The sequence below is a fragment of the Pongo pygmaeus genome, chromosome 16, assembly GCF_028885625.2.
Source record: "Pongo pygmaeus isolate AG05252 chromosome 16, NHGRI_mPonPyg2-v2.0_pri, whole genome shotgun sequence".
NCBI classification, from domain to species: Eukaryota; Metazoa; Chordata; class Mammalia; order Primates; family Hominidae; genus Pongo; species Pongo pygmaeus.
This window is the reverse complement of record NC_072389.2, coordinates 84184407-84254844: the sequence shown is the minus strand read 5'-3', so window position 1 is coordinate 84254844 and position 70438 is coordinate 84184407. Positions and strand designations below refer to the sequence as shown.

The 70438-nt window shown below is 46.8% G+C and overlaps 2 protein-coding genes and 1 long non-coding RNA gene across 12 annotated transcripts; 2 read left to right on the top strand and 1 right to left on the bottom strand.

The window, feature by feature from the left end:
* Positions 1-13810: 13810 nt before the first annotated feature.
* On the top strand, positions 13811-30332 carry SKIC8 (SKI8 subunit of superkiller complex). 7 transcript variants are annotated; one of them, XM_054450868.2, is made up of 13 exons: positions 13975-14007; positions 15146-15165; positions 17560-17682; positions 17775-17893; positions 18600-18627; positions 20282-20387; positions 20769-20941; positions 23471-23619; positions 23859-23952; positions 25164-25257; positions 27426-27518; positions 28221-28299; positions 30046-30332. In XM_054450868.2, the coding sequence occupies exons 4-13, from the start codon at positions 17882-17884 to the stop codon at positions 30133-30135; spliced, it is 918 nt and encodes a 305-aa protein (XP_054306843.1). In that variant the 5' UTR covers positions 13975-14007; positions 15146-15165; positions 17560-17682; positions 17775-17881; the 3' UTR covers positions 30136-30332. The 7 variants fall into 7 exon arrangements, with proteins under 7 accessions (XP_054306838.1, XP_054306841.1, XP_054306846.1 ...); XM_054450866.2 differs by lacking the exon at positions 17560-17682 and having other exon boundaries at positions 13826-14007; positions 17843-17893; XM_063652807.1 differs by lacking the exon at positions 17560-17682 and having other exon boundaries at positions 13996-14077; positions 17843-17893.
* Positions 30070-49330, bottom strand: DNAJA4 (DnaJ heat shock protein family (Hsp40) member A4). Of its 4 annotated transcripts, XM_054450862.2 has the most exons (9): positions 49047-49300; positions 48552-48690; positions 47907-47960; positions 42839-43019; positions 40307-40411; positions 39095-39322; positions 37786-38016; positions 33411-33511; positions 30070-33311 (listed from the first exon to the last, which is right to left on the bottom strand). In XM_054450862.2, the coding sequence occupies exons 1-9, from the start codon at positions 49124-49126 to the stop codon at positions 33096-33098; spliced, it is 1335 nt and encodes a 444-aa protein (XP_054306837.1). In that variant the 5' UTR covers positions 49127-49300; the 3' UTR covers positions 30070-33095. The 4 variants fall into 4 exon arrangements, with proteins under 4 accessions (XP_054306837.1, XP_054306834.1, XP_054306836.1 ...); XM_054450859.2 differs by lacking the exon at positions 47907-47960 and having other exon boundaries at positions 49047-49299; XM_054450861.2 differs by lacking the exons at positions 47907-47960; positions 48552-48690 and having other exon boundaries at positions 31309-33311; positions 49047-49330.
* Positions 35248-39853, top strand: LOC134738309 (uncharacterized). Its single transcript, XR_010123988.1, has 2 exons — positions 35248-35343; positions 38517-39853. It is a non-coding gene; the product is annotated as an uncharacterized LOC134738309 (long non-coding RNA).
* Positions 49331-70438: the final 21108 nt, after the last annotated feature.

The window sequence follows — 70438 nt, the reverse complement described above, 5'->3', positions numbered from 1 at the left end:
CTCGGACCAGCATAGCCTGACTGAGGTCTGCCCAGCAGGCCCAGCACCCACCCCGCCTCCGCCTCCCAGGTCTCTGCAGGCCAAGCATGCTGTTATTTTTTAGCCATTCCATGGAGTATGACCTCCTCATCCCCCCGAAACACTGCCTGTCCTCTAGGACCTCAGTTCGGCAGGATCCCTGTCCTCCTGACTGAGTGCTCAGAGCAGATATTCTGCAGTCCAGGGGCCTCTATTACTTGGTTTCCCGTTCCCCACTGATCCGGCAGGAGCCTGGAATTGAAGTCCGTGGAGGATCTGGGTCAGTTTCTTTACATCTAGAGCTTTGCTCAGAGAATAACTCAGTTCTTCAGACACAAGACACCCCCAATAGCAGCTACCCCCTACGCCAATGTGATGAGTTCCCACAGACACCCCAGCCCACCCAGCATAGGCTCCTCACTGACCTCCCATCCTCCAACAGGTCCCCTGGTTCCTGGCCTTCTCCCTAAGTCTGCAAAAGGCCCTTTGGAGTGTCTCCATTCCACACCCCTTCTCACCCCTCAAGAAATCATCTCGGAAGGCAAGGGAGTGAGAACTTTATTTGCACGCTAAAAAAAAAAAAAAAAAAAAAAAAAAAAAAAATTGGCCAAATTTATCAAAACAGTAGATTATTTGCAACCATGGGTGCTTGGAAACTGTCTCAGCCTGGATTCCCCCTAAAGCAGAGCCTGAGACAAAGACCCCAAGCAGGGAGCTGTCTTAGGAATTCGACCCCAGGGAGCAGGGGTGAGAGGCAGGGGCAGAACAAAGGAAGAAGCAAAAGCCAGATCAAGGATGCACTGCTGAGTTGGCCACCAGCGCTGAAGGGCCTGTGTCAAGCATCTCAGAACTGTCCCTCAGGGGCCAAAGGGGGAAATATTTACTCATCAGCTTCAATCTCCCATTGATCATGGCTGTCCCACAGGCAAGAATTCTTCTGGGTGAATGTGGAGTGATTCCCAGGGCAGGAAGATAGAGGTGGAGACAGTGGGAGGGGAGGTGCTGTCAGCTCACGCTTGGGCAGAGCTGGTTGAAACTTGTGCAGAACGGACCCCAGGGTAGTGGCTGCGCTAAGAGAGAAGAGGCTGAGAAGATGTGACGTGATGCATATGAGGTGTCCTATGCAGTAGTCAGCTTCATTGCGTGTGACACAGGCAGCTCACAGCTAATGTGACAAGCCAGTGGGAAGGACACTGTGGTCAAGAACAGCTGAAGTGGATCAGAAGGTCAAAACTGGAAGGAGGCTGGGCGCGGTGTCTCACGCCTGTAATCCCAGCACTTTGGGAGGCCGAGGCGGGAGGATCACTTGAGGTCAGGTGTTTGAGACAAGCCCGGGCAACACAGGGAGACCCTATCTCTACAAAAATAAAAATAAAATAAATTAGCCAGGCATGGTGGTGCATGCCTGTAGTCTCAGCTACTCAGGAGGCTGAGGTGGGAGGGTCACTTGAGCCCTGGAGTTTGAGCTGCAGTGACAGTGATCACGCCACTGCACTCCAGCCTGGGGGACAGAGCAAGACTCTGTCTCAAAACAAAAACTGAAGGAGTCCCAGAGCCAATGGACTCACGGGACAGACAGCTAGGGAAACTGAGGTCCAGAGAGGGTTCAGGCAGAGGCAGGCTAGAGAGTCTCCCTTTCAGAGCCAGGGATGGTTCCTGAGGCCATCTGGGTGACTTGCCAGCTTCATGCCTGGCACACACTTAATGATCAAAAATAGGAATGATAACAACAGTAACAATAACAGTAATGGCTCCTGATGTGAGGTTCCGTGTTCTGGCCGCTAAGCCCCTCGGCCTCCAGGGGCACTTTGGGCGTAACTGCACAGCAAGGTCTCCACATGCTTTCATTCTTCTGCTATTAATTTTAGTGCAATGGCAGTCAAGGAGTAAAAGCAGTGCTTTCACCTGGAGATGCCAGCTCTGGCACCAGGATGCACTGGAGACTCACATCTAATGGGGGGCCTGGACCTCGGCTCCCTCTCTGAGTTAAGGGTGGTGTGTGGAAGGAGCTTTGTGGTGAGGCTGTTCTAAAGCTACCTTTGGCTTCTTGAATTCCCTTTGTCCTTCAGAAGTGCATTCGATACAGGAGTCCTGGGACTTTCCCAAGCTTTCCAGCTTGGGGCCAGCACCTGTTCACCCTGGCAAGAGACCCTGGGCTTAAGCTGTGGCAGGAAGGGATTTCCAGGTTCTGTTGGAAACCTCACGGCGGTGAGTTCTCTTCCTAGAGCTCCTTTTGCCCCCTTGCCTCCCAAGTGCAGGCCCCTCTGGGTCAGCACTTCCCTGCAGTCCTGCCTTTCCCACCCGGCTCTCAATCCTTTGACCCCCACCCCGCCACCAACTTTGTAAATAAAAATCCCTATAATTTCAGCTCTTTCACAATCCCTTATTCCAACTCTGCTGTCACCACAGCTAGCTCTCTATAGAGGACAGCGCTTCCTGGCAGCCTCTGGAGGGGACACTGCAGGTGTGCACACCTGGATCGAGAGTGACACCCCCAGCAACATAACAGAACCACTCAAGGGGATGCTGGAGCTGTACATACCAGCTTACCAGAGCAGATCATACGTATTGGTCAGCAACTTCCTGTCCATGCCTTGAAATCGCCCATGGGACATGGTGGCAGGTGCCTGTAATCCCAGCTACTCGGGAGGCAGGAGAATCACTTGAACCCAGGAGGCAGAGGTTGCAGTGAGTCAAGATAGCTCCACTGCTCTCCAGCCTGGGCCTGGGCAACACAGTGAGACTCCATTTCAAAAATAAAACAAATAGCCCATGGGAGCTGTATTTACACTATGGAAATCAGCAAATGCTATAAGCCAGGTTTAGGGTTTTTCTCTGAAGAGCCTGTTGTTAAACACTTACCAGCACACCATGAACCCCTGATTCTCCTCCTTTTGCCCCTTTGAGACTCTCACCATCCAGGCAGACCCCCGGCTATAGTTTGAATGTGTCCCCCAAAGTTCATGTGTTGGAAACTTAATCCCCAAAGTGACAGAGTTAGAGGTGGAACTTTTAAGAGCTGATTAGGCCATGAGGACTCCACCCTCATGAATGGATTCATGCTGTTATAGTGGGAGTGGGTTCCTTATAAAAGGACAAGGTCAGCCCCTCTTGCACTCTCTCTCTCTCTCTCTGTCTCTCCTCTCCTTCCCCCACCACCCTGTCTCTCCGTCTCCCTCCCTTGCCCTTCTGCCTTCTGCCATGGAATGACACAGTAAGAAGGGCCTTACAAGACACCAGTACCTTGATCTTGGACTTCCCAGCCTTCAGAACTGTGAGAAAAGAAATTTCTTTTCTTTCTAAATTACCCAGTCTTGGCCAGGCACAGTGGCTCACGCCCGTAATCCCAGCACTTTGGGAGGCCAAGGTGGGCAGATCATCTGAGGTCAGGAGTTCAAGATCAGCCTGGCCAACATGGTGAAACCCCATCTTTACTAAAAATACAAAAATTAGCTGGGTATGGTGGCCCACACCTGTAATTCCAGCTACTGGGGAAGCTGAGGCAGGAGAATCGCTTGAACCCGGGAGGCGGAGGTTGCAGTGAGCTGAGATCATACCACTGCACTCCAGCCTAGGAGACAGAATAATAATAAATAATAATAATAATAATAAATTACCCAGTCTCAGGTATTCTGTTATAGCAGCACAAAACTACTAAGACGCTACCTCCTTTTCCTTCGTCATCATGCTCACCTACCAATCTTTTCTATCTCTTTCATTGCAGACAGTGGCACTAGCTCACAGCTTCCATACCCAATTCCTGCCACCCTTCAGAGGCTTACAGCCTCCTCCTGGCAGGCCCACCACCCTGGCCTCCTTGGCTCACCCTCCTACACTCTCAAGTGCCTTGGCAGCCATCTTTTTCAGCCTGACTTTGCTGCCTCCTATGTGAGTAGGTAAATGCCAACGATGTCCAGAAAGTGATGGCATGAACCCGAACTACAGCAGAATTTCACACACAGCTGGGCTTCACGGTCCCTGTCCCCTCTCCACACATAGGACCTGATTCCCTGCAGTTGCACTTTGGGTCCCCGAGGGGTACGACTCAGTCCCCCAGTGTGGGGTGAGTCTACTCCTGGTTCCTGCCCAGTTTTGAAGGATGTGGGCACAGCGGAGGGGCTCAGGCCCTGGATTGGTCCATCCTGTCTCTGGTCCATGCCCACAGCCTGCTCAGAGCAGACAGTCAGGCTGCATGAGGACTCAAGGGGTCTGAGTTCTGCTCCCTACTCCACCACAGCTTTACCAGGTGCTCTGGATTAACCACGTGCTCTCCCTGTGCCAACTTTTCTATAAAATGGGGATACATAATTCCTAGACCTCTTATGTAGGGAGAATCAGAGGAGCTAGGGCTTTTCCGCTGGTAAGTCAATCTTGGTTGAAGATGGCTTAGAGTCCTGGTGAGAAAGAGTCACTGTGAGCTCTTTGAGGGCAGGGATTTCATCGAACTCCTTTGAGTGTCCCCAGCCTGGCCCCATAAAGGCCCAGTTGGTGGATGCTGGCAGAATAGCGAAGGACTGAAGGTGACCACCAACCGCTAGTCAGCAGCTGGTGAAGAGAACTGAAACCCCACCCTGAACAGTTGCTGGGTGCAAAGAACTTAGTCCCCCAGGCCATGCTTGCAGGCTGCAGCCCCTTAGTCAGGTATGTGCAGAGGATGGGAGGCCTCAGCTGTTCCTGGGCAGGATGCTCTCTCCCCAGCTTCTTCCTTCTGCTGTAACTCCCTTGGGGATCTCACTTCCAGAACCTACAAGTGTGGTCTGGGAACCACACTTTTGAAAACCACTAGGGATTGAGGCCGTGGTGTTAAGAATTTTGTTTTCAAGATGAGGAAGTTGAGGTCTAAGATGCCTTTACAAGGGGTCCCATAATGATTCAAGAGCAGGAATTCACTGCCTCCGGAGTCTGGAGAAGCCAGGAGGGCAGGTACTTGCTACTCCATCAGCGGCGCCAGCCAAGTGGCCATGCGTAGGCAGTGACTGCCATCCTCTGGCCAGCCGTGGTAAAGCCCCTGGCTAGTGGCTCCACGGTGGTAGTCTTGTGTTCCCGACTGGGGACTGTCAGGGACCCTGATTACATGGTAGAAAGCCAGTTCCAGGAAGTTCCCTGATTCAGTATCCATGGACCAGCTGAAGAAAGGAGTGATGTGTCCCTGTGGGTTTGGATTTGAATCCAGACTCCCGCCTCTGGCCCCATAATTGTCCTGCCCTCACCCTCTCCATACCCCTTACCTTCCTGTGAGCTCCTGTTTCCCTGCTTTCCCTCCCTAATACTGTGGAATTATGAACAAAAAAATCAGCTACACCCAATTCAGCTTGGGTTTCTATCCTTACTCTGCCTTGCTGGCTGAATGACCCTGCAGAAGCCACTTCGCCTTTCTCAGGGTCAGTTTCCTTCTCTGTGTGAAACAGGGTGACTCCCTCCTCCGTAGCACTAGCGATAGTTATTTCTCAGGGCGTGGCCCTGTCCATACATCCACCATTGCAGCTCTCCCAGTATTTGAAACCAAAATTAAAATTTGAAGACATTAGTGTCTCCAAAGTGGAATGTGTATACCCCAGACAGTGAGCAAGACCGTCTGGAGTATGGAAAGAAAATATTAGATCTTCTGATATTTATTTTTATCTTGCCCCTCTTCTATTTTTATATTTGTTTTATAATGTACATAAATATTGTAGTAGTATAAATACATATATATTTATAAATAATGTACACATAGGAGAATGCATGGTGATAATTTTTTATTTTTAATTAATTTATTTTTTTTTTTGTGAGACAGGGTCTTGCTCTGTCACTCAGGCTGGAGTGCAGTGGCACCATCTCAGCTCACTGCAGCCTCTGCTTCCGGGCTTAATAGATCCTCCTACCTTAGCCTGCTGAGTGGCTGGGACCACAGGCATGTGCCACCCCACCTAGCTAACCTTTTTTACATTTTTGCAGGGAGGGGTTTCATCATGTTGCCCAGGCTAGTCTCAGACTTATGAGCTCAAGTGATCCACCTGCTTCGGCCTCCCAAAGTGCTGGCATTACAGGCATGAGCCACTGTGCCCAGCCAGTAATAAATTTTTAATAATAGGTACATGCGGTCACTGCTTTAGAAAAGAGGAGGCATAACTTTCTAGAAGTTTCCTTGTGAGGAAATGCTCAGAGTGGCTGATTGCTGGGTGAAGTCTGGAAGTTGCCCTGGCTATAAGCTTCAGAGATGTAAATACCCTTAGCCATCTGGCAAGCTAGTGAGGAAAACAGACCTGGGGGCTTTCAGGGCCTTCCCTAACAGTGGGCTGTATGTTTGAGACATCCCAGAATGGCAATTGTAAGAGTAATCCTAGCTGGCATTTATTGAGTGTTTTCCTTGTGCCAGGCACCGTTCTAAGCATTTTACATATTTTAACTCTATTAATCCTCATATCAGCCCTAAAAGGAAAGTTCTAGTATTATCCTTATTTTAGTGATATCCCAGTGGGGTTACATCATTTACCAGAGCCTTGGGTAGAGCAGCCAAGATTGAGCCCAGGCATTCTGGCTCTAGAGGCCATGTTGTTTAACCCCTTTGTGCCAAAACTGGAAACAAAAAGGGCCTGGGGCCTGTCTGGTGGGGCATGGAGGAGAGAAGGAGGTGCTGCTTGATGAAAGCGGGGAAGCTTGTGGGGCAGAGTGAGGGTGGCATCTGTAGAAGGAGAGGGGCACCACATGAGACACTGTGGCCCGCAGGAGGGGAGGGAAGAGGGGGACCAGGAAGAAGGAGAGTCGGGTGTCAGCTGTGGGGGCCAGAGAGGAAACCTGGGATAAACATCAGAAAGGGCAGGTGGGGTCCCTGACATCAGACTCTGCCAGCTGGGGTTCTGAGGTGAACCTTGAGAGCTCTACACAGGGCAGATGTGGCCCATGGACCTCCCTCTCCTTCTCCCTGTGCTGAGCAGAGAGCAGGACTTTTGCCTGCACCCCACTCCAGACCTGCTGATTCATGTCTTTCCCGGGAAGTCAAGTAAGGCTTCCCGGAACTGGGGCGGAAGCAGCTCTTCCTCCCAAGGAGGTAGTGAGCTCCCTGTCCCTGGAGGTATTCAAACAGAGGCTGGACGATCCCATGGTGGGGTTGTATAGAGGGAGAGAGGTATGAGATAGATCTGTGAGGTTCTTCTTCGTTCAGAAATGCTTGGACCTGTGACTCTGAATGGAAAGGAGAAGTATAGGGGTAAGTCCTGGGACACTGTGGCCTAGTATCATTCTGCCTGCTTGAGCCTCTCTGTGGGTTTGCTCTATGCAGGGCTAGTTGGAAAGGCAGTGAATGATTCTCAGGAAACAACTATGTCCCTGTGGGGCTGCAGCCTTAGAGGGGGCCTCCCAACCTTGGCCTCTTTATGAATTGTAGAGCTTTTCAGGGCAGGCCTTACATCTTGGAGCTACTTCATCATCAGCCTGGATGTTTACCTATCTCATTCTAAAATCTTTTCATTTCCTCCTGACCTGCAAGACCACAACTCTTATTAAAGATGTTTAAATGGCATATACAGTGGCAAGTCTCTCCAGATTTGCTTTACAATGGGCATTCCGCAGATCTGTGAACTTTGATAGGAAAATAATTATATCTTTATTTCCCTTAACCTCTAACTGGAATTTAGTATCTTCTTTAATTATAAATGTATGCAATAAATCCATGAGTATTAGTAGTACCTATGACTTTGTCACCAATACAAATCACAAATATTTTCGTATCACATTGCAGCTGTTGCAAGTAATTCTAAATATTGTTTATGCTCACTGCTACTTTAAAATTACAGAACAGGCTGGGAGCCATGGCTCATGCCTGTAATCCCAGCACTTTGGGAAACTGAAGTGGGCAGATCACCTGAGCCCAGGAGTTTGAGACTAGCCTGGGCAACATGGCAAAACCTTTTCTCGACCCAAAAAAAAATTACAAAAATTAGCCGGGCATGGTGGCACATGCCTGTAGTCCCAGCTACTTGGGAGGCTGAAGTGGGAGGATCGCTTAAGCCTGGAAGATTGAGGCTGCAGTGAGCAGTGACTGCGCCACTGCACTCCAGCCTGGGTGACAGAGCGAGACCCTGTCTCAAAAATAAAATAACAGAAGATATTAGACATGCTGCATTAATAAAGCACATATACTACTGTTTCACAAATATTTTGCTAACTACTTTGATATAAGTGGTTTCCTTTGTAATCCTATGTGGTTTGTTCCTATGTACTTGAAAACATTATCCTGCCCCACCTGGCTGTTCCGTGATCTCATGACCTTTGAGTGGGAACTCAGACTCAGGAGGGCTGCTGCCAGCACTGGCCCAAATGACTTCGGTGGTTTTTACAGCACGCTGGAGAGAACCTGAGAGGATTCCCTGGCAGGAATTTGGGGATTATCTGGGTGATGCATCAATGATTACAATTTTGTTTTTACCAGTTTTGCTAAGCAGCAGCAATAGCAGAAGTGATTAAGAAAAATGAAAGAAAAAATGCAAAAAGAGAATAGGCATAGATGGTGGTAGCTGCTTTCTTGATGTTGATACTGAGGGCCAAGCTTTCCACCACCCCCTTGTAGTTGCAGAAAGCCTCAGATGTAATGGTAGTGTTATGGGATCTTTGGACGGGTATGGGGGGTATTGATTTTCTTCCCGGGAGCGCCTTTGCCTGAGTTCTTGTCCTGTGTCCAGGAATAATGAGGTACTCGAAGAACTTACTGAGTGTTAAGCAGCTCAGAGAAGACCCGCAGTGGGTAGCTCCTCTGAGCAAGTCATCCCGTGGAGTGTTCAGCTCTCAGCAGACAGGAGGCCTGGATAGGGTAGCTCCCCTCTGCCCACTGGTTATCCTGCCACCTGCTGCTCTCAGCAGAAAGAAGACCCAACCCTGGAGAGGGAAGCTGCTCTCAGCAAAGAGAAGACCTCACCCTGTAGAGGCGGGCTGCTCTCAGCAGAGAGAAGACCCAACCCTGGAGAGGGGGGCTGCTCTAGGGGATCCTGGCAGGGGGTGCTCCTGGAGAAGGAGGCTGTTCTGGGGGATCCTCTCCTCATTTGGAAGTCTCTACAGGAGAAGGGGGGCCTCCTCTCCGCAGGTCCTTTGAAAGTCTCTGCAGGTCTCTGCAGCTCTGGCAGAGACGGTAGCTCCTTTCTACAGCTACTCTTCCCGCAGTCTCTCCGTCCTCTCCTGTAGTTTGGCTGAGCCCAGGGCTTTTATGGACCTCAGAAGGGAGGAAGTGTGTGCTGACTGGCCCATGGGCGGCCATGGGCGAGCCTGGAGGAGGCACCACAAGCTCCCACTCAGGTCTGTGGGACCGGCAGCCTGGCCCCCAGGCTCCAGTCCCTCCCTGACCTGAAGGTGGGGCCTTACTGGAGACCCACTCCCTTCTGCCCAGGAATTAATCTGCCTCCTACTGTCATTCATGGCCCCTGGGGCTTGGCCCCAAGCCCTGCTCCAAGAGCAGAGCAGGGGCGGCAGCAGAGAGAGGCCAGGCAGCAGGAACAGACACCCCCTAGCGACGGGGGACGGTGGGGTCCTTTCTGGGGTCCACGAGGGTGCAGGCTGCAGAGACCCTCTGGGTCCTGCACCTAGGAGGGCAGATCTTGCCTGCTCCCAGCCCCCTCCAAGAGCACCGGGAGGCTCGGATCCACAGCCGCGGTTTGGGCAGTTGTAGCCCCGCCCAGGAAAGTGGGGACCCTGCCTGCTCCGTAAAGCAGGAGGCCTGGGTCTGCAGCTGCGTTTGGGCGGCTGCAGCAGCACCTGGGGAGCTGTCCCCAACTCAGAAGGGGGAGGCATCCACCAGCATGCAGCCCCAGCTGTGCCTCCCTGCCGCAGCCCGGTGATGGCAGCAGCTACTGCATCAATAGTGTAAACATTGGCCGGGCGCGGTGGCTCACGCCTGTAATCCCAGCACTTTAGGAGGCCAAGGCGGGTGGATCACGAGGTCAGGAGATCGAGACCATCCTGGCTAACACAGCAAAACCCCGTCTCTACTAAAAAAAATACAAAAGAAAATCAGCCGGGCGTGGTCGCGGGCGCCTGCAGTCCCAGCTACTCAGGAGGCCGAGGCAGGAGAATGGCGTGAACCCAGGAGGCGGAGCTTGCAGTGAGCCGGGATCGCGTCACTGCACTCCAGCCTGGGCGACAGAGCGAGACTCGGTCTCAAAATAAAATTTAAAAAAAAGTGTAAACATTTTGAACTGTATGCATTATTATATCACGGACTAGTGTATCTTGCATGAATGCTCTCTTTTGTGTCTAGGTATTCTAAACACTCTTAATGTGAAAATGAAGTGCATGTAGCAAAAACCTTTTATTATATGAAACTCTACAACACTTGTGAAAAAAATTAAATTTGGTTTGTGCACAGTGTAACGTTTCTCCAGATATTGTCCAAAATTACACACGCACAAACCGTTCACCCTAATTAGGCGTTGGCCTCAACCTAAACATCTGGGACTGTTATCTATTAAACTGCTGCCAGAATCTTACATCCAGTTACCTCCACTTTCTAGAACATATTCTCTAATAATGCTATAGAAACCAATTTCTACTCCATACGGACGTTTTTTTTGCAACAGCAATTAAAATTTTTTCTTCCAAAAAAACCCCGTTGTTCTGAGACAGGATTCATAGGTTTCATCAGATGCCTGAGACGTCCACAGTGTAAAAAAGGCCAATTATTCTAGCTTTATAGTTCCAGTGCTTAAGGTCATGCCAGTGATCCCATATGCCTGGCCTTCTGCGGGGGATGGGGTGAAAGTAGGTACTTAATACATCCTTTCCGAATGAATGGTTTGGAGTTCTTTCATAATTATAGAATTATAAAGCTGGAAAGTCTTTAGAAAGTCTTTATTACAATGATTTTTCAAAGTGTTTGGCCATGACTCATAGCAAGAAATGGATTTTCATTTGTGACCCAGTAACCGCATGGGTGAAATAGTTTTTATAAAACATAATGTAACTTTACTATGTATGATGCACTCTTATATCTTCTATTCTACTTCTTTCTTAATGTATTCCATTTCTCTTTTTTGAGATGATTAATTGAATTTTTATCCAAAATGACTGGCTTCAATTGAAAATTATTAGTAGCAGATTTGGGAGCAAGTAAACAGAAATGGAAAGCCTTAGTATTTGGCTTAATTATTCTAAAAGCACACTGATCACATTTATGCTTTTTTAATTTTAAATTTTAATTAAATTTTAAGTTAAAAGGCATAAATGTGATCAGTGTGCTTTTAGAATAATTTGAAGGTGGGGTATTTAAAGTTAATGTGTAGAAAAGAAAAAAACCTTACATAACCCCAGATCACACAAATTAAAATTCACTTAGTCATACAGTTGTGAGCACTTTTGACAGCCAAAATTTCACCATTCTTAAAGTAGGAGTCTTTCATATTCAAAAGCTAAAAGTTAGCGTGCAGATGGCCCAATTATCTTGGTGTGGGAGAGGTTACATAATAATCTATTTCCAAAACCCACAAAAACCTGTAAATGTCACCAACAAAAACAAAGCAGCAGATTGGCCAAAACTAAGGCAACTGGTTATACAGGAAGGCAGCAGGTCACTCATTTAACTGCTAAAAGCCATTGCTTTGTAGTACTAATGTTAATTCCTTTCCGCACTTCAGGAACCCACATCCCAGCCATTGCAGGGTCAGTTTCTGTGTATTTAGCTCTGTGGAATGTGCCCGAACACCAGTCAGCACTTAAGTCAATCTAAAGAGAATTCCCTCCAGTTTGAAAATCAGCTCACTGGCTTCATGATATAATTTGTACATTCTTCCTTAGCTTCAGGGGCACATGCCTGCCCCCTGGTCCAATAGATCCAGAATGGTTACAAGGATATCTTGACTTACAGGAGATGCCGCATAAGAATTTTGACAATTCAGTCTTGAAGTCTGCTCACTTTGACTCAAACTTTTTAAGCCAGTGACATGTAGAGGGTCCACCTGGGCTGGATGAAATTTCTATGGACAGAGATGTCACAGAGCTGGGAAGGAGAGAAATAGCTCTCCAGTCAATGTGAGTGAGAAAAATTAGTCATATCACTCTGAAACAGGTGAACTTGAGAGTTAAGGATGCTGGCATGCAGGGAAGTCATGTGTGCAGCAGAAGAGCTGCAGGATGTCTTCTCTTTTGTGTTAATGTGAGATTACTGAGGTCAAGAGAACAGGTCCTGGGAGATGTGGGTGTATTTGCCAATTTCTGGCCACACATAGCCTCCTCAAAAAGCCCCCAAAGATGGCCAGGTGCAGTGGCTCATGCCTGTAATCCCAGCAACTTGGGAGGCAGAGGTGGATGGAGCACCTGAGGTCAGGAGTTTGAGGCCAGCCTGGCCAACATGGTGAAACCCCGTCTCTACTAAAAAAAAAAATACAAAAAAAAATTAGCCGGGTGTGGTCACGGGCGCCTGTAGTCCCAGCTACTGGGGAGGCTGAGGCAGGAGAATCACTTGAACCCAGGAAGCAGAAGTTGTAGTGAGCCGAGATTGCCCCACTGCACTCCAGCCTGGGTGACACAGCAAGACTCCGTCTCAAAAGAAAAAAAAAGCCCCCAAAGATGAACTTCACCTAGTTGTAAGTGGTCTAATAGTCCTCCGTCTCAATATACATATATATTTGAACTTCAAAACTAGTTTTTTCGAAAAATATTTTTTAGAGCCGGGGTCTCACTCTGTCACCCAGGCTAGAGTGCAGTAGCCCAGTCATAGCTCACTGCAGCCTCAAACTCCTGGGCTCAAGTGATCCTCACTTCTGCCTCCTGAGTAGCTGGGTCTACACGTGCACACCACTGCGTCTGTAACTTTAAAATTTTTTGTAGAGATTGGGTCTCACCATGTTGCCCATACTGGTCTTGAAATCATGGCCAGAAGCAATCCTCCCACCTTGGCCTCCCAAAGTGCTGGGATTACAGGAGTGAGCCACTACATCTAAGCCACAGGGCGGCCTCCATAATGGGGCATGAGCCTCTTCCCATCTTTTTTTTGTTGTTGTTATTCGAGACAGTCTCACTCTGTTGCCCAGGCTGGAGTGCAGTGGTGTGATCTAGGCTCACTGCAACTTCTGCCTCCCGGGTTCAAGCGATTCTCCTGCCTCAGCCTCCCAAGTAGCTGGGATTACAGGCACATGCCACCACACCCGGCTAATTTTGTTTTTGTTTCTGTTTTTTTTTTTTTTTTTTTTTACTTGAGACGGGGTTTCACCATGTTGGCCTGGTTGATTTCAAACTCCTTACCTCAAGTGATCCACCCACCTCCGACTCCCAAAACGCTGGGATTACAGGCATGAGCCACCACACCCAGCCCCATCTCTTTTTTTTTTTGAGACGGGGTCTAGCTTTGCCCCCCAGGCTGGAGTGCAGTGGCGTCATCACGGCTCAATGTAGCCTCAACCTCCAGGGCTTAAGTGATCCTCCTGCCTCAGCCTCCCAAGTAACTGGAACTACAGGCATGTGCTAATTTTTTTTTATTTTTAGTAGACACGAGGTCTCTCGCTATGTTGCCCAAGCTGGTCTGGAAATCCTGAGCTCAAGCGATCCTCTCACCTCGGCTCCCAAAGTGCTGGGATTACAGGCGGAGCCACTCTGCCTGGCCCTCAAAAAAAAAAAAAAGTGACAACCTATTAAACTGATATCTGTCACCCTAATGGGTCATGACTAGCAGTTTGAAAGACAAAGCTCGATTTCACTGAATTTATTTTAGCAACAGAAGTTATTAGCTTAATGAAATTGCAACACAAACCCCTACACCTGCAGTTGCCGGAAGCTAAACTTCTGCGCTTCCGGAAGCAAATTTCCAACTACCACGCCTCTGGAAGCAGGACCTGGCTTCCTCCCTCCTGTCTCCGCCCACCCTCCTCGGCGTCTGCCCCGCGCCCGGCATAGCGACGGCAAGGGGCGCTGCGGAGTGCTCCCAGCCGTGAGGGCGGGGCCGGCGCGATGCCCCGCCCCTTCGTTAGCTCATCTTTGCGCGTCGCAGTCGCGCGGAGCCCGGCTTCCGACGTGCATCCTGGCAGTGCGGTGGTGAGTTGGAGCGCAGGGCCGTTGGGGATGGTGGTCATTAGGGCCGTTTACGGTCCAGACCACAGGGCGGGTGAGTGAGGTTGGACCCGAGGCTGCCTGTCAGCAGGTCCGTTCAGGGATGCTCCAGGCCCTGGGGCCTGAGGTTGGCTTCCATGACTCCATTTGCCCTGGCTGTCCCTCGGTGTACGTGGCCTGAGGGGAGTGGGGGAGGCCCTTGGGTGGCCTCCTTTTGCGTCCTGAGAATGTTCTGGGCAGTATCGAGATTAGGGCTGGTTTCTCTGCGGAGGAGATCATTTATCCGTAGGTGGGAGGACTGTATTAACCGAAGTTTTCCAGTAGTGGGCCACGCTGTCTTAGGTAGCGTGCTGGACAGATATAGACATCACTGGACGGGTACAAACAGAGGCTGGGTTCGCTTTACGCCAAGTACCGTGCAATACTGTGGGCTGTTGACTTTCCTGAGTAGTTTCATAGAGGCATCTGTAGTGTTCCTTGGAAACACTGAGTCAGTGATGAATTCTGCCTGGGAAATTTAGGGAAAAGTTTCCCAGAGAGAGAAGATGGCAAGAGAGGGCTAAGGTCTAAAGTCTCTTAGCTCTGACCTTCATAAGACCCGGAAGTAAGAGGTAGTGTATCTTGGTAGCCTATACTATAGCTTGTATCCACTTTTTAGTGTCCCTTGGGGAAGCTTCCTTAACCGCTTCTAAGCCTCCATTTTCTTACTAGAAAAGTGGAACTGATAATAAGAAAATAGTAGTTCCCCCCTTATCTGCGGGGGTGTACGTTCCAGTGGATGTCTGAAATCTTGGATAGTGAAGGACCCTGACTGACTTACCGTGGTTTGACTTACAATTTTTCAACTTTACATAGGTTTATTGGGAAGTAACCCCATTGTAAGTTGAGGAGCATCTATACTGTGTTTTTTCTCATACAGGTTACACATACGTACCTATGATTACTTAGTTTAATTCATAAATTAGGCACAATAAGAGAATAACAACAATAATAATAAAATAGAATTATAACAGTGTAATAAAATGTATGTGAATGTGGTCTCTCTTAAAATATCTTACGGCACTCTACTCACCTATTTTTGGACTACGGTTGACCTCTGGAACTGTGGAAATCAAAACCTCAGCTAAAGAACTACTGTACCTAGTAAGTGGGGTTATGAGGTTTCAGTGAGCTAATCTTTGTGTATTACTTAAAATAGGACCAGATTCATTGTACATCCTCAAATGTGCACTCATTGATAGAATCACACCCTTGTCTTTTGGAGCCCGGGTTTTTGGAAGCTGGCCTACCGCGAGCCTTCCTCCTTTTTTTGTTTCTATCCATTGCCAAATGTGAGGCCCAGAATGACAGGGAAGAGGACAAGCCTGTGCTTCAGCAGGCAGAAGGCTGTGCTGAAGCAGAGGTTGAATACCATTCCCATTAGCCAAACTGGCTTGAGCGCTTTCCTGTCTTTCCTACCCTGGGCAGAAAGAACCCCATTCATGGGTCACAAATGAATAAAACACTACCAACCTGTCTGTAATCCCAGCACTTTGGAAGGCCAAGACAAGAGGATCATTTGAGGCCGGGAGTTCGATACCAGCCTGGGCAACATAATGAGAACTTGTCTTTACAAAACCAAAACAAAACACTACCAATTTGCGATCTTCATAGGCAAGGATTAGTTATAAATTGATTGTTTGTTTGATTTCCTGTTATTGGAAAACCTTCGGCACCTTTTTGGGCTGGCAGATTTAAAGAAAGTAACCTGAACCTGGATGCCTTAACTGTGTGGTCCCTTAAACTGCCAATGGGTAGAATTGTGAGGGCCGTGAACTTGGATGAGAGGAAAAATTGCATCTTTATGTTTCCTAACCTCCAACTGAAATTTAGCATTTTCTTCCACTGTGAATGTAGGCAACAAATCACATTATTAGCAGTGCGACTTTGCTATGAATATGAATTATAGATATTTTCATATCATGATATTGTGTAAGCTCATTACAACTTTGAAATTATGGTAGTTACTAAATTTGCTTCTAGATCACGTATATAATGTGTCAGTAAAGAAGCACATATGTTTTTGTATTTTGATAAAATTTTAGCATATAGTCTATCCTCATTATTTGTGGATTCTGTATTTATGAATTCACCTACTCACTAAAATTTATCTGTAGCCCTCAAATTAATACTTACAATGCTTTTGTGGTCTTTGGAAGACATGACATTTTTTCACATGTGAAAAATTTTAGTCACCTGATGCACATGTTCTCAACTGAAGTCCAACAGGGTGACACTGCCTTCTTGTCAACTCTCATATTGTAAGCAAATGTCATTTTTGCAGTCTTTGGTGCTATGTTTTTCTCATCTTTGTGCTTTTTGTCGTCGGTGATTCCACTGTTTGAGATAGCCCCCAAGCATAGTGCTGAAGTGCTTCTAAATGCAAGAAGACTGTGATTTGTCTTATGGAGAAAATATGTGTGTTAGATAAGCTTTGTTTAGGCATGAGTTCAATATTAATGAATTACTAATGTATATTCAGTAAGTGCCTTTTAACATAAACACACATAAAACATGATTATGTATTGATTGGTTGACAAGAATGTGCCCAGAGGCTTTCAGGAACCTGTTTCCCCAAGGAACAGTGGTTCTCTATTGGATAATTTAGTGTCTGTAGCGACTTCATAGAACATAATTGTTGTGAATAATGAGAACCTACTGTAATTGGTTTCATTTCTAAACCTGTGTATTTTCTGTAAAGACATCCTGAGCCTGAGTCTGGTGGCCCATACCTGTAATCCCAGCACTTTGGGAGGCCAAGACAGGAGGATCGCTTGAGCCCAGGAGTTCAAGACCAGCCTAGGCAACATAGGGAGACCCCATATCTACAAAAAATAAAATATCCAGACATGTTGGCACGCACCTGTAGTCCCGGCCACTAGGGGGCTGAGGTGGGAGGAAGACTTGGCCTGGGAGGTTGAAGCTGCATTGAGCCATGATTGTGCCACTGCACTCCAGTCTGGGTGACGGAGCAAGACCCTATCTCGAAAAAAAAAAGTCCGCTAAAGGGGATCTTTGGCACACACAAAGAAATAAGAACCATTAGCCCTTAATGTAGCCTGAGAAATTAGATCTATCCTTTTTTTTTTTTTTTTTTTTTTTTTTGAGATGGAGTCTTGTTCTGTCACCCAGGCTGGAGTACAGTGGCACGCTCTCAGCTCACTGCAACCTCCGCTGCCTAGGTTCAAGTGATTCTCCTGCCTCAGCCTCCTGAGTAGCTGGGACTACAGGTGTGTGCCACTATACCCAGCTAATTTTTGTATTTTTAGTGGAGACGCAGTTTCACCATGTCGGCCAGGATGTTCTCAATCTCTTGACACATGTCTCCCTCCAGCCTCTGCACTTATTTACCTGCCTGTTGGCTCTTAAAGGCCTTTTTGGTTGAGACCTTTGCATGTAAAATAAGAACTTTGCCATCTTTGGATTCCCCCGTGTTTATTTGTTTTTAATAAATAATATTTAATATTAAAAGGAGCTGTGGTTTTTTTCTCTCTAAAGAGCAGGAAAGGACAGAGACTGGTCACTCTCTGCAGTCACACTTGAGGTGAAGAAACCATGGGATAGGATTAGCTGTTAGTTGAGTCCCCGGGTTCAGAGGAAGAAAGAAGACCATACCACCTGGTAGGGAGTGTGAAGGGGGTTCCAGGGACTGATCCATAGAAGGGTGTCAGAACAACTTCATAATAAAGAGTTGCCTTATTTTCTTGGTCAAGGGGAACTTCCTGTGTGCCTTCTATCCTGATGACACCCCCTCACTGAAATCCTGGTGTTGTTTCCACAGAGCTGTCTGGCCTTTTGTCCTTGATCCTTGGTTAAGGAAATGACCAACCAGGTAAGGCCTGTGTTGAAGGGAAGAACATCAGTTGGTCTCTTTGCCAAGTTCAAGTCCAGTAGGTTTTCTGGATGTGTAGTCAAGAAACTAGCATCTCATTCTTGCCCTGCTCCTAAAGAGCTGGGTGACCCTGGGTACCTAGTCACCACAGTGTTAGGTGGGACTAGTGAAATGCAAATACTGAGAGGAGGATTGGTTCATCCAAGTCTTTACCACAATTTAGTGAGTAATAGAAGAAGCTTAAAAGATGTTGTACAAAAAAAAAAAACAAAAACAAAAGATCAGAATAAGAGATAGAACAGGAGAAACATATCTTTGTAATAAGATTAGGGACAAAGTTAATAGACTGTTAGGCAGGCTGTGTGTTCTTATGCAGCTGCAAAATTTAAGCTACAAACTGGACTCTGAGCTTCCTTGGTGATCAGAACAGAAAAAGAAAACATAATTTATTGGTCTCTTGTTGGGTGAGTGTGGGTAGTAGGAAGGAGGGGAGAGTGTCAGTTTCTTTAAGAATTTTTTTCTGATATGACTGTACAAATCTTGCATGAATGGGAATCAAGGAGCTTGCAGGATGGCCAGGTTGACAGCAGAGGAAGTAACTAACACTGTAGTGACTCTATCTACTTGGGGAGGAGTGCTTTCTGGAGGCAATGTGAGACATCTGAAATCTGACCATGGGTTTAACGTGGCTTCTGTTCTTTTTTAGTACGGTATTCTCTTCAAACAAGAGCAAGGTAAGTAGCCTGCCTGTTTAAACAATTCATCTGTGAAAAAAACTGTGTTGTCCCTGGTTTAAGACTTTTGTCATGCTGACCAGACATGCAGTTTTCAAGTATACTCACTTTGCAGAAGAATTGGCAGCTGAAAACAAATACTCTTAAAAAACAAACAACAACAATAAAAACCTGAACAACCAACTAAAAAAAAAAGCAGTCATCACGATAGGTTGGAGAATTCCAGGCTGAGGAAAATTTTCCCACCTGAGGAAGACATGACCAAGCTTCCCAGCTGCTGAGGTGGAAGAAGGAAATGCTTTGAGCCTCAAAACTCTGTTAATGCCGGCTCACCTAGGGAGGTGAACATGAGCCTTTTTCTGAACTCAGAACTTGCTTTGGCCCTTAATGAAAGTGAAGCCTATAATAGTGAAATGAGTTTCTCTTGAGGCCACTGAGTGCACTGGGAGCTCTGTAGCAGTGGCAGTGGCAGGGATGGGAGAGCAGGCGGCAGGTCAGAGTGGGCTGGGATTGTAGCTGACCAGTGGTACAGAGCTTTGTACCCAAAAAGGAGCCATGTTTGTGCATGGACTACTCACCCATCTCATTTCTTCACTATAGCCTCAATGAGTTTGAGAAGGCCTAAGGAATTTGTGGAATGCCTAATAAAAGCTCTTCCTCTCTAAGTAGGTGACATGGAGGTAGTTTGACGTTTAAGCCAAAAGCATCATCCAGGTTAGCTAGTGTAAGTAACTAGTAGGCTAATCGGGCATGCCAGTCAACTATCTTATATGTAGCTATTGTCATCCAGGTGGCAAGTTAGCAGGCTTGAGTTAGGTGAGGTTTGAAATAGAAGCCACAACTCTGTCTGTGGTGTTCAGCTGTTTTAGGTTTAATGCCTTTATAGTCATATTTTGGGAAGGTATCGCTGGAGAATTGTTGTCAGGCAGGGGTAAAGCCTCCATGTGCACTCGTCACATTTTTACATCCACACCGGGTCTGCACATACAACAGTGTGGCCTACCAAATATGCAGCTTACAGACTTAGACTTAAGGTAGACTTCAATTAATAGAGATTGGATTTGAATGCTAGCACCTCTCATTCCTTGTCTATAAAATGAGGATATTGATAGTACCCACTTCATAGGATTGTTGTAATGTAATAATTGGCCCATTAACCATAATAAAGATACTTGTGGGGAAAGGCAACTTAATATATGGAGGCTATAGTAGGTATTTTCTTTTAGATCTATGCTGTTTAGAATGGAACTGCCTGCTTGTTTCCAAAGATCTTTTTGGAGTATCGGTTACCAGGTTTAGGTCTTTTCTTGGTAGGAGGGGGTCTTCCCCACTGGTTTTACTTTTTTTTAGCCAAGTGATAGCCATTGTAGACTCCTGTATACCAGATAGCATGCTAAAAGAAAGGACACTAGATTTAGAGTCTAAAGTACCACCTTCCTGCCTGGTAAACATGAGATTTAGGGCAAGTAGCTTCTTCAGAACCTCCAGTTTTCATATGTGGCCCCAAAATTTCAATAAAAGCTGTATAGGAAAGCACTTTGTAAAATAGTAAAGCAAATACAAATAAATGTTACCTCACAATTGTTGAGCAGTATTTCAGCTTCATTAAGTCGTATGCAAGAAAACTTTATAAATGAAGCACTTTCCATTCTAGCCCATGACGATGCCATTTGGTCAGTTGCTTGGGGGACAAACAAGAAGGAAAACTCTGAGACAGTGGTCACAGGCTCCCTAGATGACCTGGTGAAGGTCTGGAAATGGTGAGTGCCTCTCCCCTAACATACAGCCTTGGAAAATTGGGGGCTGAGGTTTTGCTTCTGAACTCTCCAGTTGCAGTCCAGGAAATACTTTTTTCTAGGCAAGAAAGCAATAGCAATATGGTGGTATAAAACAGCAGCTTATTTTTCCCACTTGTTTTCCTGTTACTCTGTATTAAAGCCCTAAAGTTAAAAAAAAAAATCTTAAAGAAAGTCCTACATTTAAAACTTGGCAGCATTTGGTGTTCTGTAGCTCATTAACTCTTCTCTGATTCTATATTTCATAGACCATTGGTATTGCGTAGTCACAGGGACCCAGAATTTCAGATGCCAGGTAAAGTGTGTTCTGTGTGAAGAAATCCATTTCTCTGTCCCCTGTTGAAGGCGTGATGAGAGGCTGGACCTACAGTGGAGTCTGGAGGGACATCAGCTGGGAGTGGTGTCTGTGGACATCAGCCACACCCTGCCCATTGCTGCATCCAGCTCTCTTGATGCTCATATTCGTCTTTGGGACTTGGAAAATGGCAAACAGATAAAGTCCATAGATGCAGGACCTGGTAAGAGTTTTACTTGTAGGGGCGATAATAGAGGTTCATGATTTATTTTCCAAAATCTTTAGGGATAAAATGTGTTTTACAGCTCAGAATTTTTTGGATTTGAAAGGAGTGATAATGGGTGCATGAACTGTATTTCACATAATACCCTCAGTGGGGCTGGAAACAGCACTCTAATGAAACACTAATACCTCTGCAACTAAACATGAGTGTTTACACTAAGGGAGATAAATAAAGGCTATAAATAGCCTTATGTCAATTCAGGTTAGATTTTGCTGCCAAATGAATTTTGGTAGTAAACCTGTGGAAAAAGCTTGTAGTTTCCAGAGCTTTTTGTATTTCAAAACTGCTGGTTTGGCATTGTTGACCTGTATTTTGTATTTTCCAGAGGTTCTCTATTTGCCATATTCTGAACTGATTCATTCACTGTCTTATGGAAGCCTAGAATGTAAAGCATGGGGTCCTTATAGATCTGTATCATGGTCATCTCTAGTAATTTTGATTAAAGGGTGTGATTCCTGGTATGTGATACATACGAAACTTTTAAGAAACATCAATTTTTTTGTTTTAAGTACTGTAGAACAGCATAATCTTGTCCATCAGCCTTGGTAAACATCATCTGAGATGATGGAAATTAATGATGTCATAGGCTGACTAATGTGGAGCAGCAGAGGACATTTCAGGATTCTTTTGAGCTTCACATTTACTTATAAATGGCTGCACAACATTCCCCAGCAGAACCTGCTCTGCCAGAATGGGTGGTAACCGTTAGAGGGTGCAGATAGCCTGGCATTTCTCTGGCACACCCCTTTGTGGGTTGATGATAGAAGAGCTGCTTAGGTGTTCCATGAACACAGTTCCCTTGATTGGTGCCCTGGATGGATTCGCCTCCCACCAGTTATGCTCAGTAGCCACTCTAGGCTGTTCCTGTATTGGAAAGAGTGATGGTCCCAGAGTTTTTAAAGAGGCTGGGTTGTCTGGAAACTGAGTGCATTTTCCCTCAGAAGCAATGTTTCTTGTCTGTAATTCTTACCACTGGAGCTCTTTTAAGAATATGCATGCCCAGTCCATATTTTGGATCCACTGAATCATAGTGTTCAGAGTATGTGGGATGGGATATGTATTTGGAAAAAGCTACCCAGACGCACCCTGACTCCCCCGATGGTTGTCGTTACATGTACCCTTACCCTGCTTACATTACTTACAGAGGACTTGGGTCCCCAAACTATCCTGCAAAGTCTATTAAGACTCTAATATATAAGCATGGTCTTAAGAAAAGAGGAAGAGACAGAACTGTTTCTACCTTTTCATCTTGGGTGCCTAAGCTTTCCCAGGGCTCATAATGCTGGTGTTATTCCATGCTGGTTGTAGCCCTGGGCACAAGGCAGCTGAAGAAACCAGTGCTGGATTGGTTCCAAGTAAAAGGATGGCGTATGTATCCAGCTCACTTTCCCTGATAAACAGTACCTTTTACTGGATATTCTCCAAGTGTGGCAAGGTTTTAAAGGTTACTGTTACGAAAGAAAAAGATAGAAGAGGCCAGGCGTGGTGGCTCACGCCTGTAATCCCAACACTTTGTGGGGCTTGAGGCGGGTGGATCACTTGAGGTCAGGAATTCAGGATCAGCCTGACCAACATGGTGAAACCCTGTCTCTACTAAAAAATACAAAAAATTAGCTGGACATGGTCGTGTGCACCTGTAGTCCCAGCTACTCGGGAAGCGGAGGCGAGAGAATAGCTTGAACTCGAGATTATGCCACCGTACTCCGGCCTAGGTGACAGAGCAAGACTCAATCTCAAAAAAAAGGAAAAAAAAAGGAAGAATGGAGTCTGAGAGTTGGGTTTATTTTCTTTTTGGATAAGACTCTGCATAAAACTAGACCAGGCCATTAAACAGCCAACAGTTATTTGGTCCAGTAACAAAAGCAAGCATTGCTATTGACAGCTAAAGAGCAGCTAAATTTATCTGAAGGTAAAACTCCTTGGATGAATTTGGGTCTAATGAATGTAGGGAAAATGGACACTTAGTTTCTACCTATCTTGAAAATATGCATGGAGAATCTGAACCACCACAAAGGAAGAGAAAAAGAGAAGAGAGACAATCCCCAGTCGTGGAGAAGTGAGGAAGTAGGAGGAAGCAAAGACCATGAGTGTACCAGTCTTTGTGTGGACATGTTTTCATTAGGAGTAGAATTGCTGAGTATCATGGTAAGTGTTTGTTTTCACTTAAGAAACTGTCAAACTGGTTTTCAAAGTGGCTGTGCCGTTTTACATTCCCACCAGTGTATGAAGGTTCTGGTTTCTCCACATCCTTGCTAACACTTGATATTGTCTTATTTTTATTAAAAATTTAAGAAACCTTTAAACTAAATTTAAACTCGATAAAGAATTAGCATCTTTACAACATAATTTTCTGAATCAGGACACTGCTACTCCGATTTAAAAAGATGTGTCTTTTGGTAAAACTTTAGTTTGTAAAATTAAGGCCAAGTCTTTTCACACTGTATTTTTGTCCTTCTTTTTTCTGTTCAGTGGATGCCTGGACTTTGGCCTTTTCTCCTGATTCCCAGTATCTGGCCACAGGAACTCATGTCGGGAAAGTGAACATTTTTGGTGTGGAAAGTGGGAAAAAGGAATATTCTTTGGACACGAGAGGAAAATTCATTCTTAGTATTGCATATGTAAGGAAACATTGCTCTCTTTTCTCCTTCTGATTCTTTCAGTTTACCCTTCCAGCCTGTTGCAGTCCTTGCCACAGATTCTGCCTTGGTCTGGTCAGGCAGCTGCTGTCTCACTGGTGTGGTTTGCCAACTAGCCAGTTAGACCTGTAGACAGCAGGAGGTTTGCTTTGTGTTTGGTAGGGATAGCTTAACAACATGGAGTCTGAAAGTGCTAATTTTTCCATATGTTCTCTGAACAGAGTCCTGATGGGAAATACCTAGCCAGTGGAGCCATAGATGGAATCATCAATATTTTTGATATTGCAACTGGAAAACTTCTGCATACTCTGGAAGGTATATATCATCATCTTATTTTTACAAACTGGGTTATCAAATCACAAAGAAAGAATTATTCTTTAATTAAAATGCCATTAAATGGCAAATGGGCATTAGATTTACAAAATATCAATCTCAATTGGAAAACTGAAATGCCTCCAGGTTTTAGTCTTGTCACTATAGTTTTTTTTTTTTTTTTCTTTTAGAGACAGGGTCTCGCTCCCAGGCTGGAGTGCAGTGGCGTGATCATAGCTCACTGTAGCCTTGAACTCCTGGGCTCAAGGGATCGTCCCACCTCAGCCTCCTGGGTAGCTGGGACTACAGGTGCACACCACGATGTCTGGCTAGTTTTTAAAATTTTTGAGGAGATGGGGTCTTGCTGTTTCCCAGACTGGTCTCTAACTCCTGGCTTCAAGATTTCTTCCCACTTTGGCCTCCCAAAGTGCTGGGATTACAGACATGAGCCACCATACCTGACCTGTCACTGTAGATTTAACCTAGACATACTAGTTCTTGTAACAGTGTTAAGTGCTTGTTTGGGTGAACAGACTTACTTTTTATTTATTATATCATAATCTATCACATTATGTATGTGTGTGTTAATATATATTTGCTATATGAATGTCTCATTTCTGTCATTTTGGATTCTGATGAACTTTGTGATTAGAAACAACTTTTTGTTGATAATTTGAAGGTGGATGAAAGTATTGTGCCCACTGTCCACACTGGTGGCTTCTGGAAAGGAGGACTGGGTAGCTAAAGAACAGGGGTAGGTTGGAGGGAGACTTTATTATGCGTACTGTTGTGCTGTTTTGAATTCTAATCAAGTGAATTTATTACCTCCTCACATTGCTATAGTTTATCCTTTACACTATAATAAAGGATTTCATAGGGAAATCACATTTTAATTTGTTCAACCTTATAAATCAGGAGCAATGCATATATCCTTGTGTGGCCATATTTGTAGTAGAAAAGTTATTTAAAGCAATGTATGCTGAGGGCAGGGAAGGGAACTAAGGAGAAATGGCTCCAGGAGGAGATACTGGGGTTATGTGGGTGTTTTGAGAACATTAAGAGGAAAGGCCCAGTCAGAACTCTTGCTTTTCTGCCTGAAGCACCTGAGCATGTCAACTCAGTGGCTCGTAATCATTAAGAGGGGCATTGTCAGTGAGAAGCTGAGTGAGGCGGCAGTGGTTCACCAGATTAACAAGGGCCTTTATGAATTTCAGGCCATGCCATGCCCATTCGCTCCTTGACCTTTTCCCCGGATTCCCAGCTCCTTGTCACTGCTTCAGATGATGGCTACATCAAGATCTATGATGTGTAAGTTACCTGTCGAGATTAAAGGCATCTCCCTTACTACTGATGCCCATCTTGTCCCTTTATTGTTACAAGGAGCCCTAGGGAGGAGCCCTAGTAAAGACCTGTGCTCAAGTCACATCAGACACCTTGACTCCCCAGGCGGTCCTCCCCCATTCAGCGCCCATTTTTAGTGTGTGTCCTCAAGGGCTGCTTGGAGGAGGATGTGCACGGGTTCCCTGGTAGGATCAGATACTTGCTACTTTTTCTCAGGCAGCCTGATTTTTGTGAGCTTACTGATTTCAAATTCTTTGGGATAGGTAAGTAATATACAGATGAGGAAATGGAGCCATGGGCTGGAGCTGGCCCCTGGGGACAGGAAAAGAATTAGAGCATCCATTTTCAAGGGTAGGGCTGTTCTAGCAGACATGCCTCTGCCCTAGTTAGGGAGCAGTCAGTTTATAAGCCGCCCCGCTACAGGTCTAGATGGGAGCGTTTTTGGTTTTGGCCCTTGACTGCGAGTATAGAAGCAAGTTAATCATCCTCTTTCATTCACAGCCATCATTGTAAATCTGTGCAGACCCCTATGTCTTCTTCTTTTCCCCCATCAGTTTTAGTCCCGACTCCTATTCCCCACTGAGGTATCCCCTGTAATGTGTTGGATCTGTGTTCTTGATACTATGACTTGGTGCTATGGTCAGCTCTCCCTGCCAGGCATGCCTCTGGCTCATTGCTCCTGAACATGGTATTCTAATCCACTGCATGTACCTGTCACACTCCAACCCTAGCCATGGGTGCCAAGACCTCCTCCACCTGCATGTACTGCAACCCTGACCATCTGTGTGTGTCCTTTCAGGGGCCTGTGATAGTTGCTTGGGAGTTTAAACCTCACAGTAGGAACACTGCTCCTTCTAGCCCACTTCTGGTTAAAATACAGTTTTTTCTGGCAAAAGGTTATCAGCTAGACATAGAATTCTAACTGCAGTTTTTGGAATTGTAACTGAGTGAGGGTGCTATAGCCCAGAGGGGAAGATGTCTCTGTAGAGTTATACTTGCCTGTTAGTGGCAGAGGCAGTATAAATGCAGCAGTTCCTTACATTTGTGACTTTATGATTTCTATTGCCACTGTTTTATTGATCCTCCCAGCAACCAATGAGGTAGCAGCACAGATTAGTGTCCCCATTTTGCACATGAGAAACCCAAGCGGAGGTGGTTGATTTGCCCAAGGAGGTGGTACTGAATGAAGACCCAAGACTGTTTTTTTTCACCCAATATTGATGCATTATTATTAATTAAAGTCCGTAGTTTACATTAGGGTTTACTCTTTGTGTTATACATTCTACGAGTTTTGACAAAATGACGTGTAGCCACCACTAACTACAGTGTCACGCAGAATAGTTTCACTGCCCTAAAAATCTCCTGCTCTACCAAATCATCCCTTTCTCCTGCCTTGAGCCCCTGTCAACTACTGATCTTTTTACTAAGGCCCGGGACTTTTTACCCTCCCATGGTCCCACTGTATCCCACCTGCCCCCTGGCCCCTAACTGAGGTCCTCTCCACTCTGCTGAGGTCTGTGTTCCGGGGTAAAATTGCTGACCTCAGTTAGGTCTTATGGTGGTTCTGCCAGAGGTGGTTGGGTTTCATTTCTATTAAAAAAGTGAAAATAGCTGTTGTAATTAGACCTGTCTTGTTCTTGATTAGGTTTAAAATGGTCTCTCCAAGCTGCATCTGTCATAATGAATACATCTTGACGCTTTCCTTGGACTGGGAGCACTGGCCCCATACGGAAAGGCTGCTGGTGCAGGCAGGAGTCTGAACCCGCCCTTCTCCTCTCATATGGCTTCCTTGCCCCGTTGGTTCTCAATTTCCTCATCTTAGGGGTTGGCTTGCGAAGCCTCTATAGTGTGGTTCTTTGTTCATTTTGAGCTTCAGCTCTTTGCTTGTTAAGGATTTTATTCTTGGCCATTGGTGGCATCAACACATTATGAGTTAATGCTGCTATTAAAATTTGTCTCTAATGCATGAAGCTACTTCATTGAAAGAGGAATTTTTGATATAGTATTCATGGTCATTATAAGGATAGCAGATTTGGTCCAGCTTATATTGGCAGAGTTAATAATATACTTTCCACTTCAGTGATTATACTCTAGAAATTAACATCTCAATTTTGTTTGAACCTTTCCCATTTCAGACAACATGCCAATTTGGCTGGCACGCTGAGCGGCCATGCCTCCTGGGTGCTGAACGTTGCATTCTGTCCTGATGACACTCACTTTGTTTCCAGGTACTTAATGATTCTTAGCAGTTTCTAAAATGCTGGGGAGATGAGAGCAGTCTTCTTGTATAGATTGCCTTAACATTTAAAGATGTTTGACCCTTTTTTATTCAGTTAGCCTTTCTTTTCTGCAGTTCTTAAAATTTTTGTTTAGTGATGTTAGTTGACCTTAGCTGGAACAAAAGTCAACAAGTAATCCTTTTAAACAGTTAAACTCTTAGTTTTTTTCATTATAAATTGAGCCTTCTACCAAAGTGACTCTAAGGTAGACTTGTGTTCCAATGGTAACTTAAAATATGTAAATGTTTGTAAAATGTTGTTTATAGATCCCAGTGTTGGTCAGGCCTGGGATGGCCAAGACAGTTGGAAAGCAGGAGATGGACAACTTGAAGGCATTGCACAGTGCTTTAGAGGCCTCCTGCGAGCCTTGGTTTTGAAGCTTTAACAGGCCTCCCTCCCATCTGGAAATAGGTAGCTGTGTCTGAGACTCCTGGAGAACAATTAATATGAGGGCCAGGCAGATCACAATTTCAGGAAAATGGCTACCCTGTGAGGAGAGAAAGCCACCCAATGATGCTGATACCTGGCCATTTCCTGTACCGAGGCATGGGGTTGGGGGGTCTGAAGTTAGAAGAATGTAAGTCATCAAAGGATTTTTGGTCGAAGTCCTTCCAACTTCAAACCGATACTAATGTTCACTTTTTAAAATAGTTCGTCTGACAAAAGTGTAAAAGTTTGGGATGTTGGAACGAGGACTTGTGTTCACACCTTCTTTGATCACCAGGATCAGGTATGGCATTATTATTTCATCTTTAGATAGTTGGGGTTGTTTGACCATTGTACCAAAGAGGTTTTCTTTTTCTGACCTGGTTGCTTGAGCTGTGGATACCAGTAGATGCCTGGGCCTGAGCTGCTCTATCTGCTCAGTCATCCATGTAGCCAGAGTTCCTGTGCACAGTCTGGGGTGCAAAGGCTGGGATGTGCTGTCAGCCTAGCAACTCAGGAGGCATATCCCCACATAGGCTGGAAAACATGGTGTTAGCCCCACAGCCTTTAAATGCCATCTTTGGAAATTGCTGCAGCTGGTGTCTGGGGCCCTCTCCTGGGGGCTGCTGGGCCATGGCAGGCTCACCAAGGATCTTCCTCTTCAGGAGATTCCATTGCTTAAACACAGTCATCGCTTGTCATTTTTGGAACTGTCCAAAGTAGAGATGTGATTTTTTTTTTTAATATAGTAGAAGCTGGAAATTCATACAAGTTTTTTGGCTTTAGTGTTATTGATAACTTTTCAGTCTTTAAAAGGAAACTGTTCTCACAAGCATCTTTATCTTTGCCAAGGTGAATATGTGAAATAGTAAAGGTGTTCTAGTGCAATACTGCTGAGTCTTTCATGTGTGCTTGTATCCCCTGGGAACTTGGTTAAAATGCAGATGCTGCTTCACTAGGTCTGGCATAGGGCCTGGGATTCTGCATTTCTAACAGGCTCCCAGGTGAGGCCAAGGCTGCTGGTCCTAACCACACTGTAAGGTCTTGGGGAACTAAGCATAAAAAATAAAATGTCCATGGCAATATAATATTGGCTTTTAATATATTTTAAATATTTTTAGATGGTCCTATAGATTTCTCCTCTTTGAAATGGAACTTAAAGTTAACTAACATTGTTCATGCTTTTTTACTTTTCAACTTAAATTGTCCCAACAAAATTGAGGGGGTTGGATCTTGATATTCCACTTCTGGATTTCAGCATCTTACTCAGGGAGTAAGTCCTGGCTAGCTGTGTTTCCTTGTATGTATGGATCATTGAGGTGCTGTTTCAGAGGTTGGAGTGAAAGGCCATTATGCAGCCCAATCCCAACACTAAAATCAGAGTAGGGTGACAGGCTTACCACCCAGAATCACCTCCTAATAACCAGGAAGTTATTCCTGATTAGAGAAACTCCAACCACATCAATTCTGTCTGGGAAGGAGGTGTGAATCAGTTAATTTAACACATAGCAAATAAAAATCTATGGTCCACAATATCATGTTGTCTAGCTCCTGGGGACAGGCAGGCTCCACAGGCCACTAATAACAGAGTGAGAATTATTGACTGTGGGGGGCGGACACAAGGGGTCAGCTGAGGAGCGCAGTTTGTGATTTTCCCTATAGGCAGTGACTTCGGGGTAGTTGTGGGGCCTCTTTCTTCCTGGAAGCATAAATGTTGGTCTCTTATGGCTTCCATCTTCCTGGCATTAGGTTGCACCTCAGGATTCTGACTCTTTGAAAGGGCTGTAGATAATCTCGATTAGTACTGTATTTAAAAATGATTTTTTTTTTTTTTTTTTTTTGGAGTATGGGAAGGGGCAGGAATGCTAATTAAAAGCAATAATGGAAGGTGCTTGGTTAAAGCCTCCATTCTCGCTGATTTAGAAAGTACAAGAACATCCTCATCTCAGTTTTGGTAGATTCAGAATAACGGGAAAATAAGGATGTTCATTTCATAAATATTATAAAGAATAAAGGCATTTGTAGAACTATTTTTTTTTTTAATTTACAGGTCTGGGGAGTAAAATACAATGGAAATGGTTCAAAAATTGTGTCTGTTGGAGATGACCAGGAAATTCACATCTATGATTGTCCAATTTAAACATCAAAGTCTCCAGGCTTATGCTGCAAAGAAAATGTACGGACTGATCATGACATTCCTTACCTTTTTAGGCTTGTTTAAAATAAATATAGCATTTATTGTAGCAAAGACTTAAATTTTGTAGATACAATATGAATCTTTTCATGTTTTACTGGAAATGCTGTTCATACTTTAACATAAAGCTTTCTTAATGCAAACACTAGTGTCCTTGAACATGCTTCTTTTTTCAGTTACCCTATTACCAGTGAAACAGTGAGAGGGATTGGCATTAAGAGCAAATCTCTGCCTTAGCCATCAAGAGATCCAGGTACTTCTTTAACTTTCCAGCTTAGAAATACAGGCTGACTCTTCCAGGGAGTTGACTCATGCAGTGAGATACAGCAGCGAGCTCCCTGGAGCTGTGATAAAGCAGCTAATCTATTTTAGAATGGAGTCCTGAAGGAAAGAGTATATTTGACTGCCTAGGAACATTATGTACTCCTGTCTATCTGGGCATCCTTCTACTTGATGTATTAAAGATGTCCCCTGCCAAGCCCTCCTTCCCCTTATTAATTTCAGAGAGGTCTCTAACTCGCTAGGTGGGTATTGGAAGGCAGGCTGCTATTCTTGCTGCCTTAACAATGCCTAGGCTCAAGCTCGTGCCTCATGCTGTAGAACTGTAGCCCTGCCTTAGTTATTTCAGACTATCTGTACCTCAAGAGTTTCCTCTTCATCAGCCCCCTTGAGACTCATGTTAATGAGAAAGATGTAAGTAGCTAAACACTTGGAAGCGTGTTGCTTTTTATTGATCATAACTTCATATGCTTATGCGTCAGGTCATGTGCTTTTCGCCAAACCACTCACTGCCCTCAGAATAAAGCTCACGCTCTTTATCATAGCCCCCCACTTCTCCCTCCTGCTTGCCTTGCTCACCCTCCTGTAACCACATCATCCTTGCCATTCCTCTGCCTGGAATGTTTTCCCTCCAGACCTTCGGACATCTGCCCAACTGCATCCAGGATTCTGCCCAGATGCCAGCTCCTGGTAGAGGCCGTCTTCCCATTCCCTTCTACTCATTCCTCTTGTTCTTCATAGCAGTTACCACTTTTTGTTTGCATTCACCCCCACCCCCAAAATAAAGCTCCATGAGGGTGGAAACTTCATTCCATTATATCAACCAATGAGAGGCAAGCTGGCAGGCACCTTAACACTGTTTATTTGAGCTCTCAAAAAAATGAAAAAGCAAAGCCACTTGTCTCTCACACTAGCTCAATTTTAATTTTAAAGTGACAAATGTACAGGTGGAATAAAATTTTAAGCAACATCCTCCAAATTCCTCTTACATGACAAGGAGGAGCTGAACGTCATTTTACTCCATTACCAACTAAACAGTAGTTCTTTAGCAATAATTAGGAAGTCACAGCACAAAAACGACACCCCAGAGTTGTGGTCCATTTATAAACAGATTTTCACATAGGCTTCGTTGGAAGAAGTGATTTTATATCTATCCTGACCAATGGTCAAAGTGGGCATAGGTGGGCTGTTTCTATACTTTGAGCAAATTATGCCTCACTAGCTGGCAATGTTTTGCAGGAATCTGGTCCATGCAGCTGGTTCACCTTACCTGCATGGTCTGATCTGCGCTTTGACCCTCCTAAGGAAGATCCCTGGTCTGAGTGAAACTCTCAGGTGCCATGTAACCAAATAAGGGTAGGGAAGATCTGACAGGTGGCCTCTGCTTTAACCCAGCAGCTTACAAGTTTTTTGTGACTTGGGGAAAACAAATAAGCAGTAATGGCTAAAGACTGAGGTAACCCTAAGTTCGAATTGTAGTCTACCTGTCAGGAATAAAATAATGACTAATATCCCTCCAAACAAGCTATAATTTACAGTAGTAGTCCATATAAACTGTAATCCACAGTGGAACTCAGAGAAGTTCTTACCAAAACATCACGAGCAGGAAGCCCTTTGTAATATGGCTGTGCAATGAGAGGAACGATCCTTTGGAAGGGAGCTCAATCTGGGAGAATGAGGTGGAAAACACTGCGGAGTTCTATGCCTTTGCAGACCCTCAAGTCACCCCGGATTACTGGTCAGAGAAGCTGGCTGTGCCATGGGCCAAACCAGCAGCATTCCCCCTGGGCTTCTGTTGCTGCACTGAGGCTGCCAGGGACACAGAATTTAGTTTTCTTTACAAGTAAGCACTCTGGTGGGAAAGCATTGCAAAAGTTGTCAACAGAAAATCATTAAAACCCTGAAGAACAAGGTGTGAGGGTCACACGCAAACAGTTATCAGCATATGATTCAAAACACTGGTTTGTCCTCACCACAGAGCTTGGAAGTTTCAGAAAACTTCCAAGAGAGATGATCAGACACTCACATTCCATCCACTGAAGGGCACAGAACAGTAGGAACTAAGTTGGCCCTGTTAAGCAGGCACATGCAGCCATGTCTGATCCACGGATGTGCTTTTATTCTTTAAGAGGATCATCCAGAATCCTCAGAAATGTTATCTTAGCAGCCCTGAGATCATGCCCTCAATAACTCTGCCAAGGGAGGGGGGAGAAACCACAGACCTAGGATGAGCCAGGATGCCCACTTTGTGCCTTGGGGTTTGCTAGGGGGCTAAGCTGCTAACTGGGCTGTGCTTTATTGGTGACACTGAATTATGGCAAAGCCACTAGAAGCACAAAGTGTTGGTGCAATCACTGACATCTCAAAAGTATATCCTGAAAACAGAAATGAACAGATTCCATATGCAGACTAGAGGTGATTTACACTTAAAACATTTAAATATAAATTAAGCTATAACTTAAGTTACAACCAAAAGAAAAACCAAAAAGACACTCAGCAATTAAGAATGCTGAACACATACACAGGACATCCCAAACACGAGGCCATTAAAGCGATGCCATTTTCATTGTGCCAACTTTACATTCATCATGTGCTAGTCCGGTGGGGCCACGCTGCCCCGCACCACATCATGCCGTCTGGCACTGCACTCCAGCCCGGGGCCCATCTTCGTCCTCCTCATAGGCCTCCCTGTGCTGACGCCAGTTCTGCTCATTGGGACAAAACTCCTTCAGCTCCACCTGATCCATGTCATCTGTAATCCTCACTTTCTGTCGAGGAGGGAGTAAAGCTTCCAGCTGAGGAAGCTTTTCCAGAGAAAGCCAGTGTTTTTCAGGAAAGATTACCTGTAAAGGGTGAGGTGGGAAAGAAAGGTGGCTCTTTTTTCCCCTTCCAATTAAGGCATTTAATAATATGTCCATGACAATGAAACATAGTGAACTTACTAAAAACTGTATGATCAGAATCCCTTTTTCCAGGGGTGCTTTGTAGATGGGCATTCCTTCATCGCACACGCATTTCAGGTCCCCGTGCTTTATCACCTCACCTGCCAGAGAAAGGGTCAATTAGGGAGCAGGAAGGCAGAGGGGCCTGCAGAGGTCGTTCTCCCTCACAGGAGAGCCTGAGGCAGGCCCTAGCGCCCCGTGGCAGTGGGCAAAGGAAGCGTGGCATCTGACTGGAAAGCTGGCCCCAATCCCAGGTATCCTTGTCAGGTACTGCCTGGGGAAGGGGCTCCGGCTGGGACTCTGACCCGTACTCTGGGCTCCAGCAGTGTGTCAAGAGGGCAGCATGCTGCAGCTGCCATCACTGGTAGGTTTAAAACAAGTGAACTAGAAGTCATGACACCCAAGTCTGCCTAAAATGGGGCCAACACCCATCACCCTGCCCCTTCATGGGGTGACAGGTATCCCTACCACGAGGGGGACAGGAGTGCTCCTCACAGACAGGAAGAAGCCTCAATAGAGTCCAACCAGTCCCCTGCCTGGCATAAAAACTGGCTCCTGGCCACCTGCAGGTGACACCCAGGTTCCTTGGTAGGGAGCTCACTAGGTGGCTTGGCCACTGGCAGTCTCCTTCATGGTCACAATGCACTTCCATACACGCTGCTGAGCTGGAGTCACCCTCCTGGCTGGCACCCGCTGGGTCTTACAGCTACGTGACTTTGGAAGGCATCAGAGGAGTTCAGACCCCAAGAACTCTAAGGCATTCTGCCAAGTCAGAAACTTCCCTCTAAGCATGGAAAAGAAAAGGGACAAAAGGGTTTCTGATAAAGCATGCTCTTCAGCTCAGCGATGAAAATGGACAAAGACAGAAAGAAATGTTCGGAAAAAATGGGGGAGACGGTGGAGGGGAATGGAAACACTAATTTCTTCAGCAGTCCACTTCCATACAGGACTATCTAGAAAGTGAGCTGTCTCTTCAAGAGGAAATCTTTAAAGAGGAGGTTTTAAAAATAAAGTAAGCCAATGACTATCCTTGAGGTTCATTCGCCGGCAGGGCTGTGGTTCAGACATGGCCTTCAGAGCCTACTGACTGTGCAGGACAGCAACCTCTTAGCTAAACTGCTCCGAGCTGCTGGCTTTTTGTGTTCCTGTTTATTCTTTTTTTTGAAATACAGTCATGGCCGGGCACGGTGGCTCACACCTGTAATCCCAGCACTTTGGGAGGCCGAGGCGGGTGGATCATGAGGTCAGGAGTTCGAGACCAGCTTGACCAACACAGTGAAACCCCGTCTCTACTAAAAAAAAAAAAAAAAAAAAAAAAGAAAAACTAGCCGGGAATGGTGGTGTGTGCCTGTAATCCCAGCTACTTGGGAGGCTGAGGCAGGAGAATGGCGTGAACCCGGGAAGCGGAGTGTACAGTGAGCCAAGATCGCGCCCTTGCACTCCAGCCTGGGCGACAGAGCGAGACTCCGTCTCAAAAAAAAAAAGAAATACAGTCATGCACAGCATAGTGACCTTTCAGTCAACAACATTTATGAAGATGGTTGCAAAGATTACACCAAACTTTTACTGCACCTTTCCTATGTTCAGATACTCACATACTCAGCATCGTATTACAACTGCCCACAGTATTCAGTACAGCAACCTGCTGTGCAGGTTTTAGCCCAGGAGCAACAGGCTATGCCACACAGCCTAGGGTGTAGCAGGCTATGCTAGCTAGGTCTGTGTGAGTACATTCTATGGTGTTCACACCACGACATCACCGAACAATGCATTTCTCAGAACATATCCCCTTCGTTAAGTGACATATGACTGGTTTTTCTGTCTCCCCATTCCTATCAGGTGTCGCTTCTTGCTGCTCTCAAGCCCTACTCCCCATGCTTCTGCTTCTAGCTTGCTGGGAGCTGGGAAACTGACCAAGCGTGGAAAACTACAGGTAAGAAGACCACGAGTTAGGCTCTCCCGGCAGGTAAATACCTGCCTGCAGGCAGGGCCATCACACCCTTGTGTGGCTCCCAAATCGCTTTTTTAATTAATCCAATCCTCAGCAATGCTCATAACAGGCTAAAAGGCTCTGGGGAAGAAGGCATTTCAACAGCAGAAGAGAGGAAGAAGAGGGAGAAGAGAAAATGCAGAAACAAGAAATAAGCCAACACAAAAGAGGGGTGAAGAAAAAAGGAGAGGGTGCAAAAGAGAACAAAGTAAAAGCAAAAACAAAACAAAAAGGACAAACAAATCCCCAAAGAACTCTCCAATGGCAGGTTTCCTGGATGCTCCACCCTTCCTTATAATAAAGAATGAAATGGAGTTCTTGGGATTTGCCACTTCCTTCCCTCTGGGGCTTTTTCTCCACCACCCTCACTCCATTTGGCTCCCGGTTCCCTAAGCTGGGGTCAGCTGAGACAGCAACGAACGCTGGCCCTTCGCGGGGGCCAAGACCTCAAATAGTCCACCCCTGGACAGGACGGGCTTTCCCAAAGAAGTTACGCACAGATGCTGCCCAGTCCCGGCTCAGGAGGGCTAGGATCTGGGCTGTGACCACGTAAGGGCATCTTGGACACAATGCCAGGGTGTTGAGCTCACAACCAGTGGTCTGGAGCTTCGTGTAAACTGTGATCCTCAAACTCCTCCTTGAGGGAGGAAATGGGTGCCTTAGGAGGTCTATGGAAGCCTAAGGGAAGGTGTTTTATTTTAAATTTTCATGCAAATTTTGCATTATACTGCAGTGCTTCCCCCAATCCTTGATTAAGTATATGTATAAAAACACACACAAGTCTGGGCAACATGGTGAAACCATGTTTCTACAAAAAATACAAACATTAGATGGGCGTGGTGGCATGTGGCTGTAGTCCCAGCTACTCGGGAGGCTGAGGTGGAGGTTACAGTGAGCTGAGATCACGCCACTGCACTCCAGCCTGGGCGACAGAGCGAGATCCCTGTCTCAAAAAATACATGAACAAATTTTAAAAATAAAAACAGACACAGAGCAAATGACAAACCAAATGGGGTAAAATGTTAACATCAGACAAATCATATATGCATGGGCCTCGGACTATTTTTATATTTACAACTTTTTGTAAGCTTGAAATTGTTTCCAAATAAGTTTATTTTAAAACTCCACAAACCGTTCAAGGCTTGGATATATAATTCTGCTTCCTATTATCCCCGGGAAAGGAGGTACCTGAAAGAATCCAAGAGAGGAAAGAGAAAAAGAGCACAAGGCTGGGAAGAGAAAAGCAGACAAGGAGGGGAAGGGGGAGAGGGACACGGAGGGATCAGAAGCCCAGGCCTCAGTCACCCCACCAGACTTGAGTCTTATCTCCAGCTGCCACTGCCCTGGGGGCAGGCTTATTGGTGGTTACCTCCCTGCCTGCCCTGAACCTACTCCTTTTGCACCAAACCTCAAATGGCCATAGGAAAATGTAATCCCAGCCCCACGGCCCGTGAGGGGACTACAGCAACACTGCAAATGGCTGGTGCTGGGGCCCAGGCTGCTTCGGTGGCGTAGCCGCCACCATACCCATCCAGACATTCTTTGCTATGCACAGCTGACCTTAGTGCTATTCAGAAGGAGCTTCAAGTGAAGCTTCTAGGCAGGTGCTCTGGTGCCCACACAAACCCTCAACTGCAGTGAACACACCAACCCTCCTGGGAGATGAGTGCCCTGGTGTCTACGGGGGGTTGGGGGCTGAGCTCAGGCCTCAGGAACCCTTTCGGCCTAGAGGCATCTCCCTCTGGCTCCCATGGGTGTGTGCAGACCAGCAATTCCTGTGGAAACCTCCAAGGATAAACTGATAGGCAAAATCTTTCTTACAGGAAAATTCTATTTTAAAATGTAACTCATGTAATGAACAACAGAGGCTACAGGAACATGTGGATGAATCAGCACAAATCACCACTTGATAGAAAAACACCACCTATTAAGCTGTTTTCTTATACAAAAATAAATTTTTAAAAACTTAAGTTTAATTGCCAGAATTCATCTAAAATTCAGAGCCCCAAGATTCTTATTTGAGACTTTTCCCCCCAACTGAATATTTTTTCTAGGAGAATATAAAAGAACTTTATAAATTATCCAGTTATTAGGGATAGTTTTAAATTTAGAGAAAATCACGTCATACTAATTTGTGTAACAGAATTTGACCTTAAATGTGAAATCAGGCGAACTATTCCCAACACAAAGAAATAAATACTCAAGGCGACAGATGCCCTAAACACGTGGCTTGATCATTACCCATTTTATGCAAGGGACAAAGTATCACATGCACCCCATCAATATGTAAAATATTATGTAGCAATAAAAAAATCAGGCTGACTTGCCAGAATTATTATGCCAAACATACAGAACATCAATGGAAACACACATTTGAAACATTACCTGCTTTGGATGTAATAACAAGAATTCGATTGTCCAATGTTTTTATCGTCTTCTTGAAGCCACAAAGAGCTTCAGAAAGCTGAATTTTCATTTTCATGATCAAGTCATGGCCTCGTCTCTGAAAGACACTATGATCCTTCTGATCAAGCACAATTATGACATCACCAGGCTCCAGCTCAGGCTCCTGATCTCCTTCTCCATGAAATAGTATCTTTTGCCCATCTTTCATACCTATGAAACATCATCCCTTTCTGATTAGCCATTTCTCATACAAACCATGCTTCCTTAAAGCTTTTGAAGAAGGAACAGAGTCCTTCAGGGATTCTGTATTCATCAAGTCTCCCAGCCTCATGCAGGCACAAGGCAGGGAGGGGTGGCTAGGATGGCCAATGAGAAAAGAGGTCCCGCTTCCCTTGGCATAATGTGGGGCCAAGCCCAGCATGCACAGGGAGAGGGGGAATGTGGCTCTACATCCCAGGTTTACACAGCACTCCCTGCCCCGGGCCTGTGATGCCACACTGCCAGCATGGGGTCACTGCCCACTTCCCGGGGCACAGGGTGCATGACTTGGGACTGATAGGGACAGGTCAGCCAGCCCTGTCCTTTTCTAATAAGTCAGCTTGCACACTCAAGGCACAGGGTTTAGGCATGTTTAAACAGTAAGTCCTTTAATAACACCTGTGTCGGTTTGGCTGTTGATTCTTTTACTTTTGGTCTCATCTCTGATCTAGGATATATTTACTGGATTGGAAAGCCACAGAATCATCAGGGAATACTTGGAGGACAGCTAAAATGGAAAAAGGCCTTAAAATGATGGCATCAGGCAAAATGAATAGCAGGAGAAGGTGCTGTATTTGGAGGAATCTGATGCAGCAGATGGGGAAATGTGGAGAAAGGGAACATGCAGCCATAAACACTTACACAAGCCCTTATGGCCAATGAGCATCAGAAGCGACCAGGAAGACACTCCGAAAGATTCGAGAGGAATGGCTTGAGAATGTCAGGAGATGGCAACTAACCCAAACCAAGGCCAGGTAAGACTTTCAGAGCATTAGAAAACCTCATAAAGAGGCTGTCTGTGATCTCAAGGAAGTAAACCTCAGCAAGAACACTTTGGCAGGTGACATGGAATGGAAATAAGGCCAGGAAGGGTGAAGAGAAGATGACCGGGAAACAAGAGGAATTCATGGCACACCCAATACATGTTGTGATACAGCTCACTTCCCTGACATCTAGTCTGTGTATCCCACGATTAGCACCCAGACAGCATTTCCAGCCCCTGTGGAGCACCAGCTCTGCGCAGCCTCACCTTTTTCAACATGTACCTCGATAATCTTCTTCTCACGGATCACCTTGGCACCGCTGCAGCTCTCGCAGCGGTCCTTGGGGTTGATGCGCTCACCCTGGCCCTTGCACTCAATGCACACGGTCTGGATCTGCTGTACCATGCCCGGCCCGATCTGCTGGATGTGGATCTGCATCCCCCGCCCCTTGCACAGCGGGCACTTCTCCACCGATCCCTTCTTCCCACCAACACCTGCAGGGTCAGGGGAGGCAGGAATGAGGGCCATGCTCTTCCCTTACCGGTGTCCCTGCTGGGCGCCATGGCAGAAGGGCAGGGAACCCTCACATTGGACAATGGGCTTAGAATTCTATTTACAATCATGAAAAACAATGCAGAAGAGTCTGGAGGAGTCCAGCCAAGCAGATAACATCCAGATGTTAACATCTGACCTCAAACGTTTGTGATTTTGGCTGCACCAATCCAAATTTATTACTTTAGCTTCATCAAATGTGTTTTCTTCCACCCCAGGTGGAACCCGCATAGGCCCACAGATGAATGAGGAGGCTGGGGCTGTGGAGATCTAGAGAACACAAGCTCTGTCAATAGCAGCAGCTACCCAGCTCAGCCAATTCTCTCTGTGGGACAATGTGAGGCTGGGGTCACCAGACATGGCTTTTCTTGAAAACTCAGATTTTTAAAAAATTACAATAATTATATATACATTTAAGTCAGGGGTCAAGAAACCATGGCCAGACTGCTTGGTTTTGTAAATAAAGCTTTACTGGAACATAGGCGTGTGCATTCATTTATGTACTATGATGGCAGAGTGAACTAGCTACAAAAGACTCCATGGCCTGGAAAGCCTAACGTCTGGCTCTTTACAGAAAGAGTCTGCCAAGCCCTAGATGAGGACAAGTGTCTGATTTTTAATTTTTAAAAATAATTGTCTGTATACATATGTAACAAACCTGCATGTTATGCGCATGCACCCTAAAACTTAGAGTATAATACAAATTTAAAAAAAAAAAAAATTGTCAACATGTCAAATAGAGGTGCAGCCCAAAGAAAACATTCATTCAGGCAAAGAGATGTGGCCCTCAGGCCACCTGTTTGTAATCTCTGCTTGACCCTTGCATTTGAAAAAAGATAACTTATTTTCCCTGAACTATAAAACAAGCATTGTTTCTGAATCTAAGGGATCAGAACTGTGAGGTTCAGTCAAAAATTAGTTTTTACCTTCACATTTCTCACAAATTACATTTTTCTGGAGGGCCAATTTCTTCGTGACTCCATTATATAAATCTTCAAGAGTTACAGATAACTGGTGTACAACATTCTTGCCTTAGCAAGGGAGAAAAAAAATTAGTGGCGTTGAATGAAATATACCACTGTATTAAATACCACCCATATGACCCTTAGTTGTATGAAGTCTCCAGAGACTCAAGACTGTGGCTGGGTCATGCGCTCCCTTCCCTGCAGGAAGCAATGCTTCTATTACCCCAGCCCATCCTTCTGGCCCTCAGCCAATAACAAGAGCTAATACCCTCTCTAGCTATGAGCTAATTATTCAATCATTTATAGAGGCCAACAAAAAGACTTTCCACCTTTATTTTCTGAGAACAAATCTGAGGACAGGGAGAGCACTAATTGAGAAACCGAAGGCAGTATTAACCCACGAAATTGGTTAAGTTTCCCCATGAAAGGAGTCCTTTCTATACATAAATGTTTGACAGCCAAAGTCTCTGGATCTTTCACTGAAACTCTTCCTTGGGCATAAAGCACTTTACTTTCTGAGCCCTTCTGTAACCGGTGGCCAAATGGGAATTCTTTCCTCTGCCAAAATCTTGCTTCTGCACCCAGGACGGTGGGTGTTTGCTCCACAGGGTGGGGGTGTGCTCCAGCACCTGCCAGCCTGTCAAGACTGACAGCATCAAGACCCTCCCTGCTGCCCGTGGAGCTCCTGCAGTCACTGAGACAAGCTGTCTGGTTTACTGGCTGCCAACTTTGAGAGATGACTTAATTAAGGGCATGAAGTTTTCATCTCAAGACAGGGAGCTGGACAAGAGAATACCCAAGGTTTTTTTTTTTTTTTTGAGCCAGAGTCTCGCTCTGTCGCCCAGGCTGGAGTGCAGTGGTGGGATCTCAGCTCACTGCAAGCTCTGCCTCCTGGGTTCACACCATTCTCCTGCCTCAGCCTCCCGAGTAGCTGGGACTACAGGCGCCTGCCACTGCGTCCGGCTAATTTTTTGTATTTTTTAGTAGAGACGGGGTTTCACCATGTTAGCCAGGATGGTCTCGATCTCCTGACCTCATGATCCACCCACCTTGGCCTCCCAAAGTACCCAAGGTTTTATCATGTCCACACCATCAATTATAGGAGCAGGCGATATGCTCAAAGGACAGGGGAAGGATTTTTCCCTAACAAACACTTTGTGATTTTCAGCACTCTATGTTCACAGAATTGACACCCAAGCTTTTTAAAGCTCAAAGTCAATTACAATGTGATAACAAGTGCAGCTTCATTTATTTAGGGGCTTCTTATTGACCAAAGCCACACTTCTTAAACCCCAAGGCAGAGCTCATTTCTTCTGACTTTATCCAGAATTGTAATACGCTTGGTTATCTTTCTGGTTTCAAGATCCAAAGCAGCCTGACAACAGTAAACTAAACAGGGGGAATGGGAACTAGTCTATTAGCAACTACTAACATTAGCAACTACTAACAACAGAGGTGACAGCCCGTAGCCTGGCAGAGGTGAGATGCAGAAAAATTAGGAAGAACAAATCCCGAAAGTCAAAACAGTGGCCTGGGGCCATTGAGCTAAGGGCTAAGTTCCTCATTCACCTCCTGGGGATGAAATTGCTACTACTCATAATGCATTCTGAAAAGAATGGCAGGTCATTTACAAAGATTTCAAAACATAAAGAGAGAAATTTTGTTGCCTAGAAAATCCCCTGAGCAGGCTGGGAAATGAGGCCATACTGAACATGGCAAGAGTACCCACCTAGAATTAGAGAGCCTGCAGCCCAGGCCCAGGTCAGGGAACATGGAGCGCCACAAAGGGACGGTGGGCAAGAGGAGAGAGGAGCACTCTCGGTAAAGGATCACTGACAACCACAGGAGGCGTCATTTACATCCCTCAGCACACTCTGGTGCCTGACCCCAACAACAGAGGAAAAGAAGGCACGATGAACTTCACCTTCCTCTTTTCTATCCACCACTCCATTCGCTCTGCTCCTTCATATGGTATTGGAGGGTGTCAGATAATTACTAAATTTACCAAGAGTTTCCAGGTAGCCTGAGCACTAGACAAGTGATAAACTCTTTAAAGTTAATGATCTCAAAACATGGCAATTGTACCTTGTGGTTTTTTAGGTTTTTGTTTTTTGTTTTTTTGAGACAGGGTCTCACCCTGCTGTGCAGGCTGGAGAGCTCACTGCAGCCTCAACTTCCTGGGCTCAAGTTATCCTCCAGCTTCAGCCTCTCAAGAAGTAGCTGAGACTACAGGCATGAGTCACCACACCTGGCTAAGCTTTTTATTTTTATTTTTTTGAGATGGGGAGTCTCACTATGTTGCCCTGGTTGGTCGTGAAATCCTGGCCTAAAACAATTCTCCCACCTTGGCCTCCCGAAGTGCTGAGATTACAGACATGAACCACCGCGCCTGGCCCAATCACATCCTTTCAAAGCACGATCTATCCTGATTCCAACAACAGGGATAACTGTAGAAACCATACAACTTATTTATGTTTCTTTAAAAGCATTTACCTCTTCTCTCTCTAGCCATCCGTCCACCACCACCAAAGAACATGTCAAAGATGTCCATGGGTGAAGAGAAGCTGGGGCTGCCTGAGCCTCCTTCTTTAATTGCCTGCTCTCCGCCTTGGTCATAAATATCCCTTTTCTTTGGATCTGAAAGCACTTCATATGCCTGGGATATGAGTTTAAACTTTAAAAGAGAGAGAGAGAGAGATTTTTAGAGAAGTTTCGTTGTTTTGTTAAGCAAACCTCCCATATAAACATACAAAGTAATAGAGGTATTCTGCCCCCAAACCCTTGAACTAGCCAGTCTATACATCCTCTACCTGGAATCTGACTTGCCTGTCTACTTACTCCTTTGGTAAAGTGGGAAACACAGGGCAAACATATTAAGGGACTGGTGGTAGGGACACGACAAGAATCAGGGAGAGAAGGCAGTAGAGAGGGAAAGTTTCTCACTAATCTGGCTGCACCAGACAGGAAGTGGAGACCAGCTAGGATACCATGAGACAGTGCCAGGGGTGAACCTCTAACCAGATAGAGCCAGGACTCTGGGCGTTACCACTGGCTCACCTCCTCATGGGAATCATTTCACTAGTTTACTAGCATGAAATTCAACTACAGGCATCTGTGAGCACCTAACCACATGCCAGACATTGGATACAAACCTATACTCCTGATCCTCCCCCAAAAGCCCCGCCCCACCCATAGTCTTCCCCATATCACAGTTATTGGCAATGCCAATCTCACCTGTCAACAAATCCCACTGACGCTACCTTCACATTTGCATCTCCAGTACCCTAAGACAGACACAATATCCCATGTGTAGCATTCCTGTCAAAAAGTTACCACTGGAACCCAATTGTACGAAAAGAATCAGAAAACCCAAATTGAGAGATACTCTAAAATTAAAAGATAGAAAAAACCGAATACAATGTGTGATCCTGGATCAGATCCTGCACTGGGAAAAAAAAAAAAAAAAATGGCTACAAAGGACATTATTGGAACAATGGGAGAAATGTGAATCTTTGTTCTCAATGTTAAACTTCTTGAATTTGATAACTGCACTATGGTTATGTACAAGGATGTCCTTGTGCCTAAGAGAAACACGCAGCACTTAGGGCTGAAAGGTTATGCTACAGGTAGCTTCCTCCCAAAATCTTTAGCTAACAGTAATAATAATAACAGATAAAACAAATGTGACAACTTATTTACAACCGGTAAAGCTAGGTGAAGAATACGTTAGGTGTTCATTGTACCACTCATGTTTTCTGCAGGTATATGGACATTTTTAAAATAAAATCAGAATGCTAAAACATGCAAGATCTGTTCCTTCTTACCACACCACATCCACTCTGGCCGAAGGCACCATCTCAGGCCTGGACCACTGCAGTGGCCTCCTCCGTGGTCCTCCATGTTCCCTCCTCGCCCCAGCTTTCAGTGTGTTCTCCATTCGAGCCCACTAATTGGGTCGATCCTCTGCTCAAACCTCTACAAGGTGGCCCACGTCACTGGGAGTAAAAGCCAGTCCTAACTTTCATCTATAAACCCAACTTGGCACCTCTACTTTCCTCTCCTCCTGTGCGTCCCCACCCCAATTCTATGCCAGCTTCAGCAGGCTCCCTGCTGTTCCTCAACTCTGCAGCCTGGGCCTCAGAGGCACCTCGGCCTGCTGCGGCCTCCCCACTCACCTCTTTCCAGCCTTAGTTCACAGACCACCTTCTCAGGGATGCCTCCCGGTGATCCAGCTTTAACACTGCAAACCCACCTCAGACCCTCCCAGCCCCCACGCCTGCTGCATATTTCTCCATAGCATGAACCACCTTCTAACAAGCTGCATCATCTACTGCTTATGCTGTAGCCCCCACTGCAACATAAGCTCCATGAAGATGGGGGGTTTTGTCCACTGCTGTCTAACTGAGCCTGGAACCATGCCTGGCATGTAGAAGGCACTTGGTAAATACGTGTTAGATGAATGGCTCGAGTCTGGGAACTCAGAAATAAATAAATGAGGTAGGGTCTTGGCCCTCCAGAGGCTACAATTTAGTCGGAGAGACATACATGGATATATAGATATACAGATCCTATAATGCAGCTGGCTCCACAAAATATTCAAGGAAAAAAAGTGCCATGAAATAAGGAATTTGAGAGAGAGAAGAAGGGAATTTGAGGCATTAATTCCCTTGTTCTACAGATCTCTGATTGAAATCTAATAAGTAACCAATAATAATAATAGCTAATAAATAATAGCTAAAAAACTGTACAATTTAGAAAAGTCTTAAAAAGACATCAGCATCATATATAAGGCAGCTAGATCTTTTGATATGTTAATTCTCATACCATTTCTGCAAAGAAGGAAGTACCATTCACTACTACCCCTTTCCTCAGCAGAAAACCTGAGGTACAGTGTAAGGATTGGGTGCCGGGTACAGATCAGAAAGCAACTAGGCCAGGCTGCCCCTAGAGAGTTTCTGCGTCTATCTGCAGGTCAGGACTAGGTAAATAACTTCATGGGAACGTCCACTGGAAACACTCACCAAATACCCTGGATACTCACATGACATTTAGACTTAATAGAATGATCTAAGAATGGAAAAGGAGTACCCAGTTGCTTGGGACATTCAGTCAGAGGCCAGATCTCACATGGGATGGGGGTTCCAACTACCAGTAGGGAGTCCATCCTCTAGGGTCCCAGCACTCCAAAGTCTAATTCAGCTCCTGGCCTGGACCCCCTTCTCCCAGTGGGAGACGAGTGCTATGACGAGCCTGCCTTTCAGACCACGATCATTTGCCACAGAACCTTAACAGGATTACTATACAGCTGAGGGGAAAATGGCTTTGAAGACTATGTAACAACTTGGGAAAAGTACTTATAATAAAATATTAAGTGGAAACAAGAAAACAAAATGTCTATGTATCAGGATGGCTATGTATGATCATACTGGGGAAAGCTTGGAAAGAAGCACAGAGTGGTTAGGATAATGTGTACTTGGTAGGTTTCCCTCTGTGTTCTAAAATTTTCTGCATGGTTTGCTATGTTTTGATTTTTGAACTTGAAAATCTATTATTCAAACTAAAAGTTACAATGAAATTGACCAAAAGACCAAACACATCTCAACAGGGTAATAGCCAAGAATATACCCCACATCATTGCCCCTAAAAGGGACTATCTTGGTGACCCGCTACCTACCACCCATGCATCTTGCAAAAAAAAAAAAAAACAAAAAAACCAGCCGCAGATAAGTACAGACTCCATACTGAGTGCCCGACAAACACAAGGTGCCCCAATGCTTAGCAACAGGGGACAACAGGGCAAAAAACAAAGACCAACATCTCAACAGCCTTCTCAGTTTTCCCAGCAAGGGGTAAAGAACTGGCATAGTCTATTTTTGAAGAGACATTAATAATACAGTGACAAACTTAGGAGGAAAAAAAATTTTAAAGGTTCTACCTGTGATAAAGTAGAAAAGAACTACACACACTCACATACACACTCACAAAAGGCCTGCACAGTGCACCCAGCACACAGTAGGGACCAGAAGAGGAGGTATTTGTTGAATGAATGAATGAGCTCTCTCTGGGGAACTTTACAGCCGTTTCTATAAATTGTGTCCCCAGTCTCCTCATCCTCTTTGATTTCCTATCTAAATTGCCACTCTCCTCCCAATGTCCCTTTCACTGCAATTTCCCCTCCAATTTGTGCCTTTATAGGGCCCTCTCCTCCTACATACAATTTTTTAAAGTGCATTTACTCAGCCAGCTAACAAACATTTTAGCACCTACCCTGCACAGCTAGATACTCATCCCATAAGTGGCCATGGGGGCACAGTCACTGCCCTGCTTACACTATGGCAGGGAATACAGTTATCAAACAAGTAATCACCATTAAAGGAATACAGTTAATCAAACAAGTAATCACCATTAAAGTAGGATGCATGTTGGGCCTGTGGTTCAGTCTACGAGGCAGAGGCAGCCTCCTGGAAGATGTTTTAGCTGAGAACTAAAGAGTATTATCCCCTTCCGTGAAGGTAGAGAAAGGAAAGTATTCCTGGCAATGGGCACATCACAGAACCCCTCCCTCCAAGCTGATGGGCCTGCCAGACCTCACTGCCAAGGGCCTCATTTATGTGACACTAACTCAGTGCCTGGCTATGAATAAATATTAGTTTAAAACAAACCAAACAACCTGCCCAGACAGGTATAGACAGGATGAAACCTACACATATGTAGTACAGTTCAAGTCTAATTTTTTAAAAATAAAAGCTTCAGAACAAAAGCATATTCAGCTCTAACTGTATACACAGAGGCATGAAGTTACTCTTGTGAGTGCTGAGATTTGACCTGAAACCAGGGTCAGGCTTTCCCACATGTCTTTAGCCAGCCTGCTGAAATGTGAAATTAGAAGCCTCGAAGCTCTCCTTAAAGGAGACTGTCAGAAGCAGACTACAATGAATGTAGGGAGCAGGTGGATGAATCACCAGCACCATGTAAAACGCCAGTGCCTTTAAAAGCTACAGTAAGCCATCTAAATATAGATGAGAAAGAACGCAAGTGAGTAACAGACAAATGGTCTTACAGGAAAACATTTTAAACTTGTGACAGCCACATTCAGCACATGTGGCTAAATATAAATATTCCATCACTGTTGCCATTCAGCCAACCGTCCTGAAGTAGCTTTCTCCAGCTTGGAACAACTAATACAGACAGGTATTTTGATTTCAGCGTCGTTTCCACAGGTCTTAAATGCTACATGGGTGATCAGCGTGGTTTCAAACGTGGCCCAGGTGACACTGCTATCAGCTACTATAACGGCCCCACCTCTCAAGACTCATGCGGAACAACCAAAGTTTTGTAAGAAAATGGCAAGAAGTGAAAGGAGGAACGGGAGGGTTAGCAGCCTTTCCTTGCAATGCCTCATCCTTCAATTCACCTATTCAGGTGGGTCATGAGCCTCTTTAGAGATAAAAAGCAAACTTTCTGTAAACAGGATGGAAAAGCTTTCAACTTCTGTCTCTAAAATGCAGAGCATTTTCAGTCTATGAATGGTACTTATGATCAACTGTGTGTCACTTGTCACCGAAAACCCAGAATATGAGTACAAGCTGATGTCAGGTTGCAGATGTCCGTGTCCCTGTTTAATAAAGAAAATGGGATTACTCACTATCTGACGCTTTTATCAGGTAGGCAGTAGGTGCACAGAACAAATACAGCTAGTCATTGTCGAGAGGCACGGCGTTTGTCCAAAGTACCAGCTCAGATTAAAGACACTCATCCCTAGAGTTTATGCACCAACAGAGAACATGAGCCAGTCGTTCCCAGCAAGTACACAACTGTTTGTGTGTGCCTCCGTTTCCCGATTTCCAGGCCGCCTCTCCCATAGGGAACCAACACACCCTATGAGAACTAGTCCGGCGCGCCTGGCAGGGGCTACCCAAACACTTGTGGAGCGAATGGAGGAATGAATGGGCTCGGCAGGGACTCGCGAGGGGCCCAAGTCCCGCACCACATGCCTCCTCCGCGGGCGAAGCGCCCTCCACCGACCGCGCCGCACGGCACCCAGGGTCTCGCGCCACCTCTGCCCGGCCTGGCCCCGAAGCTCCTGGCGACGGCCTCCCCAACAAACGCGGCTCTGGTTTCCCGTCGCCTTCAGTGCTCCTGGCTTAATAACCCTCGGCCCCTCGGGAGCCCGGCCCGCGCCCCCACGCCCCACGCCTCCCCGCACCTTCTCGCCCTCATCCGGGTTCTTGTCCGGGTGGTACTTGAGCGCCAGCTTCCGATAGGCCTTCTTGATCTCCTCCGGGGACGCGCTGGGCTTCACGCCCAGGATGTCATAGTACTGGGTCTCCTTCACCATCTTGTCTCTGCGGGCGGGCGGGCGAGGCCGGTCAGAGTGCCCCGGACGCCCCTGCCGGGACCCTGGCCCGCGCCCCCGCCGCCCGCCCGCGCGTCACGGTCACGGTCGTCGTCGCCGCCGCCGCCGCCGCCACCGCTCGTAGCTCCCGCCCGCCCCCTGCGCCGGACCGACTTTCACGCCCGGCTCCACCGCACTAGAGCCACCGGCTCCTCCGCGGCGGGTTTTATTCGGCGCCGGCGGAAGCTTCCGCAAGGAGACGGTGACGCCACAAAGGCCTAGAACCTTCGCGGAGGTTCCGGCGGCGCCGCGGCGGGTTCGCGGCCCAGACCCCCGACGCCCTTCTGGCGCGGGCCAGCCGCTCACCCGGGCTTCTCGGGCGTCTGCTCCTCTGGCTGCCCGTCTGATTCCCCGGAGCTCCAGCTCTGACTGCCGCCCCGGGCCATGGCGGGGGTCGGAGAAGGCGGCTTGGGCCTGGAGGGCGCCCTCCGACGACTGTCCCGCCGCCCCGACGCCGCCCCGTTGCCCTTCCGTGGGTCCGTGGAGCCGGCTGGCTGGAGAGTAGGCGGCCTGGAGGGCTGTGTCGGCCGGAGCCCTGCGCCGAAGGGTGGGACTAAGAGAGCTGCGCCCTGCGGTCCCCACCCAGCCTCTCCCCCGGGGTGTGGCCGCCGTCTGTTCGGTCACAGCCAGGCTGCGGCCTACGGTGTGCCTGGGATTCTTGCATTTTTTAGGGGATTGGAGTGGGTAGGGGCCCTCTGCTGCCTCGTGACCGCGAGGCTGAGGTGAACCTCTGGCCTTCCAGTTGAGGTACAGGGGCCCTTTGCTGGCCCCAGATGTGGACAGTATCCTCTCGAATGCCCACCACTGGGAACCCTTAAGTCCCTCAAGGATGAGCAGTGACGTCCCCCAAGTCTGCCAAGGGCAGACAGTGCCCTCTCTTCTCCCAGAGGTGGGAAACTGCCCCCTCTCCTCTGCACATCATCAGTGAGCAAACATCAAGGCCGGACCAGGCTGTTGGGCCCAGTGTTATGCACAGGGGGTCCCGTGGCCTGGACCCTGACACGGCTAGGTGGCCCAGGACGCTTGCCTGGAAGGGTACAGGAATAGGTCCCGACGTCCCTAGGCTGCCCCCAGCTCCCAACGGGTGCTCAGGGAGTCCAGATCAGAAACTGTTGCAGAAAAGTGGGCGTGGAAAGCAGGCCCCAACGCTATCACAGAATTGCAGGCCCCTGTCCCCTAGCCCTCCCTTGGCTCCTGCCAGGAGAACACTTTGTCAGGAAGGGGGTCACTGCTCACCTCCCTGGGATGCCCTGGTCTTGTTTTGGGTACTGTGGCTGAAGCGGGCACTACCTCTCCTCCATGTGTTCAATGGGGGTGAGAAATGACTTTTACTGTACAAGAGAACTTAAGCTGCTCTTCTTGGAGATGTTGCTTTTTTTTTTTTTTTAATTATGCCTTGTGGAGCAGAACCTTTAGGCAGAGAACTCAAGAGCTAGAGGTCAGAAATTTTGCTTTCTGTCCAGATCTTACTATCTGAGCCTTAGCCTCTCAACACTTTTCTTCATCAGCAGGACATGGGGATTGCCACTTGCCTGCCTTTCTCAGAGGGCTCTTGTAAGGATCAAATGGGATGATAACTGTGAAGACTCCTAGCACAGTGGGTCTCAAACCTGGCTCCTGACAGATCACCTGGAATCTTCTAAAAATCCCTGTGGGTTGCACTCCACACGTGTTACTTTAGAGCTTCTAGGGGTGAGGCCCAGGCATCAGTATTTTTAAAGCTCCCCAGGCGGTGCAGCCAGAGCCGAGATCCACTGCCCAGGGTCACATACTTGTCCAGATTTAGTACTCAGGACCAGTGGCATTTGTAAAGTGGGCACGTGCAGGAGAGGGATGGCTTAGAGCCTAGAAACATAGAATGGAGCTATGCACTTTGAACGACAGTGAATTCTGGAACCAGTGAGACTTAGACCTAGGTTCAAATCCCAGCACTGCTACTTCTGGCTGTGGAACCTTGGGCAGACAACTTAACCTTTCTGAGCCTCAGTTTTCTTAACCTTTTAATGAGGATATTAATTATAACTATTTCATAACTTTGTGAAACACCTGGTATATAGTCACAATATTGATGCTTTTTTTGGGGGGGGCAGGGGCTGAGGTAAAGAAGCTGATAATGATTCTCTTCTTCGTGGAACTTAGCCAGGCTCCTGTGAGCCCTCTTCTCAACTAGGCTTCAGTCTTGGCCTATAAAGACTGAACAGACAGCAACACAGTTTCTAATAACTCAACGTCACATTCTTAAGATCACCAGTTCCCAGGCTTTTTGGCACCAGAGACCAGTTTCATGGAAGACAATTTTGTCACAGACAGGGTGGTGGGGGTGGGCAATAATTCTATGATGAAGGCCTGGCGTGGTGGCTCACACCTGTAATCCCAGCACTTTGGGAGGCCGAGGTGGGCAGATTACTTGAGGCCAGGAGTTCAAGACCAGCCTGGCCAACTTGGTGAAACTCCATCTCTACTAAAAATACAAAAATTAGCCGGGCATGGTGGTGCTCGCCTGTAATCCCAGCTACTCAGGAGGCTGAGGCACAAGAATCACTTGAACCTGGGAGGCAGAGGCTGCAGTGAACTGAGATCACACCACTGCACTCCAGCCTGGGTGACAGAGCAAGACTCTGTCTCAAAAAATAAAAAATAAATAACAATAGGATTGTCTAGTAAAATCAGATATTTTGGGCCAGGTGTGGTGGCTCAGGCCTGTAATCCCAGCACTTTGGGAGGTCGAAGTGGGTGGATCACTTGAGCTCAAGAGTTTGAGACCAGCCTGGCCAACATGGTGAAACCCCGTCCCTACTAAAAATACAAAAATTAGCCAGGTGTGGTGGCACGGGCCTGTAATCCCAGCTACTCAGGAGGCTGAAATAGGAGAATTGCTTAAACCCGGGAGGCAGAGGTTGCAGTGAGCTGAGACTGTGCTACTGCATGCCAGCCTGGGCAACAGAGAAAGACTCTATCTCAAAAAAGAAAAACAATGGAGGATGAAACTGTTCCACCTTAGATCATCAGGCATTAGATTCTTATAAGGAACGCGCAACCTAGATCCCCCGCATGTACAGTTCACAGCAGATTTCAAGCTCCTATGAGAGTCTAATGCCACTGCTTGGTTCCTGACAGGCCACAGACCAGTACCGGTCCACAGCCTAGGAGTTGGGGGCCCCTACCTAAGGGGACCCTGGCCCCACTACCCCCTCTTAAAGTGCCTGCCTGAGAAGACTCAAGGCTGCCAAAATATTTACTGTTTTTTTGTTTCATCCAACACATGAGGATAGAGCTTCTGTCTCCCAGTCTCTTTGGGAGGACGGCATCCTAACTTTGGTAATTGGCAGCTAGAAGACACAGCTGGCTTAATGTCACTTACACTGACCAACCCTTTGTCATTTTTCACTTCCCTGATTCTGTTAAACTGCTGCTTGTCCCTCTCCCTATTCCCTCATCTTCTTTTCAGAATGCCCAATTACTTTTCATACAAATTGATATTGAGCTCTGTTCATACTAGATTGTTTTCCCTATTGCAATAGTTACGACTAATTAAATTCTGTCCTTACAATTTTAACTAGTGTTCAGCTTTGTTTATCTTAGACAAAGCCTCTGACAATCTAGTAGATTATTTCCCAGAATTATGCTTGGGAGGATTGGAGGCATTACACAGACATTTCTTATTTTGTCAGTTATGTGTTTATTTTCGTGATGACCTTTTCATTACTGCAACTTTTATTAAAAGTGACACTGGCTTTCCACTCACAGTAAGCAATGTAAGGCTTCTTTTTATATTCTTTTGAAAAAGAGTAGATAAATAGCAAGTGTATAATAGTACCTGTAGTACAATAATAAAGCAACAGTGGTGATACTTGAATGACAGAAATTTGGGAAATGCTGATCCAGTTCCACCATCTCACTCTGCAGTTGGGGAGACTCTTAGACAAAGAAGCCACATTATACAGAACAGCCATTGTCCCTTGGTGCTGTGTGGGGCTTCCTTTCTGATCCAGTGTAGAAGGAGAGTCAAAGCAAGCACGGAAGTAGGTTTTACCCAGGGAATGCTGGGATGGGGTCTTCAAGGAGTCTCCTGAGAGGGAGAAGCCACACCTACCTGGGGAGGGGGGTCAGGAAGGACTTCATGGACGAGGGACATGTGCCATAGCCCAGGAAGTTAGAGCTCCCTTTAGCAGCAGGGAAAGGGAGGGCAGCCATGCTGAACGGACAGCAGGGTAAAGGCAGAGAGCGCAGACAGATGAAGGCTCTGAATTGGGAGGGAGGCAGGAACAGGTGTGCTAGAGCCTTGAATGCCTTGAGGAGGAGTTTGCTGCTCTGCCGGGCCCTGGAGAGCCATTGAAGGTTTCAGAGCAGGACTTGTGTTCTGAGAGGAGTAACTAGCAGCAGACCTTGGGGGCTGGGTGGATCTGGACCTCCTGGGAGAGGCCCAAGCTGGGCATGTAGGTTTGTAGAGGCAAGCCCAGAGAGACGGCATAGAAGGAGAAAGAGAGCTCCAAGGAAAAGTGTTGGGGAGCACCTGCCTTTAGGAAGTGAAAGGAGCAACAGCCATCGGAGAAGCAAGAGGAGAACCCAGAAAGCGGAGAGGACCAAAATCATGCAAGGCCAGAGCAGTGAGGGGTAGAGCAGACAGTGCCTGGGTGGCAGAGAGGCTGGGAATGGGGGGACCAGTACTTCAAGGGGAGGACATTAATTTATTGGCCCCCAAAACAGCAGTTGCCATTTCAGGCCATTGTTTTAATATTGGGAGGGATTTCCACTTGGAGAGGCCTTGCCTCTCACTGGCTGTGTGACCCTGGGCAAATTACCTTTCTCTGAACATCGATTTCCTACTTTGCAAAATGGGGATAAGAACATCTGCTTCACAGAATTATTGTACAGATGAATGGAGACAATGTGTAAAGGGCTTACCATGTGCAGAAAGCACATGTTCTCACAATAAAATTTATTGATTTCATCACAACAGGATTTGTGCACACCAGCTATGTGTCTGGCTCTGTGCTGGGAACCAACAATACAGCACTAGATTAAGGTTATGCCTGTCTTCGAGGAGCTCAGAGACTAGCTGTGCCTGAACACCTGACTCCAACCACTTTGGGTGACCCCTAGCAGGGGCTGATTTTGCTAGCATTCCAACCCATAGAATTTTCTAAGAACTCACACTGAAATAGTTAACCATTGCCACCTTGCTTGAATAGATAAAACCTGAGTCCCTGGCTACATTCCTGTGGGTTAGGGCCTCTTCTCTGAGAAGTCACTTCTTCCTGGAACTTGTCCTTTACCCAGAGCTGCTGTCACCAGAGGTTGGGGCTGCCTCTGTTTGGGGAGGAGAAAACTAAGAAAGTGAGGGAGTGGTCATCCTGCCACATATTTGGGCTTTAGAGACAAAATTCTGAGGTTTTCTCATCAGGGCACCCATGTTTTGAGGTCCCAGAGTCCAGAGAGAAGACATCCCTCCATCCTTCCAACACATTTGTAAAGTGCCTTTTGTGTCCAGTGTTGCAAGAGGCTTTGGAGCACACCGGGGAACAGATCCTGTCTCCCCCACACAGAGGACAAGAACAAATCTAGAAATAAAGCTCTAACTGTAGGAGCAAAGGAAAAGTGTCCTTTTGAATTCTGGGTAGTCAGAAGGAGGAGATGACCTTCGCATGAATCCTGGAGGTTGAGAAGGAACCAGGCATGCAGGACTTGAGTTAGAGAGTTCTAGGCACAGGCAACAGCACGTGTGAAGGCCCCAAGGTGTGAAGAACCAGAAAGGAACCAGTGTTTCTAGAACAGTGATGGAGAGGGGGCATGGCCTTCAGGGCAGAGTGGGATTTTATCCTTAGGGCAGCAAAGGTGGGGGGTGTACTTTAAAACTTTTGTTGTATATTTATTTCATAAATTTTATTTTTTTAACTTTATTTCAGCAATATCTCTATGTTGTTACAGACAACATCTTTGCATACTTTGTGTTCTATTTTCAGTAATGCCAGATTATAAAACATTTCTTGAGTCATTGTAGCTCTCAGTTTCAATTTGGAGACATTTTGCTCCTCTGAGGCATAGCAAAATCCTCATAGCAATCCTTAGATTCAGAAATGAACCATGGATTTTATATATCATGCTTGAATGTCGTAATGGAGTCTCATAAGATAATTGAGAGTTACTGTAGAAATATTACAAATATTTTAATTCCATCATATAATTGCTATCAGTTTCTTTAAAAAAAAGTTTATAAAAACAGCTGACACACAATGAATTGCACCTATTTAAAGTGTACTGCTTGATCAGTTGTGATATATGTATATACACATGAAACCACCATCTTAATCGAGACGTGAGCGTATGTATTGCTCCCAAAAATATCCTCATGAAAGAGTATATATTTAAAAGCCTGCTCAAGCTTGTATTGGTCAGCAGTTAAGCTGGGGCCGCAGGCCTGTTCTGCTGTCTCCTAGTTTGTTTTTTTCCAGAAAATAAACCCATCAGCGCTTCAGTTGTGATACTGGCTCCATCACTTCTTAGCTGCGTGACCTTGGGCAAGTTACTTAACTTCTCTGCCTCAATTTCTTATCTGTAAAAAAGTACCTACCTCATGGGGTTGTGAGGAATCTAAAAGGTTATGTGTGTGTGTGTGTGTATACACACCCACACGTGTGTATATAAATCATAGGATGAAAAGCTCTTGGACAGTGCTTGCTACAGTGTTCAATATATACTGGCCATTGTTGTTATGTGATACAAAGAGCTCCATACATGCATCTGCCTGGAAGGATTCTATTTAGAATACCAAAAGCCCAATAGGGTGGGAGGCTGAAAAACCTTCAGGGGAACTTGGCTGAGACACTTACCTTAATAGCGCCACTGTTATAGGGTGCCTTGTGTGTGTGTCCAGTAAAAGCCACACTTAATGATTTTTTTCAGATCTTTCCTCAGCCTCGGCCAGTCCTATCTCAGCAGTAATGGCCAGTGTTAAGTATAGTGCCTAGAAAATTACAGACTATTCCAGACCAGGAAGGAAAGCTGACTTCATCTTCAGATACTCAGGCTCCAGCCTGGAGACATCTCATCTCTCCTCTGTCACTCCTTCCCCATTATTAAAGTTTGTGGATGTTCCTTAGAGTCTCCCAGACCTGTCTTGGCTTTAAGGTGAGCCCTCATCATCCTCTGCCTAGCCCTCTCCAGTCACTCTCCTTCCATTCCAGAAGTCATAGACCTGCTCTGGAAGCTTTGATGGATCCCTGAGTAGAATAATCAAATCCAAATCCTTCCCCCGGCATTGAAGTTTTTCCATGGTCTGAACTCGGTTTACCCTTCTCGGCTCCAAGTCCTCAGAGTGCAGTTTGCTCTGTCAGAGTAGCGTGGTGCTGTTCACCAGCTTAGAAGGTTGAGAGAAGTAGCCTGAAATCTGTTCAGAAGCAGAAAAACACTGCAATTCTATTATGATGATGGTGGAGTCACATTTGTAAATGTGCATCTAAGTAGCCGGCATTCAATTGTTCTTAGAATGGGAACTATCTTTGGAAAAAATACATTGATAAGGTATTTGAGATTCTAAGGCCAGGGTCTTAAAAGATGATGGCAAAACTTCCTGGCATGACACGGGAAAGGAATTTGTTAGGCTCTCAAGAGGGAGAAAATTGAGAAGCAAGGAGGGAGAGAGGGCTGGGCGTGGTAGCTCATGCCTGTAATTCCAGCACTTTGGGAGGGCAAGTCAGGCAGATCACCTGAGGTAAGGAGTTCGAGACCAGCTTGGCCAACCTGGCGAAACCCTGTCTCTACTAAAAATACAAAAATTAGCTGGGTGTGGTGGTGCACACCTGTAATCCCAGCTACTCGGGAGGCTGAGGTAGAAGAATCACTTGAACCCGGGAGGCGGAGGTTGCAGTGAGCCGAGATGGCGCCACTGCACTCCAGCCTGGGCCACAGAGCAAGACCCCGTCTCAAAAAAAAAAAATAAATAAATAAAAGGAGGGAGAGGGAAGAGAGGAGAGCCTGCAGGATGAAGATAGGCTTGAATCAGTTGAGCCTGCTAGGCCCTCCTGTCTCCTCACCACCGCAGCCCATCTTCAGTCTGCTAAACTCACAAATATTTGGTGCTTGTGTGTGTGTGTGTGTGTGTGTGCAGGGTAGAGTGAACGTGGAAGGAGGGGGTGAACACCTGCAGAGGGGGCCATGGAACCCTCTGCCCCAGAGAATGCACAGGATTGTGAGGAAAGCTTTGGAATGCTGTGGGCTGTCAAATTTGAGGGATTCAAGCCAATTTTACTGAGTCTGGATGAGCAGATGGTTCCATTTTTTATTGTTACTGTCGTTGTTGTCAGAAAAAATTACTCCTCAAAAAGATACTCCCTCCTGGGAAAGGCACAGAAGAAAGAAGAACAGAATCTTGTTACAAAAAAATATATATATCCTTTAGAAATGCTTGCTTGGCAAAAATACATCTTTCCTTTCTTTTTCACTGTTAACCATTATGTGGAACTAGGCCCTAGAAAATGTCAGGCTCTGGCCCATCATGGTGGCTGTCACCTATAATCCCAGCACTTTGGGAGGTCAAGGCAGGAGGATTGCTTGAGTCCAGGAGTTTGAGACCAGCCCGGGCAGCATAGTGACACCCTATCTCTACAGAAATAGAAAAAATTACCCAGATGTGGTGGTGTGCACCTGCAGTTTCAGCTACTTGGGAGGCTGAGGCGGGAGGATTGCTTGAGTGAGCTGGGGAGGTTGAGGCTGCAGTGAGCCCTGAATGTACTACTGCACTCCAGCCTGAGCAACAGAGTGAGACCTTGTCTCAAAAAAAAAAAAAAAAAAGTCAGACTCTGAATAAATAGATAAAGATGTCCAGTAACCATATTTTAGAAGCTCAACCTCACTACTATCACTACTAATGCAAGAAATGCCAATTAAGACAATACATGATACCATTCTTTTCCAATGAGGACCGAGGAACAGCTGAATCAATAAGGGAACCATGGGTCCCTGTACAGTGGAGAGAAAGAATGTCCCATGTTCACCTGCTGCAGGCCTCACAGAGCAGGCCATCAGGACCAGCTGGGACTAGGTGACAGGTGTCCCCACCTTGGGTGGTCCAGCATCCAGGAAGAAACAGTCAATCCTCCTACACACCCAGGAACCAGAGGGCAGACCTGGGGAGCCAGGCCTGGGACAGGTAAGCATTCACTGAAAGGGACCATTGTAACCTGAAAGGGGGCCACCCATATTCATTTTTAAATTTTCATAATACTTTATGTATAAATCACATACAGTAAAATGCACAAAGCTTAAGTGGGCTTCTCACACGTGTAGACCTATGTGACCACCTGGATCAAGATATAGGTACTTCTGTCACCCCAGAAAGTTTCCGCATTCTTTTGAGTTCTGTCACCACAGACTATATTTGTCTATTCTTGAGTTCCATATAAATGGAACCATATGGTAGGAGATGTTTTTAGTCTGGTTTCTTTTATTCATTACACCTTTGTCCATGGCCCTACATGTCTGTCTCATTAGTCCATTTGTCCTGATGAGAAATATTCTATAGAGTGGATATACCACAATGTGTTTATTCATTATCCTGATGATGGACATTTGGGTTGCTTACTGTTTAGGTCTACCATGTATAAAGCTGCTTACATGAATCTGTGTGTGAATGTGTGGTTTCATTTCTCATCCACTCTCATACCTGAGAGTGGATTTACCAGGTCACAGAATAGGTGTCTGTGTTACTGCTGGGTGAGGTCTTGCCTCACTGACAACCAAGCAAGCTGTTCTGCAGTGGACATCAGCTGGGTGTCCTCTAACTCAATTCTGACACTGCCTACCTGGAGATAGCCTCAGACCCCACAGGTCAGTATCGCAAGACTTTAGATGCCCTGCCACTTTAGATGCCAATCACAACCTGTGCCTCTGGCCAGCTATGAATTGGGGTTTCCACAGCCCCCTCCTTGGGTTCAATTAATTTGCTAGAGCAGTTCACAGAACTCCGGAAACACTTTAGTTACGTTTACCAGTTTATTATACACGCCGTTACGAAGAATGCAGATGAACAGCCAGGTGGAAGGTGCACGGGGCAAGGCCTGTGGGGAGGGGAGCAGAGCTGCCATGCCCTCCCTGCATGCACCACCCTCCAGGAACCTCCACATGTTCAGCTCTCTGGAAGCTCTTCCGAACCCTGTCCATTTGAACTGTTACGGAGGCTTCATTACATAGGTATGATGGATTACATCATTGGCCTCAGTGATTAAATCAATCTCCAGCCCTTCTGCCCTCCACCAGGGTGGTCAGGGAGGCAGGGCTGGGAGTTCCTTTTTCCTTTTCTTTTTTTTTTTTGAGAGAGACAGAGTCTTGCTATATTGTCCAGACTTGAGTGCAGTGGCTCAATTATAGTTTACCGCAACCTCAAACTCCCGGGTTCAAGTGATCCTCCTGCCTCAGCCTCCTGAGTAGCTGGGACTACAGGTGCATACCACCATACCCAGCCAATTTTTTATTTTTAGTAGAGACAAGGTCTCACTCACTATGTTGCCCAGGCTGGTCTTGAACTCCTGTGCTTAAGCAATCCTCCCACCTCAGCCACCTAAAATGCTGGGATTATAGGAATGGGCCACCATGCTGGCCGAGTTCCAATTCTTTAATCACACGGTTGGTTCTCCTGGCAACCAGCTTTCATCTTGAGGCAATTCAGGAGCCCATCAAGAGTCACTTTATTAGAACAAAAGACGGTCCTATCACCCAGGACATTCCCTGGGATGTAGGAGCTCTGTGTTAGGAATCTGGGTCAAAGACTAAATATTAGAACAAAAGATCCTCCTAGCACTCCTATTTTCCTAAGGAAATTACAAGAGTTTTAGTAGCTCTGGGCCAGGAACTGGGGGCAGAAACCAATATGTATATTTCTTATTATTTCACAACTGCTAAGCAGTTTTTCAAAATGGTTATTTCACTGTATACAATGGAATATGTATGCCATGTAGATGAGTTCCAGTTGCTCTGAATATTTGGCAGCACTACAGAGTATCTTTTATTTATTTATCGAGATTATTTATTGAGACAAGGTCTCACTCTGTCACCCAGGCTGGGATGCAGTGGCATCATCATGGATCACTGCAGCCTCTATCTCCCAGGCTTAAGTTATCCTCCCACCTCAGCCTCTCCAGTAACTGGGAACACAGGTGCATGCCACCATGCCTGGATAATTTTTTTTTAGAGATGGGATCTTGCTATGTTGCCCAGGCTGGTCTTGAATTACTGGGCTAGTGTGATTCCCGTGCCTCAGCCTCTCAAGTAACTGGGACCACAGGTGCATGCCACCATGCCTGGATAATTTTTTTTTTTTTTAGACTGAGTCTCGCTCTGTCACCCAGGCTGGAGTGCGATGGTGCGATCTTGGCTCACTGCAACTTCTGCCCGGGTTCAAGCAGTTCTTGTGCCTCAGCCTCCTGAGTAGTTGAGATTACAGGCGCACACCACTAAGCCTGGCTAATTTTTGTATTTTTAGTGGAGACAGGGTTTCACCATGTTGGCCAGGCTGGTCTCGAACTCCTGACTTCAAGTGACCTGCCTGCCTCAGCCTCCCAAAGTGCTGGAATTACAGGCATGAGCCATCGCACCTGGCCTTTTATTTTTTTTTTTTTTACAGATAGGGTCTCACTGTGTTGCCCAGGCTGGTCTTGAACTCCTGGGCTTGTGAGATCCTCCTGCCTCAGCCTCCCAAAATGCTGGGATTACAGGTGTGAGCCACTGGACCAGGTCATCTGTCTTTAACTCTGGCCATTTCTGGTGAATGTGTAGTCATAGCTCATGTTTTTAAATTTGCATTTTCCTAGAAACCAACAATGTTGAGTATTTTTTTGGGCACTTACTGTTTCAAACAGTGATTCGGAGTGTGTCAAGGACCTGGTTAATCATGGAATGAGGTTCCCTAAAGACAAAACACCTCAGGCCAGGCATAATGGCTCACACCTATAATCTCAGCACTTTGGGAGGCCAAGGCAGGAGGATTGCTTGAGGCCAAGACTTCGAGACCAGCCTGGACAACATAGTAAGACCCTGCCTCTACCAAAAAATAAAATAAAATAAAAGACAAAACACCTCCAAACTGAAATTTGCATTCGTAGCCTTTCTCTTCCTATTCCTTTCACTGCTTTTTGTTGGCCACAGGTTGTGTTGGTGATGGAGAGGGCTGGGGAAGTTGTCCTGGTGTATTTGGGGGCTTAACATAGAAACCTTGGTGGGACATTACAGCTTTGAGCCACCTTGGACTCCACATGGCTCCTTTCCATGAGGCTTCTGGGCAATTCCATTTCCCAGGTGCTCTGACTACTCTATGTGGCTGTAGAAACCCAGGACGGCTATGGCCACTCAGCAGGTGCATGGGTGGGTGGGGGCACTGGCAGAATGGGCAGGATCCCAGACCCAATAACACAGTATAGTGAGAAAATAGAAAACGTTGTTATTTTTGACTGTCCAGCACCAATCCTCTTTCTCAACAGGCCCTCAGAAAATTGTCTATTTGTCAGTATTGACAAACACTGCTTTAACTCACTTATATGTGGAATCTTAAAAGATCAAACTCATAGCAGAGAGTAGAATGGTGGCTGCCAGGGGTGAGGGGTGGGGGCCAGGAAAGGGGAGATGTTGGTTAAAGGGTACAAGGCTTCAGCTGTAAGAGGAATAAGTTTTGGGGATCTAATGAACAGAATGGTGACTATAGTTAATAATAGCATGTTGCATACTTGGAATTCACTAAGAGTAGATCTTAAGTGTCCTCACCACACACAAAAAAAGTAACTATATGAGCAGATGGATGTGTTCATTAGCTTGATTGTGGTAATCACTTTACAATGTATACATATATCACATTATCACATTGTACACCTTAAATATATATACATTTTTTGGTCAATTCTACTGCAATAAAACTGAAAGAAAAAGGAAATTATCTCTTCTGGGGAGGGAGAGAGGCGAGCCCAGCCATAGGAAATGCCTGCCTCCCATGACAAGGTTCAGGGACAAGATCTGGCCTCTCCTGGCCCTGGTGCAGCCAGGGATGAGGGCATGATCTGGGGATTCCTAACAAGATAGATGCATTGTTCTAGGACACTGGATCCTGAAAGAGTGACACCAAGAGGAATTGGAGGAGCCAAGAGGAATTGGAGGCAATTCTTGGCAGCTGTGGTGGGGCTGGGGCTGACAGGTGGGCTCTGCCTGGCCGACGAGGTGATCGCCATGTGTATTGCTTTCTGCTTCCTGACTCCCTGGAGCTCCCTGGAAACTGCCCAATCTCAAGCCTGGTGCCCCAGCCTCCTGTCAATTCTGCGAGTCCTCCAACAGCCTTTTGTTAGGTATGGCTATGTGACTGAATTCTGGCCAATGGAAAGAGAAGGAACAATACAGACACCCCTTCAGGTCCGCAGAATCCTCTGCATGCTCTCTTCGCCCGCCTGCTAGCTACATGTTGGCTGGTCACCTAGGAAGCCAGGCATTGAATGGGTGGGGCCACCCTTGGCCTGGGTCCTGTACTGAGTGACTGTGATCCAGAGCTGCCTCCACTCCGCTCTACCCAGCAGGAACCACTGTGTCGGGCTTTATGTGGGCAAGAAATACATTTGTGTTGTACAAAGCAACTGTTATTTGGGGATTTTCCTAGTACAGCAGCCAACTGTGCCTTAACTAATGTAGCTAGCCAGAGCCAGTTTCTGTTGCCTGCAACCAAACACCCTGGCTGATCAAATATACCTGGTGATCACATATATAAATCTGAAGGATATACACACAAATGTTAACAATAGCAATCTCCAGATGATGAAATGATGAGTGAATCTTCTTTTCTTTTTCTTTTCTTTTGAAACAGGTCTTGGTCTGTCACCCAGGCTGGAGCGCAGTGGTCCAGTCATGGCTCACTGCAGCCTCAACCTCCCAGACTCAAGTGATCCTCTCGCCTCAGCTTCCCTAGTAGCTGAGACTGAAGTCTTTCTTCACCCTACCTAGCTAATTAAAAAAAAATTTTTTTGTAGAGACAGGGTCTTGCCATGTTGCCCAGGCTGGTCTCGAACTCCTGGATTCATACTATCCTCCCACCTCGGCCCCCCAAAGTATTGAGATTACAAGCGTGAACCATTGCACCTGGCCGAGTCTTACTTTCTTTTTCTTTCTTTCTTTCTTTCTGTTTTTTTAAATGAGACAGGGTCTCGCTCTGTCGCCCAGTCTGGAGTGCAATGGTACAATCTCGGCTCACTGCAACCTCTGTTTCCCCAGTTCAAGTGATTCTCCTGCCTCAGCCTCCCGAGTAGCTGGGATTACAGGCACACGCCACCACGCCTGGCTAATTTTTGTATTTTTAGTAGAAGTGGGGTTTCACCATGTTGGCCAGGCTGGTCTCGAACTCCTGACCTCAGGTGATCCACCCACCTCGACCTCGCAAAGTGCTGGATTACAGGCATGAGCCACCACACCCAGCCTTATTTTCTTATTTTGCTTTTCTATGCATTCAAATTTTTTTTTTTACAGGAACATATGTGCCTTATATAGTTAGAAAAGAAAACCATTTAAAATAAGCAGATTTGGATTCTCTGAGAACGAATCAGAGACGGAGAAACACTAGCCTCCACACAAAAGGCCAGAATATCCAGAGAGCCCATTGGATATGCAAAAGCAGTGGCCCATGGCCCTTGGGGTCTTCTCTGAGTGACTCGACTTCAGCTCCAGCAGTTTCTCCAGCTGTTTCTCACATGTCAAGATCCTTACCCATTTCCCATGCCCTCTCATATTGAGCTGAGCGCAGTGTGAAAGGCTGGACCTTCATTCAGCTTATCAAGGCTCTCCTGGCATCTGCTGTTCGCACAAGGCAGTGGGAAACCACATGGAAGGGATGACAGACCCCCAAGGCATTAGCCCAGGCCCCTTGCCAGAGGGCCATAGAGCAGCCACCTCAGCCTGCGATCCCTCCTCAACCCCCACTCTCTGTGCCTCATGGGCAGGGGCAGGCATGAGGCCCCCCTCGGTGAGGTGAGGCTCTCAGGATAGGGTCTCTGTGATCTGTAAAGGTGGGGTCTGCTTTCCCAGGGCTCCCAGCTTCCAACAGCTGGGGGCATTTTTCACTTCATCTTCCCATCTGTCCAATAGGGTGGGCATGGGCGCCTGCACTTTACTAGTAACAGAAGGAAGAGTGCGGGAGGTGCAGTAATTTGCCCAAGTTCAGGAACAACTGAAGTGGGGACCCTGCCAAAACCCACCATGTTCTTTCCAGTCCACCACACACCTGTCTCTGAGGCCAAGGTCAAATAATTGGGCCGTTAGTAATGGAGCCAAATCATCGCATGACCACTCTAACAAGGAAGCAGGAAAACATCTCCAGTTCCAACAAAGTCTTGGGCTCTCTCTCTCTCTCTTTCTCTCTCTCTTTAAAATAAGGACTCAGGTTAGCTACAGTTCCAGCATTCTGCTGAATTTCTGCAAAAATCATATAACCCACATATACACCCTCCCAATTCATGGATAGAGGAAACTGAGACCCAAAAAGGGGCCACAACTTGCCCAGTGTGCACAGCATCATAATCTAGGCATGTTAACGCTAGAACCTGGGCCTTCTAACTCTAAGCCAATGCCTCCTACATCACATAGCCACCAAAATAACCCCCAGCACTGTAGTACATTCATTAATAATTTAAAAAATAAACATCATAATATAAGGTACACAAAGAAAATGCACAATCCATAAGTGTGTAGTACAATAAATTGTTACAAAGCAGACACTCCTATTTAACCGCCGTCCTGAATCAGAAGGAAAACATTGCCAGCACTCCAGAAGCCCCTGTGCCATCTTCCAATCACTATGCCCTCCAGGTTGCCCCAGGGGAACCCTATCCTGACTTCCAGCATGCAGATTCATTTTGCCTCTTTGTGAACATTAAGTACACAGAGTCATGTAATAGATCTTTTGTATCTGGCTTCATTTGCTCAATATCAAGTTGGTGAGAAATATCAATGTTGCTGGGCTTCATGATGGCTCATTCATTCTCATTGCTGTTCAGTGTTCCGTTGTAGGAACATACCACACTTTAGCCACCCATTCTACTCTTGGTGGACATTGGGGTTGCTTCTAGTTTGAGGCTATTACGGCTCTGCCACAAACATTCTGGGGTGTATATTTTAGCACATGTATGTTCACACTTCTCTTGGATATACCCCTGGGAGTGGAACTGGGGTATGGGCTGGGGGTGGCATCTCAATGCCCCTCTTACCTTCTCCCAGCACACTCCTCCCACCAGTGGAGACTCCTGCTTGGTGCTTTGAGAAACCTCAGGTGACCCCCCACCCCTCATTCCTATGAGACCCTCAGGCTGCCCTGCTGAGAAAGGGCAGTGAACAGCCATGGCATAAATTTGCTGTAGCCACGTGGCTGCTGGGCTGGCTCTGGCACAGCTGTTGAAAAGTGCTCTCCTCTGAGCCCTTCAGATAAGTCTTTTCTCAATTAAACAAAAGCTCTGCAGCTGCCAGTTAGGAACTGCTTCTGTTTGGGCTGCCAGTTAGTGATAATCTGCTCATCCTGCACTGTCCTCTAATCCAGCGTGGCAGCTGGAGTGGCCTCCAATGATGCTACAGCCCCACCCAAGGCAGGGGCCACACCTCCCTTTTGCACTATCTCCCCTTGGCCTAGCATGGTCTGGCATGTAGAAAGCTTGGGAAATATTTGAATCCAGCTTTCTAAAATGCCAATTGGACAATGTTGCTTGATGCCCCAGTGCCCACATGGTGCTCAGGTAAGAGTGCTGTATTAATTTCCTTAACTGCTCTAGCAAATGACCACACTTAGTGGTATGGAGCAACACACACTTATCGCACAGGTCAGAAATCCAAAGCAAGTCTCACTGAGCTAAAAATCAAGGTGTTCACAGGGCTGTATTCCTCCTGGAGGCTTTAGGGGATAGATAATCTGTCTCCTTGCTCTTTCAGCTTCTAGAAGCCACCTGCATTCCTTGGCTTATGGCCTCCTCTCTTTCTCTCTTTCTCTCTTTCTTTCTTTCTTTCCCTCCCTCCCTCCCTTCCTTCCTTCAAGATGGAGTCTCGCTCTGTCACCCAGGCTGGAGTGCAGTGGTGAGGTCTAGTCTCACTGCAACGTCTGCCTCCCAACTTCAAGTGATTCTCCTGTCTCAGCCTCCCGAGTTGCTGAGATTACAGGTATGCACAACCACACCCAGCTAATTTTCTTTGTATTTTTAGTAGAGACAGGGTTTCACCATGTTGGTCAGGCTGGTCTCGAACTCCTGACCTCAAATGATGTGCCCACCTCAGCCTCCCAAAGTGCTGGGATTACAGGCGTGAGCCACCATGCCCAGCCACTCTTCTCCGTCTTTAAAGCCAGCAATGTGTCATCTCCAAGTCTCCCTCTCTAACTCTGTGTCCATCGTCACATCTTCTCTCACTCTGAGCCTCCTGCCTCCATCTTGTAAGGACTCTAGTGATTACCTTGTGCCCCACTGACAATCTAGGATACTCTTCCCATATCAAAATCCTTAATCATACCTGCAAAGTCTCTTTTGACATGTAAGCTAACACATACTCAAGTTTCTTGTTTTCCTTTCTTTCTTTTTTCTTTTCTTTTTTTTTTTTTTTTTTTTTTGAGACAGGGTCTCACTCTGTCACCCAGACTGGAGTGCAGTGGTGCGACCATGGCTCAAGCGATCCTCCCACCTCACCCTTCCAAATACCTGGGACTACGAGTGCACGCTACCACACCCGGCTAATTTTCTTTTTAAAATTTTTTGTAAAGACAGGGTCTCGCTGTGTTGCCCAGGCTGGTCTTTAATTCCTGGGCTCAATCAATCTTCCCACCCTGGCCTCCCAAAGTGCTGGGATTACAGGTGTGAGCCACCGCACCCAGCCAAACATGGACCGTAATTCTGCCTAGCACAAGCCCCAAACTTTAGCCTGGCAGCAAGGCCTCTAGCCTACGAAACTGCATTTCCTTCCACTCAATCCAGGTCTACACCCTCCTCTCCTGGCCTGGCACCGTCCTCCTCAGTCACTCCATGTGCCTTGCACTTTTCTACTTTTGTTCCTAGAATTCTCATGGCCCCAAACTCAGTGCCTTCAATCCTGGCGCCACTGACAAGTCACCTTCACCAGGAAGCCACTCCTGATCCTGCCAGTGAGAGTGGCCGTCTCTCCTCAGTCCCATACGTGGCTGGTGGCTCTGACAGGTGGTGTTGCTTGGGTGCAAAGCCTGGCTCTGTCATTTGCTGCCCCTTTGGCCACCTTAGGCAAGTTAATATCTGTGTGTCTTAGTGTTCTGGTCTATAAAAAATGATAATAGTGGTTTTGATAAGGTTGCATGAGGATTGAATGAGAGAATGTGTATAAAATGCTTTAGCACAGAGCCTGGGACACAAGAAAAACTTGATTTACAAAACAGTATTGTTTCATTCGCTGTTGATGTCTAAGGCTCACTTCCTAGCTGGAGTTCCTAGTAACTCCTTGTAAGTGAGAGGTGACAGCGTACTGGCACTCCTCACAGCCCTTGCTCACTCTCGGCGCCTCCTCGGCCTGGGCTCCCACTTTGGCGGCACTTGAGGAGCCCTTCAGCCCACCGCTGCACTGTGGGAGCCGCTTTCTGGGCTGGCCAAGGCCGGAGCTGGCTCCCTTAGCTTGCAGGGAGGTGTGGAGGAAGAGGCGCGAGCGGGAACCGGGGCTGCCCGCCGCGCTTGCGGGCCAGCTGGAGTTCCGAGTGGGCGTGGGCTTGTCGGGCTCTGCACTCGGAGCAGCCGGCCCGCCCTGCCGGCCCCGGGCAATGACGGGCTTAGCACCCGGGCCAGCGGCTGCAGAGGGTGTACTGGGTCCCCCAGCAGTGCCAGCCCACCGGCGCTGCACTGGATTTCTCGCCGGGCCTTAGCTGCCTTCCCATGGGGCAGGGATCGGGACCTGCAGCCCCCCATGCCTGAGCCTCCCACCCCCTCCGTGAGCTCCTGTGCAGCCCGAGCCTCCTCAACGAGCGCCACCCCTTGCTGCACGGTGCCCAGTCCCATCGACCACCCAAGGGCTGAGGAGTGGCAGGCTCACGGTGCGAGACTGGCAGGCAGCTCCACCTGCAGCCCGGGTTTGGGATCCACTGGGTGAAGCCAGCTGGGCTCGTGAGTCTGGTGGGGCCTTGGAGAACCTTCACGTCTAGCTCAGGGATTGTAAATACACCAATCGGCACTCTGTATCTAGCTCAAGGTTTGTAAACACACCAATCAGCACCCTGTGCCTAGCTCAGGGTTTGTGAGTACACCAATCTACACTCTGTATCTAGCTGCTCTGGTGGGGCCTTGGAGAACCTTTGTGTCTAGCTCAGGGATTGTAAACGCACCAATCAGCCCCCTGTCAAAACAGACCACTCTGCTCTACCAATCAGCAGGATGTGGGTGGGGCCAGATAAGAGAATAAAAGCAGGCTGCTGAAGCCAGCAGTAGCAACCCGCTGGGGTCCCTTTCTACATTGTAGAAGCTTTGTTCTTTAGCTCTTTGCGACAAATCTTGCTGCTGCTCACTCTTTGGGTCCACGCTGCTTTTATGAGCTGTAACATTCACCTCGAAGGTCTGCAGCTTCACTCCTGAAGCCAGCGAGACCACGAGCCCACTGGGAGGGACAAACAACTCCAGACACGCTGCCTTAAGAGCTATAACGCTCACCGTGAAGGTCTGCAGCTTCACTCCTGAGCCAGCGAGACCACGATCCCACCAGAAGGAAGAAACTCTGAACACATCCGAACATCAGAAGGAACAAACTCCAGACACGCTACCTTAAAAGCTGTAACACTCACCGCGAGGGTCGGCGGCTTCATTCTTGAAGTCAGTGGGACCAGGAACCCACCAACTCCGGACACATAGGTACACCAGTATTATTCATCTCTGTGCCCCCAAAGTGTTTCCTGCAAATCATAGGTGCTTGTTAATTTGTGTTGGAGGGATGGAGGGATGGATACATGGTCACATTTATTCATGCGCATCTATCTGAGTGTGGTCAGACCACGAGGCCAGCAGAAAAGCCAGGCTCCAGTGGCCCCAAGCTGAGCAGAAGTGGCAGTTTAGCTGAGAGTAGCAGGCTGTGGGGGAGTCTCCATGGACTATATGAGGAAGTTGGGGAATGCGGGGGTGTCTAGAAAGGCTTCCCAGAGGAGATAAATGTGGGAAGCTGGAGTGGGAGGAGGCAGTGGGGCGTCTGCCATCTCTACCTGGGCCCAGCCCTCAAAAGTAGCAACTCAAGGGCTCTCCCCACCCCATCTCTCTCTGTGTCGCTCTCTTTGGCCTCCATGGCCCTGCAGTGTGAATGTTTTTTTACCGAGATGTTGAGGCCCTGAAGGACGTCAGAGATGCTGATGGTTCCTGGGGATGGGACGACTCTTCTTGCCAAGGACCCTCCTGAGTCCTCAGAGAGGGCTGATCAAGGCTGACTCCAGCTGTTCCCAAGCAGCCAGGATGGCAGCTCTTCTCCAGGCTGTGATAGGGGCTTTGCTCTATCTTTCTGGGAGTGGGAGCAAGGTCTGGCTGGGCTCTGCCTGAGAGAGACCCTCATAAATAATGAAGCTCCCAAAGTCCTACCAGGCAAGAGTGGTCTATTGGGGTGATCAGATTCCTGTTTGGGGAAAAGGGAGAAAAAAAAAGCTTTTTTTAGAACCTTGGGTAACATGACAGAAAAGAGCACGAATTCATTCAGCTGTAACTGTGCCCTGCGCAATGAGTTCCTCTGGGCTCCTTGAGAACAAGCAGAGAAAGGCCCATTCCCACGGTCAATGCAACCACCACGCACTCATCACCCTACAGCTGCAGAGCCCTCCTCTGAGCTCTCACCCCACCCTTGGCCCTGGAGGTAGAGGCCTGGGTCAGAGGTCAGCCTGTGTAGGTTCTGGAACTGGCTTCCTATGGGATGTTGGCATGCCGCAGCCCTCTCAGTGTCCCTATTTGCACCATGGAGGGTTATAATAATGCCTCCTGGCAGGACTGTCATGAAGCACACATGAAGCCTTGGAGGTGAATGTCTGGCATGGTTGTGGACACCAGTGTCTCCTCCTTCCCCTCTCCTCCTTTGTTTTGGAAGTCCAGGAAGCACCTCTCACGCCCGAGTGCAAACTCATCTGGGCACTCTTTTTCTTCCCAGCAATTGCCCTCTGGACATCAACAAGGAGGGTGGGAGCAACACTCAGCTAGAATCTCAGAGGGCCCCAGCCTGGCTCAGCTGAAGATGTTCCCCCAGCCCCCCATTTCCTGGCCTTAGAAGTTTGTCATTAAGTAGGACATGGGGTTTGAGCAGGGGAGCAAGTCTCCATGCTTGGCTGTGCAGCCCGTCAGTGAGCAGCACTGATCTGCCCCAGCCTGTGCTGGCCCTGGCTTCTGGCTGGCTGGGCCGTTTGCCAGGACTCCTGGGTCTTGGCTCCCCATTCCCAGCCACATCTGCTGGCCCAGGCAGAGGCTGGAGGGGTCCCCAGATTCAGAAAATATACTGCTTTCTGAGGTCCCTGATGTTGGGGGTCTGTGCCAGAGGAAGCTATTCCCAGGTATTCCCAGGCCAGCGCTCAGGGGCTGAGAAAGGAATTTGCATATCCCCTCCGCCTGCCACACCTCCTCTGTCCCTGTCTAATCCACAAGCCTTCTCCCTCGCCCTGGCCAGGTTATTTCCTCTCTCAGGGCCCCAGTTTTCTCATCTGTAAAAGGAAGGCAGAAGGCTAGAAGTGTTTCTAAGCCCTT

Coding starts and splice junctions, on each gene's coding strand:
- SKIC8 (XM_054450863.2), top strand. Junction 18,628..20,281: donor TCTCTTCAAACAAGAGCAAG/GTAAGTAGCCTG, acceptor TTTCCATTCTAG/CCCATGACGATGCCATTTGG. Junction 20,388..20,768: donor CTGGTGAAGGTCTGGAAATG/GTGAGTGCCTCT, acceptor CCCCTGTTGAAG/GCGTGATGAGAGGCTGGACC.
- DNAJA4 (XM_054450862.2), bottom strand. CDS start 49,126: ATGGCCCGGGGCGGCAGTCAGAGCTGGAGCTCCGGGGAATCAGACGGG. Junction 39,323..40,306: donor AATTTGTGAGAAATGTGAAG/GTAAAAACTAAT, acceptor CTGACCCTGCAG/GTGTTGGTGGGAAGAAGGGA. Junction 33,512..37,785: donor TGTTATTACATCCAAAGCAG/GTAATGTTTCAA, acceptor TTTCTCTGGCAG/GTGAGGTGATAAAGCACGGG.